Source organism: Salvelinus alpinus, chromosome 16 (genome assembly GCF_045679555.1).
Source record: "Salvelinus alpinus chromosome 16, SLU_Salpinus.1, whole genome shotgun sequence".
Taxonomy (NCBI): domain Eukaryota; kingdom Metazoa; phylum Chordata; class Actinopteri; order Salmoniformes; family Salmonidae; genus Salvelinus; species Salvelinus alpinus.
In genome coordinates, this window is record NC_092101.1 from 28,653,169 (window position 1) to 28,723,583 (window position 70,415).

At 43.5% G+C, this 70,415-nt stretch overlaps 6 protein-coding genes across 31 annotated transcripts in view; 4 read left to right on the forward strand and 2 right to left on the reverse strand.

Moving 5' to 3' along the window:
- The window catches only part of LOC139541288 (palladin-like), a 112,084-nt gene extending 110,766 nt beyond the window's left edge, over positions 1-1,318 (reverse strand). For 6 of the 7 annotated variants that reach the window (XM_071345766.1, XM_071345768.1, XM_071345765.1 and 3 more), the window contains exons 1-2: positions 1,112-1,318; positions 416-520 (exon numbers count right to left, since the gene is read on the reverse strand). The gene's annotated coding sequence lies outside the window, so the exon portion shown is untranslated. The remainder of the gene's footprint in view (positions 1-415; positions 521-1,111) is intronic. The other variant, XM_071345764.1, reaches the window with a different exon arrangement.
- Positions 1,319-4,252: 2,934 nt separating this feature from the next.
- Positions 4,253-16,078, forward strand: LOC139541292 (anaphase-promoting complex subunit 4-like). 10 transcript variants are annotated; one of them, XM_071345779.1, is made up of 29 exons: positions 4,253-4,415; positions 5,235-5,351; positions 5,467-5,572; positions 5,772-5,904; positions 5,991-6,065; positions 6,218-6,265; positions 6,372-6,416; positions 6,493-6,601; positions 6,690-6,797; positions 6,920-7,003; positions 7,153-7,239; positions 9,495-9,559; positions 9,818-9,860; positions 9,958-10,034; positions 10,196-10,296; positions 10,518-10,569; positions 10,725-10,780; positions 10,913-10,959; positions 11,079-11,135; positions 11,227-11,283; positions 11,382-11,475; positions 11,684-11,781; positions 14,081-14,142; positions 14,231-14,269; positions 14,381-14,482; positions 14,625-14,705; positions 14,901-15,068; positions 15,373-15,496; positions 15,665-16,076. In XM_071345779.1, the coding sequence occupies exons 2-29, from the start codon at positions 5,244-5,246 to the stop codon at positions 15,854-15,856; spliced, it is 2,418 nt and encodes an 805-aa protein (XP_071201880.1). In that variant the 5' UTR covers positions 4,253-4,415; positions 5,235-5,243; the 3' UTR covers positions 15,857-16,076. The 10 variants fall into 10 exon arrangements, with proteins under 10 accessions (XP_071201880.1, XP_071201876.1, XP_071201875.1 ...); XM_071345775.1 differs by lacking the exon at positions 4,253-4,415 and adding an exon at positions 4,448-4,973 and having other exon boundaries at positions 14,919-15,068; positions 15,665-16,078; XM_071345774.1 differs by lacking the exon at positions 4,253-4,415 and adding an exon at positions 4,450-4,973.
- A 4,514-nt stretch (positions 16,079-20,592) lies between these two features.
- Positions 20,593-40,440, forward strand: LOC139541293 (SLAIN motif-containing protein 2-like). Of its 6 annotated transcripts, none has more exons than XM_071345785.1 (10): positions 20,594-21,331; positions 23,859-24,001; positions 33,190-33,363; positions 33,522-33,707; positions 33,846-34,208; positions 34,424-34,573; positions 37,081-37,215; positions 37,853-37,891; positions 38,375-38,588; positions 38,711-40,440. In XM_071345785.1, the coding sequence occupies exons 1-10, from the start codon at positions 20,859-20,861 to the stop codon at positions 38,778-38,780; spliced, it is 1,947 nt and encodes a 648-aa protein (XP_071201886.1). In that variant the 5' UTR covers positions 20,594-20,858; the 3' UTR covers positions 38,781-40,440. The 6 variants fall into 6 exon arrangements, with proteins under 6 accessions (XP_071201892.1, XP_071201886.1, XP_071201887.1 ...); XM_071345786.1 differs by having other exon boundaries at positions 37,084-37,215; XM_071345787.1 differs by lacking the exon at positions 37,853-37,891 and having other exon boundaries at positions 20,595-21,331.
- A 22,411-nt stretch (positions 40,441-62,851) lies between these two features.
- LOC139541296 (sodium/bile acid cotransporter 4-like) lies at positions 62,852-66,239 on the forward strand. The gene is made up of 3 exons (XM_071345798.1): positions 62,852-63,528; positions 64,059-64,269; positions 65,028-66,239. The coding sequence occupies exons 1-3, from the start codon at positions 62,981-62,983 to the stop codon at positions 65,553-65,555; spliced, it is 1,287 nt and encodes a 428-aa protein (XP_071201899.1). The 5' UTR covers positions 62,852-62,980; the 3' UTR covers positions 65,556-66,239.
- Positions 66,240-66,347: 108 nt separating this feature from the next.
- LOC139541297 (zygote arrest protein 1-like) lies at positions 66,348-68,598 on the forward strand. The gene is made up of 4 exons (XM_071345799.1): positions 66,348-67,095; positions 67,877-67,969; positions 68,050-68,124; positions 68,229-68,598. Exons 1-4 carry the CDS (start codon positions 66,352-66,354, stop codon positions 68,370-68,372), a joined length of 1,056 nt encoding a protein of 351 aa, XP_071201900.1. The 5' UTR covers positions 66,348-66,351; the 3' UTR covers positions 68,373-68,598.
- The window catches only part of LOC139541295 (protein furry homolog-like), an 82,618-nt gene continuing 80,702 nt past the window's right edge, over positions 68,500-70,415 (reverse strand). For all 6 annotated transcript variants that reach the window (XM_071345793.1, XM_071345792.1, XM_071345794.1 and 3 more), the window contains one exon: positions 68,500-70,415. This exon is cut by the window's right edge and continues 866 nt beyond it. The gene's annotated coding sequence lies outside the window, so the exon portion shown is untranslated.

Below are 70,415 nucleotides of genomic sequence, written 5' to 3' on the forward strand. Positions count from 1 at the left end.
GTTGTACTGTCCATACACTGGAAAAGACTAGATAAACTACAGCGGCAGCCACACAAACACACACACCCACGTGTGCGCACCTTCACAGCGGGATTGTGTTTGTTTTGGTCATACCACACATTTATGAAACTCTCCACTGACAGTGGTCAATAGCTCAAGCATAGCTCTGTCACTTCCTAAACAGGTGGTCTGGAACACACATCAGATGAAAGTAGAAGCATCTATATGCATATGTAGAATGTGCTTGGGAACATAGGTGTGTACAGTAGGCTACTATACATGTGAGCTCCATGACTATGATGTAGAGGATGGAGCGTGTGAATGAAACCGTACTTGCAATAGTCACTCTGTATAGAAGTGAGTGTGTTTGTGTGTCAGTATGGTATACTGTACATATACGAGTGTGACATTCTACCTTCTATGGCGTCCAGGAGACCAGGTGTTGTTATTTTGAATCCCTTTGGGCTATGTTTCACAGCAGCAGCACAACCCCACCCTCAATAAGGGCCCTTTAAACACACTGCAGTATAACACATACATGAGCTCACACAAGACACACACATGCATACACACATATGTATACACAGTCAGGCACAAGGGATAATATTCTCTTCAGAGGCTGTTATTTTCCATGTGAAAAAATGCATTAACTATACAACATTGATGAAATATGAATGGGGAATATTAAAAAATATTAAAACTAATTGACAAAAGGTCAATGACTACTGTCAATGGTCATTGTCACCAATGCCGTCAATTACAGAATAGAACAGAGTACGTAATTTCTGCTATCACTGTTCAATAACTATGTACTTAGTACATCCATTGTAATGTACTTTAATATAACTTTAATATCTTGTGAAAATATATATTTTCTGCAGCCCTGACACTAACCTGATCTCAAATGCAAAAGTGAATATCCTCACATACACTGACAGTAAATTGATATCAACAGATTTTTCTAAGCGTTTTTCTAATATCCACAATTCGAAGGATCTCTTGATTGCTGATAGGCTGTAAGTAGCATTTCAATATAAAACAAAGGAAACAACAGCGCCTCCAGGACATTCCACTAATAATGTCAACAAGAAAAGAGAAAGTACAGCCTTACCTTCAAGTCTTTGTCCAAAGGTATTGTCCCAGTCTAGTAGTTCCAGTTTGCTGTTAAGATTAAATGTCTGTGAGAATAGACAGAAGCGTATTTTCCCAGCAGAGTAGCTTTTTTGGTCGGGCAGTGAGTGCGGGCACTGTGAGCAGGTCGAGGTCTACTTGAGTGGTTCCTCCAGTGTGGCCTGCTGTCCCATCTGTCCCAGCATCTGACCGCTCACTGTGTCTGGCTATATTTGGCCCCGGGCTCAGATTTCACAGCCAGAATGCTGGTGAGAGAGAGAAGAAGAGAGAGTGAGAGAGAGAGAGAGAGAGAGAGAGAGAGAGGTGTGGGGTATTTGAGAAAATGACAGGGGTGCAATGTTTTCTACTGATGACAATAAATACATGAAAAGTGTGTGTACTCTGCTACCTACAGAATACATGCATCTGTCAGTACCATCCCACTGGGCACAGGTGTCAATTCGATGTCTATTCCACATTGGTTCAATGTAATTTAATTGAAATGACTTGGATACAATGTTGATTCAACCAGTATGTGCCCAGTGGGATAAATATGGTGGAGGAGGAAGTTCAGGCTCTCTCAGTCACATGCTGCATTAGGAACTGATGCTGATCTTGGGTCAAAGCTTGACATCACCCTTCTCTCTGAACTGTAACTCTGCTCTACTGTGGCCAGTTCACTCCTCGACCCGGGTTCTGCCTCTGAGTCTCTGAACAAGCTGTTATTAGTATACTAGACTCTTCAGTGTTATTAGTATACTAGACTCTTCAGTGTTATTAGTATACTAGACTCTTCAGTGTTATTAGTATACTAGACTCTTCAGTGTTATTAGTATACTAGACTCTTCAGTGTTATTAGTATACTAGACTCTTTAGTGTTATTAGTATACTAGACTCTTCAGTGTTATTAGTAGAGACTCTTCAGTGTTAGTATACTAGACTCTTCAGTGTTATTAGTATAGACTCTTCAGTGCTATTAGTATAGACTCTTCAGTGTTATTATTATAGCCTCTTCAGTGTTATTATTATAGACTCTTCAGAGTTATAAGTATAGACTCTTCAGTGTTATTAGTATAGACTCTTCAGTGTTATAAGTATAGACTCTTCAGTGTTATTAGTATAGACTCTTCAGTGTTATTATTATAGCCTCTTCAGTGTTATTAGTATAGACTCTTCAGTGTTATTATTATAGCCTCTTCAGTGTTATTATTATAGACTCTTCAGAGTTATAAGTATAGACTCTTCAGTGTTATTAGTATAGACTCTTCAGTGTTATAAGTATAGACTCTTCAGTGTTATTAGTATAGACTCTTCAGTGTTATTATTATAGCCTCTTCAGTGTTATTAGTATAGACTCTTCAGTGTTATTATTATAGCCTCTTCAGTGTTATTATTATAGACTCTTCAGTGTTATTAGTATAGACCCTTCAGTGTTATTAGTATAGACTCTTCCGTGTATGAGCGTTTTTTTGCACAATGGAGGTTGGGGACCAGGGTAACTGTTCATTGCCTTCTCTGAGCCCCCATCCTCTCCAGTTGCCTTGAAATACTCTCTGGCCTCTCTCTGCAGGCTGTGTCTCAATGATGCCTCGGAATTGTATACCCTGAGTGACTGGTAGTAACCCAGTTCTCTGCTTGAGCTCGATTTATCCACTTCGCTTGGAAAAGTTGATGGCTGACGCATCTCATGGTTGGGTTAAAAGGGCACAGACACATTCTGACTCTGCAGCCTCACTTGGTCTATTTGTGGGCCGATATCGCAGACGGTTGATCCTAACAGCGCAGAGCTATTCCGGTTCTCCAACTATCTACTGATTACAGTTAAGTGCTAGTGACAGGGCAGGGAGGAATGTCCATTGGACTGCTCTCTCAAACCATCAACCCCCCTCACACACACACACACACACACACACACACACACACACACACACACACACACACACACACACACACACACACACACACACACACACACACACACACACACACACACACACACACACACACACACACACACACACACACACACACACACACACACACACACACACACACTGCCAAGCAACTGACCCCAACAACACTTTACCATTGACTATCCTTCAGCACTGACCCTTCATTCACTGCCCCAGAACCAACCCCCCACTCATCTTTCCAAAGCCCCATGCACTCACAGTATCCAGCTCATATATGGAAATAGCTTAAGTGTGCCTTGTTGAGGATATCATTTAAAAATAACTGCATTAATTGGTGGTGACTTCGAATAGCCTCGCTCATGGTCTGGCAAGAATAGAAACTGAGCTTTTCAAATCTGATCATCCTTTCAGCTAGAGTTGACAGACCTTACATCCTGTCAGTTAACGCTTATTGCCATTTATCACTTATTTCAGATTTATTCTTATTGTTATATATATATATTTTTTTACCTCACCCATGAAATGATTCACTTCTAGACCAGGGGAGGAAAAAACATACAACCTTCCGAACCTTGCGAGCCCATTCAATCGGGCCCCCGTAGGTTTGAGTAAAACTATTTTATATTTTGAGTTAAAAAATACTAATGGACACTTTTCAACTTCTTAAACTAGATAGAAAGTATGTTGAAGTTATAATTGACCTACACGTTTTAAATAACTGCCCCTTTTCTGGCCCGCAAATTGCTTTTTACAAACAAATTGGTCTGTGCGGCCCTGCGCTCAATTTTTTTTATCCCAATGTGGCACTCAAGCCAAAAGTATTTGCCACCCCTGTACTAAACTCTAGGTGGGTTGGTGTCCCAATCATCCAAGAGGCCACAATCCCCATCCACAAAATGGCCAGACATTTATGAGATACAGTAAGCTCCAAAGTTTTGGAACGGTGACACATTTTTTGTTGTTTTGTCTCTGTACTCCAGAACTTTGGGTTTTGAAATTATGCGATGACTATGATGTTAAATTGCAGACTGTTAGCTTTAATTTTAGGGTACTTTCATCCATATCAGGTGAACCGTTTTAGAGATTGTCCTCTATCTGTCTCTATGTAGCAGCCTGATCAGTGAGCCAGATATGGAGAAGCGATCTTTGCACTGCAGCAGCACAGTAGTTCAGTTTGTCCTTTCGGGGTCCCCGTTGCGTCAATTTCATTGGCTATTCAGACTTGAACATGATTGCGTAAGACTTTATTCAGTGGCGCTGGCCGTGGCGAATATGAAGCTAGCTAGTTAGATCACACTAACAGTATCCTGCAAAGAAGTAAACATAAGCGTATTGTTTATTTCTAGTTTCAAAGTAACAGTAACATAGTTGGTCCTCAGACATCCCAGCACAGTAAGATACCATAACTGGCTATTTATTTTTACCTCGCAGTTGTTAGCAAGTTGACTAGCTAGTTAGTAGCTATTGACAAGTGAACTTTTACAACCCATTTTTTATTTTTGATAAATCTAGCGTCAACTAACTAGCTAACATTTTTATAATTATTACAATGTTGCCTCTTTGCACTAACGTTAGATAGTATAGCATGCAAGCTATCTAGCTAGCGAACTGATAAAGGTGTCTTGTATTTTTATTTAGCTTCAGATAGGACAGAGGTGTATTCATTATGATAACTAACCCATTTCATTTGTGCTAATTGCGCATATGCGAAAGTGTTTGGTGAACGAGATTACCTGTGGTCTATTCATTAGTCGGTTTTGCAACGGAAACAGTTTACTCCAAACGAAAAACATTTTGCAACGAAAACGAGAGTTTCTATTGAACAACTGCAGCTAGGTCCATCACCGTTTTGTTCCGTTTGTTACCGTTTTGGTTCCTATAGTAAACGTTAAACGTTTGCAACAGACGAAACGTTTTGTTACGGAAACACGAATAATGAATACACAACAGGTAATCTTTTTCACCAAACACTTCCGCATATGCACAATTAGCACAGATAAAATGGGTTAGTTATCATAATATTTGCAATTAGTCTGGGTACAAGGTTATTGGATAGGTGTCACTGCCTGCCTGGTCTGGGCTATTATAGATTATTTAGATTATTCCCAAACTCACTCAGCCACTGTCAATTTAGCTACTTCTTCACTGACAAGTATAGCAAAACTGACTGCCACTTATTCCCTTGTTAATGCTTCTGTGTTCTATTTTCAGCCCACAAAAATGCCTGCATTTCGTCAAGTGGGGGAGAAGCAGCTCCCCAACCCTGTTCTGTGTATGGCATGGTCTCCAAAGAGGGATCTTATTGCCCTCGCTAACACTGCTGGCGAGGTAGGGAAAGAAACACACCCCCATATGTTTCATACCCAGATTAATGCCAGATCACATTTGCTTATATTGGGAGTAATTTCATTCATCTCTGTGTCAATCGATGTTTGTGTTGTAGCTGCTACTGCATCGCCTTGCCAATTTCCAGCGTGTTTGGAGCTTGCCACCCAATGAGAATACGGGAAAGGAGATCACTGCGCTTGCTTGGAGACCTGATGGCAAAAGTAAGAGATGGCAAGAGATGGACCTGATTATCTTAAATTACTAATCACATTGGAAGCATTGCATAGTTACGTTACTTTACCATTGTTACAACAATAAACCTTCGTACACTGAACACAACATATTTACTACAGCACAGTGTGTCAGCCTCTGCATTTGTTTCACTGCCTATCTAATGTATGTCCTCTGTGCTGTGTTCAGTCCTGGCCTTTAGCCTTGGGGACACTAAACTGGTGGTGCTGTGTGATGCAGAGAAGGCAGAGATTCTTCACTTGTTTCCATTGGAGAACCCTGTGTCCTGCATGCACTGGATGGAGGTGCTAGAGGAGAGCAGGTCTGTAGAGGGGATGTGTGGCTACACTAGACTTCTATTTGAGGGTGTGTGAACTGCATAGTCAAATATAAACCTCTGTCTTTCAGTGTCCTCAACTCATTCTACACCTCTGAAGATGAGTCAAACCTTTTTCTTCCCAAGTTGCCAACGCTTCCCAAGAGGTAAACATGTCTGTATAAGGTCACCGACAACACATCAGCCATTTGACATTTATTCAAGTAAAATACATTTAGGAAAACTCTTGGTTCTTGTGTTAAAGAGTACAGCATTTAGCTTGTTTTGTGCCATCTGCCCCCCCCCCCCCCACCTAAAGGAAAGTTTTGTTTATTCTTAGCTACAGTACTACATCAAAGATATTCAGGTATGTTTATATATCTTCAGCAACAATGATTCATTTAAATGATATTTCAGACAATCTGTCTGCATTAGAATACATGTTTCTTCATAACCAACCCTCTGTCTCGTAGTGAGGAGAAGTCAGACGAGATCCTGAACCTGTTAGGAGAAGTGAGGTGTGTGCTGAAGGTTTCACATGCTTTATTATTGAACATTTTGTTAACGCACAATCTCATGTACACATACAAATAGTTCCACATCGTCAATTGTCTGCAGACTAAACATCCTGGTTCTTGGTGGAGGTTCCGGCTTTGTGGAGCTGTATGCCTATGGGATGTATAAGATTGCCACTTTACCGGGGGTAAGATTTCACTCACACACTTATGCACTGGTTCAGTCACCCACTCTCTGCAGTGACTATGATGTAACCAGCAGATTATTTTCGTCAGGTTCCTGGGACGTGTAGCAGCCTGTGTCTGTCCAGTGACCTGAAGTCCCTGTCTATCATCACAGAGATCAGGTCAGCTGACAATGACCCAGAGATCTGCTACATCCAGGTAATCCGTTATGCCCACATTTAAGTGAAATGAAGCATGTTTCTTACCCATCTTGACTGTCATCTTCTATATTCTTCGCTTATTTGAGGTCTTTCACTGTGTATGTTTGTTTTCTCATCCAGCTCGACACAGGGCTGCTGTCCGACTGTCTCCCTGAGGTCACCAGGATGGCACGCAAGTTCACCCATATCTCCACTCTACTGCAGGTCAGTGCCCTCCTTATGTAACTAATATGACTAGAAGTCTCCTCATAGTTCATATTTCCATGGTGATATTTGAGGGCATTCATCAGACTAGTCTGGCCATTGGTCTTTCTCTCTCCAACTTATTCTGTCTCTCTGTATCGTTCCTTCAGTACCTGCGTCTCTCTCTCACCTGTATGTGTGAGGCTTGGGAGGATATCCTCATGCAGATGGACCTTCGGCTCACTAAGTTCGTACAGGTCAGTGGTCACTGTTTAGGGCCCGGTTTCCCAAAAGCATCTTAAGGCTTAGTTCATCGTTAGAATCTTTGTAGGAGCATCGTTAGAATCTTTGTAGGAGCATCGTTAGAATCTCCGAGCCGTTCCCCAATACCATCGTTACTAAAGTTGCACTTGAAAAGGTATGCACTAAAAGACATACAGCATAGGCTATAGCCCTATATACAGTTGAAGTTTACATACACCTTAGCCAAATACATTTAAACTGTTTTTCACAATTCCTGACATTTAATCCCAGTAGAAATTCCCTGTCTTAGGTCAGTTAGGATCACCACTTTATTTTAAGAATGTGAAATGTCAGAATAATAGTTGAGAGAGTGATTTATTTCAGCTTTTATTTCTTTCATCACATTCCCAGTGGGTCAGAAGTTTACATACACTCAATTAGTATTTGGTAGCATTGCCTTTAAATGTTTTAACTTGGGTCAAACGTTTTGGGGAGCCTTCCACAAGCCTCCCACAATAAGTTGGGTGAATTTTGACCCATTCCTCCTGACAGAGCTGGTGTAACTGAGTCAGGTTTGTAGGCCTCCTTGCTCACACACGCTTTTTCAGTTCTGCCCACAAATGTTCTATAAGATTGAGATCAGTACTTTGTGATGGCCACTCTAATACCTTGACTTTGTTGTCCTTAAGCCATTTTGCCATAACTTTGGAAGTATGCTTGGGGTCATTGTCCATTTGTAAGACCCATTTGCGATCAAGCTTTAACTTCCTGACTGATGTCTTGAGATGTTGCTTCAATATATCCACATCATTTTCCTACCTCATGATGCCATCTATTTTGTGAAGTGCAACAGTCCCTCCTGCAGCAAAGCACCCCCACAACATGATGCTGCCACCCCTGTGCTTCACGGTTGGGATGGTGTTCTTTGGCTTGCAAGCCTCCCCCTTTTTCCTCCAAATGTAATGATGGTCATTATGGCCAAACAGTTCCATTTTTGTTACATTTCTCCAAAAAGTACTATCTTTGTCCCCATGTGCAGTTGCAAACCGTAGTCTGGCTTTTTTATGGCGGTTTTGGAGCAGTGGTTTCTTCCTTGCTGAGCGGCCTTTCAGGTTATGTCGATATAGGACTCGTTTTACTGTGGATATAGATACTTTTGTACCTGTTTCCTCCAGCATCTTCACAAGGTCCTTTGCTGTTGTTCTGGGATTGATTTGCACTTTTCGCAACAATGTACATTCATCTCTAGGAGACAGAATGTGTCTCCTTCCTGAAAGGCATGACGGCTACGTGGTCCCATGGTGTTTATACTTGCATACTATTGTTTGTACAGATGAACGTGGTACCTTCAGGCGTTTGGAAATTGCTCCCAAGGATGAACCAGACTTGTGGAGGTCTTGGCTGATTTCTTTCAAATGATGTCAATTAGCCTATCAGAGGCTTCTAAAGCCATGACATCATTTTCTGGAATTTTCCAAGCTGTTTAAAGGCACAGTCAACTTAGTGTATGTAAACTTCTGATCCACTGGGATTGTGATACAGTGAGTTATAAGTGAAATAATCTGTCTGTAAACAATTGTTGGAAAATTACTTGTGTCATGCACGAAGTAGATGTCCTAACTGACTTGCCAAAACTATAGTTTGTTAACAAGAAATTTGTGGAGTGGTTGAAAAACTAGTTTTAATGACTCCAACCTAAGTGTATGTAAACTTTTGACTTCAACTGTATGTCAATGATCTAGAAATGCATTTCATTCAATCGTTCTATTTTGCTAATTGTAAGCTACTGTCTGTCATTTTTGCCTCAATATATTTCATGATGTGTAACGTGTGCCTTGATGTGTCAAAGATTTATTGCATTATTATTATTATTATTATAGGGTAAACATTAGAATAAGCCTCCTCAATATTTGTAGCCATAGGTCATAATATCTCATAGGGGCTGAACCATCATCAGTATTGTGGAATAATTTTAATGTTAAGGAAATATTTGAAAGGAAAACGCTGATCCCAGAGCAGCGCTGCCTTTCTTTAGATCATATCAGTATCGACACATGCCTCAACGATGCACTTAGCGAAGGTTCTCTCTGCGTGGTCTTTCGGGAAACGCATTACATCTTGGGCCGTTGTAGGAAAGATGCATCATGTAAAACACTCGTAAGCCTAAGTTCTATCAGGAAACCGGGCCCCGTTCAGTCTGCCTCCAGCCCGTTTTCCAATAATGACATAACACCTAAAAGACACGATCTGAACCAATTCCTATTTTTAGGAGAAGAACACCAGCACACAAGTCCAGGATGAGTTTCTGGAGCTTCTACTATGGGGACAGTCAAGGTGAGAACCGTTACCATGATCCAATGACCCTTGTACGCTACCACGTCCTCCACAACATGCTTTCTAATAAGTAATAGTGCATGTAGTTGTGAGCACTAATGCAAAAACATGTTCAACATGCCTTTCATTTGAGATGTAGTACTTCAAAGTGTCCTGTAGGTGGCACTACAGGACATAAACCTCATCTGATATGGAAAATACTGATTTAGAGATGTTAAAAGTTTTTAAAATTTAACCGAATTCTCTATTTTTGACCAGCCCTGAACTACAGGCTCTCCTCATGAATCAGCTGACCGTCAAGGTGAGCTGAATAATAAAGTTGTTCAAAGATTGAGTATGATTGTGTGTGGTCATTTTGTAGCTTTGTAAGACTGATGTAATTTGTTTGTGTTTCATAGGGGCTGAAGAAGCTGGGCCAGTCTATAGAAACCTCTTACTCCAGCATTCAGAAGCTGGTGATCAGCCACCTGCAGAGGTAGCAACTCAACTTGCATGAATAATTATCTCTTCACTTATTGTGACCCATAATGCCCTTTTTCAGGACCATACAATGCAAATGTCAAGAAACTGCATCATGATTGGTATCACAATCTTTGGTACCAATCCTCATCCCTTCTTTTTCTCTCCTTTCTCCAGTGGTTCAGAGGCTCTGTTGTACCACCTCAGTGAGGTGAAGGGGATGTCTCTATGGAAACAGAAGTTCCAGCCACTAGGCCTGGACTCAGCAGCTATAGAAGGTACAGTGCTTAGATCCTGCATAAACCATGACTGATATCTTTACTGATAAATACAAGATTAAAGTGGATGTAATTGTGCAATTAATTTGTCTGTGATGAGATCAGGGCTGACACTCATTAGTAATTTGCATGACTAGAACATTTGTTCAAAATGAGTTTTCTAAGCTGCTTGCAGGATTTTATCAAATTAAAGTTATGTGAATATTTCTGTTTTGTTATAGATGCCATTACAGCTGTGGGTTCATTCACTTTGAAAGCCAACGAACTTCTACAGTGAGTTTTCATGCTTATTGATATGCTATTAGATTAGTAATGTGTTATTAAAATAACAAAATACTAATCACTAATTTTAAATGGAGTTAACTTCAACCCTGGTGCTTGTTTAACCTCTCCCCCTCATCTCATTCCTCACTGTCTCTCTTACTCAGAGTGATTGACAAGAGCATGAAGAACTTCAAAGCCTTTTTCCGGTGGCTGTATGTAGGTAAGACCTCACCTTTTTTGGGAGCTTGAGGTATATACCACCTTTTTAGTGACTGATGGAACATTTTTGTATATTTAAAATATCATTGATTATTAAATGCAAGTGTTTTAATACATATTTATTTCCCTGCAGCTATGCTAAGAATGTCAGAGGAACACGTCCCTCCAGAACTCAATAAGGTGAGATTCAGGTTGTGAATGTGAGACAGAGGAAGAGTTGATCGAAGTAGTGTGATAAACGGTTCAATGTGTATTATTTTCTCATCCATTGGTATGTCAATCTATCCCATTGACCTCAGATGACCCAGAAGGACATTGCCTTTGTGGCGGACTTCCTGTCTGAGCACTTCAGTGAGGTAAGATATATGTTGGATAAATATAATAGCACTTAATTCCACAGCCTTTCACAAACTAGCCAATTACATGCCCTCTCCTCTGCTCGGACAGAACGAAGAGCTGTTTGACCGGAAAGGGAAGTACTTTAATGTGGAGCGGGTCGGTCAGGTGAGGGACAAGCGTAGTCTGTCTGTGTGTATATTTTAGTATGTGTGTGTGATCAGTGTACAATGACACACTTTGTCCTTTTTTTTTTTTTGTTGCAGTACCTGAAGGATGAGGATGAGGATCTAGTGTCTCCGCCCAACACCAAGGGGAACCAATGGCTGAAGTTTCTGCAGGAGAGCACACACTTAAAAGGTGAACTATAACCTTTATCTCAGAAGAGACAACTATGCAGGAAGTGCCTAGTTAAATAAAGGTCAAATATATATTTTTGTTAAATATAGTGTATGGTTATCCATCATGTTTTAATTAGATGGTGGAAGATTGGTTTGCCATTGTATTTCTCTATTGTTGTGACTGACATACTGAACTGACATTGTACCTAATTGATTGGTTTATCCAGAGAGCCCGCTCCTTTTCCCTTCATACTCTCAGAAGTCCCTACACTTTGTGAAGAGGATGATGGAGGGGGTGATTGAGTTGTGTCTACAGAAACCTGCTGTAAGTCTAAAACGCATACACAGTGAAACCCAATTTCATTTGCCTTTAGTACTGAAGTGTACACTACTTAATTTGGTCCCTGGCATAAGAAGTACATTGCCAAAGTTTTTCTTACAAATAAGAAAGTAATTTGGCCCACACTACCGTGTGAAATTTGGCTCAGAATCTGCTGAGTCATGCAGTCATAAGCCTTCTGCCAGGAGTTCCAGGCAGATATAAATCTGACTAACTCTCCGCAATAGAGTTTTCATATTGCATTCTATCCCTCTCTCCCACCTCTGTCTCCCACGCTTTTAGTTACCTTGTCCATCACTTCTCTATCCTCCTTCCCAACTTTTATTTAGTTTTCCGCTGGTAATAGGATTTCACTGCAGTAACAAGCTACACATCGCCACCACAGGAGGTTGGTGGCACCTTAATTGGGGAGGAGCTGCTCGTGGTAATGACTGAAGCAGAATAAGTGCAATGGTACCAGTTGAAGTCGGAAGTTTACATACACCTTAGCCAAATACATTTAAACTCAGTTTTTCACAATTCCTGACATCCTGTCTTAGGTCAGTTAGGATCACCACTTTATTTTAATAATGTGAAATGTCAGAATAATAGTAGAGAGAATGATTTATTTCAGCTTTAATTTCTTTCATAACATTCCCATTGGGTCAGAAGTTTACATACACTAAATTAGTATTTGGTAGCATTGCCTTTAAATTGTTTAACTTGGGTCAAATGTTTAGGGTAAGCCTTCCACAACCTTCCCACAATAAGTTGGGTGAATTTTGGCCCATTCCTCATGACAGGGCTGGTGTAACTGAGTCAGGTTTGTAGGCCTCCTTGCTCGCACACGCTTTTTCAGTTCTGCCCACACATTTTTTTATAGGATTGAGGTCAGGGCTTTGTGATGGCCACTCCAATTCCTTTACTTTGTTGTCCTTAAGCCATTTTGCCATAACTTTGGAAGTATGCTTGGGGTCATTGTCCATTTGTAAGACCCATTTGCGACCAAGCTTTAACTTCCTGACTGATGTCTTGATGTTGCTTCAATATATCCACCAAATTTTCCTTCCTCATGATGCCATTTATGTGCACCAGTCCCTCCTGCAGCAAAGCACCCCCACAACATGATGCTGCCACCCCCATGCTTCACGGTTGGGATGGTGTCTCCCCCTTTTTCCTCCAAACATAATGGTCATTATGGCCAAACAGTTCTATTTTTGTTTCATCAGACCTGAGGACATTTCTCCAAAAAGTACGATCTTTGTCCCCATGTGCAGTTGCAAACCGTAGTCTGGCTTTTTTATGGCGGTTTTGGAGCAGTGGTTTCTTCCTTGCTGTGCGGCCTTTCAGGTTATGTCGATATAGGACTCATTTTTACTGTGGATATAGATACTTTTGTACCTGTTTCCTCCAGCATCTTCACAAGGTCCTTTGCTGTTGTTCTGGGATTGATTTGCACTTTTCGCAACAATGTACATTCATCTCTAGGAGACAGAACGCGTCTCCTTCCTGAGCGGTATGACGGCTGCGTGGTCCCATGGTGTTTATACTTGCGTACTATTGTTTGTACAGATGAACGTGGTACCTTCAGGCATTTGGAAATTGCTCCCAAGGATGAACCAGACTTGTGGAGTTCACGGCTGATTTCTTTTGATTTTCCCATGATGTCAAGCAAAGAGGCACTGAGTTTGAAGGTAGGCCTTGAAATACATTCACAGGTACACCTCCAATTGACTCAAATGATGTCAATTAGCCTATCAGAGGCTTCTAAAGCCATGACATCATTTTCTGGAATTTTCCAAGCTGTTTAAGGCACAGTCAACTTAGTGTATGTAAACTTCTGATCCACTGGGATTGTGATACAGTGAGTTATACGTGAAATAATCTGTAAACAATTGTTGGAAAAATGACTTGTGTCATGCACAAAGTAGATGTCCTAACTCACTTGCCAAAACTATAGTTTGTTAACAAGAAATTTGTGAAGTGGTTGAAAAACGAGTTTATGTATGTAATCTTCCGACTTCAACAACTGTACATTAAACTCATAGTTTCCAGGTGTTTGATGCCGTTCCATTTGCTCTGTTCCGGCCATTATTATGATCCGTCCTCCCCTCAGCGGCCTCCTGTGATCGCCACATACCCAAGGAACACTGTTTGCATGTTGCAGGTTCATGAAACATTTATCTTTCTAATTCAATGATTTTTCCATGACTTGAGAGATGAATCCAAACGAAGGCATATGAATTTGAGTCGAGTCGTGACATGACACTAGTTGTGGTGATACTGATTTGTTCTCTGTTTGTAGGAGGTCATTGGAAAGTCTGTGAAACAGGCTGTTTGTCTGCCCCTCTACACTGTGCCACAGAGGTAAGGACATATTCATCTACTCTTCACAATACCACAAATTGTTAAATAGTTATGTTTATTTGTTTCATTTTATTGTTTGTCTTTGCAGCTCAGAAAACACTCCAAGGCTTTTTGAACTTCCATCATTGTAAGTAGCAAAAAAACACAAACACTCTGTTCATAATGGTAATGTAGATAATGTATATTACCAAGGTTGTTATTATGTTAACATTGATGTACATTTTTTATTGATGACCAGGTACAATGATAAGAAGACCAATATGCACTATGGAGTGTTCTGCATGCCAGAGATTTCACCCTGCAAGCTTTATCTACTGCGGAAGTTTACTGACCCATTCAGGTACAATACAACACTGCGCCCTATTTTAATCTGGTTCAATCCAGATTTGCTCTGTCGTTGATCCCCAAATAGCCCAATGTTTATGACTGAGCATGTGCTTTTTTTGTTTGTCTGATTGTTTATATTTTTATGTCTGTCACAGGCCTGTTCCCAATGGTCTCATGGCGATAGATCTGAGTAATGTTCTCAGTCACAGTATTGATGATGATGCTGTGGGGGCCAGGTGAGTGCCTCTTGTCTTCCTCTCTTTCCTAGAATCCACTCAATTACCTCAACCTCTACTATACAGGCAAATGATGGGCTCATGCATTGCGTATTACTTTGCTCTTATGATGATCTGCAATGGATTCCCTGTGCGTTTCTATTAGTGATAATAATTGTTATAGAACCATGTTTTTTTGTTGCATGTCTGTTTCAGTTCTGACTGTGTGTACAGTTGCCAGGATGCTCGTTTCTATGATGACGAGACATTGACAGTGGTGCTGCGAGCATCAGAAGAGGAGAACAGGGGGCGTGTCCTTGCCCAGCTCCCTCTTGGCTCTGCCCTCAGCTGTGAGGAGGAGTTCAACTGGGACCCCAGTCTTAGGTGTGTGTGATTGAAACACCTGTCTCCCCAACATGCAAACCTAGTCCTATATTCCTAAACCCAAATAGTGATCTACTCGTAACTGTAACCTACAACTCAACCTCAAACCCTCAATTATGATCTACCTGATTACAAACTGTAACTCAAGACTTGTACCTCCAGTGCAAGTAAACATCAACTATAACCCTAACCTGTAATTCACCTGTTCTAAGCTAGAGATTTACTGTAGGTATTTGCTATGTCTACTTTAGTTATCTCCACTGTAGTAGTCACCATGGGTCACCTGTAGTATCTGTATTCTCAGGTTGGACCAGCAGAGCGGCGCCATCCCTGTCAAAGGGCTGGTGCTAGAGAACCAGTGGCGAGACTTGGAGAACATGAAGGCCCAGTTTGTGGCTGTGAATGGGATCCGGAAAGTGGCCTGTGTGGTAAGATAATGGGAAGGGGATTCCCTTACAAAGGTTTTATCTGGCTTCACTAAGCAGCTATGCACCTCAATGACCATGTACTGAACACCAAAACAGTTTGGTCTAACAGTGGTTGAGAAATGGTTCAGAATCTCTGTCTGAGGTCCCTCTGTCTTTTCTCCCTCTCAGCTGAGCTCCAACCTGCGGCACGTCCGTGTGTATGAGATGGACGTGGAAGATGAGGAGGATGAAGAGCGGCCTGAGTCGCAGAACGCCAGCTCTGACCAGGACGGCCTGGAGGAGACACCGGCCATCCAGGGGGAGGCGGAGGGAAGGGCTAAGGAGCAACTAGAGTCTGGGGAAGCACTGGAGCTCTCATAGCAACACCTTGGCCATGTTCAGTTACCAAATGTTCTTGAACGTTGCAGATAGAAATTCCATGAATTGAGCTGATATGATTCCTTATTCTACATGTGAGGCATGTTTCTTCTACATAGGCTATTTCTATTTGAACGTTCTAAAACGTAGCGTCCTGCTGAACGCGCACCTTATCTAGGCCAGAATAACAATTTAACCCCCCCCCCCCTCCCCCCCTCCCCCTCCCACCCTGTACTTTTGCAGTAATCATAATTAATGCCACCATTGCAAAGCCGACGTCCCCCTCCCAGCACTTTTATCCCTGATAAAGTAAGAAATAAATACATGTTTTGATAAGAAAACAGCCTTCTGGTTTATGTTTTCATGTGGTTGTTCCCTATGTCTGTAAGGCAAGTGTAGATAGATAATGTAACTTGAATCTGATCCTCACAGATAAGAGTTAAGAATTCTGTTTTGATCAACCAATGCTTCAGTCATAACTGTAGTATTTTAAGATGAGAGATTAACACAAATTCCTAGATTACAGTACAGACTGCATTGGGAGGTACTACAGTCGGGGCCAAAAGTTTTGAGAGTGACACAAATATTAATTTCCAAAGTTTGCTGCCTCAGTTTGTATGATGGCAATTTGCATATACTCCAGAATGTTATGAAGAGTGATCAGATGAATTGCAATTAATTGCAAAGTCCCTCTTTGCCATGCAAATGAACTGAATCCCCCAAAAACATTTCCACTGCATTTCAGCCCTGCCACAAAAGGACCAGCTGACATCATGTCAGTGATTCTCTCGTTAACACAGGTGTGAGTGTTGACAAGGACAAGGCTGGAGATCACTCTGTCATGCTGATTGAGTTCGAATAACAGACTGGAAGCTTCAAAAGGAGGGTGGTGCTTGGAATCATTGTTCTTCCTCTGTCAACCATGGTTACCTGCAAGGAAACATGTGCCGTCATCATTGCTTTGCACAAAAAGGGCTTCACAGGCAAGGATATTGCTGCCAGTAAGATTGCACCTAAATCAACCATTTATCGGATCATCAAGAACTTCAAGGAGAGCAGTTCAATTGTTGTGAAGAAGGCTTCAGGGCGCCCAAGAAAGTCCAGCAAGCGCCAGGACCGTCTCCTAAAGTTGATTCAGCTGCGGGATCGGGGCACCACCAGTACAGAACTTGGTCAAGAATGGCAGCTGGCAGGTGTGAGTGCATTTGCACGCACAGTGAGGCAGAGACCTTTGGAGGATGGCCTGGTGTCAAGAAGGGCAGCAAAGAAGCCACTTCTCTCCAGGAAAAACATCAGGGACAGACTGATATTCTGCAAAAGGTACAGGGATTGGACTGCTGAGGACTGGGATAAAGTCATTTTCTCTGATGAATCCCCTTTCCGATTGTTTGGGGAATCCGGAAAAAAGCTTGGCCGGAGAAGACAAGGTGAGCGCTACCATCAGTCCTGTGTCATGCCAACAGTAAAACATCCTGAGACCATTCATGTGTGGGGTTGCTTTTCAACCAAGGGAGTGGGCTCACTCACAATTTTGCCTAAGAACACAGCCATGAATAAAGAATGGTACCAACACATCCTCCGAGAGCAACTTCTCCCAACCACCCAGGAACAGTTTGGTATCGAACAATGCCTTTTCCAGCATGATGGAGCCCCTTGCCATAAGGCAAAAGTGATAACTAAGTGGCTCGGGGAACAAAACATTGATATTTTGGGTCCATGGCCAGGAAACTCCCCAGACCTTAATCCCATTGAGAACTGTGGTCAATCCTCAAGAGGCAGGTGGACAAACAAAACCCCACAAATTCTGACAAATTCCAAGCATTGATTATGTAACAATGGGCTGCCATCAGTCAGGATGTGGCCCAGAATTTAATTGACAGCATGCCAGGGTGGATTGTAGAGGTCTTGAAAAAGAAGGGTCAACAGTGCAAATATTGACTCTTTGCATCAACTTCATGTAATTGTCAATAAAAGCCTTTGACACTTGTAATTATACTTCAGTATTCCATAGTAACATCTGACAAAAAATATCTAAAGACACTGAAGCAGCAAACTTTGTGAAAATTAATATTTGTGTCATTCTCAAAACCTTTGGCCACGACTGTAGACTAGACCACACCTATCTATGTGGGCAAAGTTAAATTTAGTCCATTCTTCTTCTGTGGGGTTTATCAGTGGTTGGCATCCAACGCTATGGTGCATTACCTCCACCTACTGTATTGGAGTGTGGGCCAGAGACGGAGAAACTAAATCCTACCTGCCAGCTCCGTTGCTCTTAAAGAAGATAACAAAATATTTGACACTATATCTGATGATGTTCTACTCAACATACTCTTTAAACAAATTTCCTGTATCCCCTTCTTCCTCATACTAGATCTCAGCCTCTCTTTTTCCCTCTGATACTGCCCACACTGTATCAATACATGCTCCACGGTCTCTGTTTCCTGGAAATAATCACGCTTTCCAGTTGGATGCTTTCCTATCACATTTAATAAGGTCTTATTCAACTGGCTGTGTCTCACCCTTAATCTGGTAAAAAATAGCCTCTTATGTCCCTTCTTGCCATCCTCCCCAACTTTCCTCTGTACTTGAAATAAATGCCTGCCCTTAGTATCTCTATTCCACTGCTCCTGCCATCTCTGCACCATCACTGTCCATGTCAGGCTTTTTGCCTCTGCCTTGCTCATTGAAACTACAACATCAACATCCCCACTACTAAGTGCTTGTTTAGCCAGTACATCAACTTCCTTGTTCCCCTCCACATGGGCTGGGGCCCAAGTACATGTTATCTGTATACCCATCTGTCTAATCCTGCCATGGGTTTGTAGCACCTCATAAAGCAGGTCTTGTCTGCTACGTGACCTAAAGGATTGGAGACTCATCAACACTGCACATGGATCAAAGCAAATAACTACTCTTTTTGGCTTGACTTCCTCCACCCACTGCAAGGCCAACAGTATGGCCATCAGCTCTGCCAGATGATCTGTAATAGGTTTATTTATTTATTAAAAGTAATGGGGTGATGGTAGTCTAATCGGGTGACGTAACTGGGGAGGAAGTCAAATGTTATTTGTCACATGCGCCAAATACAACAGCTACAACTCTACTGTGAAATGCTTACTTATAAGCCCTTAACCAGCAGTTTTAAGAAAATAGAGTTAAGAAAAGATTTACTAAATAAATAAAAAAGTAACAAGGCTATATGCAGGGGGTACCAAGTCAGTTTTTTTTTAGTTTTCCTTTATATAACTAGGCAAGTCAGTTAAGAACAAATTATTATTTACAATGACAGCCTACCCTGGATGACCCTGGGCCAATTGTGCCCTGCGGGACTCCCAATCACAGCCAGATGTGATACAGCCTGGAATCGAACCAGGGACTGTAGTGATGCCTCTTGCACTGAGATGCAGTGCCTTAAGACCTCTGCACCACTTGGGAGCCCAAGGGGTACAGGTTAGTCGAGGTAATTTGTACATGTCGGTAGGGGTAAAGTGACTATGCATAGATAATAAACAGCGAGTAGCAGCAGTGTAAAAACAAGGGAGGGGGAGGGGGGGTTTGTCAATGCAAATAGTCCGGGTATTCATTTGATTAATTGTTCAGCAGTCTTATGACTTGGGGGTAGAAGGTGTTAAGGAGCCTTTTGGACCTAGACTTGGCACTCCGGTACTGCTTGCCATACGGTAGCAGAGTGAACAGTCTATGGCTTGAGTGACTGGAGTTTTTGACAATATTTTGGGCCTGACACCTCCTAGTATTTAGGTCCTGGATGGCAGGAAGTTTGGTCCCAGTGATGTACTGGGCTGTAAGCACCACCCTCTGTAGCTCCTTACGGTCAGATGCCGAGCAGTTGCCATACCAGGTGGTGATGCAACCAGTCAGGATGCTCTCGATGGTGCATCTGCAGAACTTTTTCAGGATCTGGGGACCCATGCCAAGTCTTTTCAGTCTCGGAGGGGAAAAGGCGTTGTTGTGCACTCTTCACAACTTTCTTGGTATGTTTGGACCATGATAGTTTGTTTGTGATGTGGACACCAAGGAACTTGAAAGCCTCGTTCGGCTCTCCTTTTCCTGTAGTCCACGATCATCTCCTTTGTCTTGCTCACGTTGAGGGAGAGGTTGTTGTCCTGGCACCATACTGCCAGGTCTCTGACCTCCCTATAGGCTGTCTCATCATTGTCGATGATCAGGCCTACATGTCGTCAACAAACTTAATGATGGTGTTGGAGTCGTTGCTTGGCCGAGCAGTCGTGGGTAAACAGGGAGTAGAGGAAGGGACGAATGTAGTGTTGTTGGTCGGCTGGAGACATAGCTGTGCAAACCTGTTACATACGGTATCTTTTTTATTTGAATTCTCACTGATATGAAAGATAAGTACCATATGTTTTCGAAAACCGTATAGCAAGCAATGATTATTGAAACGAGCGTCGGGGATTGGAGTTCACATGGTCCCACCGGTAAGCAGTGCTTCTAGTTGAGAACCCTTGGGATAAGGCAGAATCCCTTAATGCCTTGGGTTCTGGAGAGCAAAGTAAAACTGAATTCTAGATCCTTGATAAGCAACGTGTTAGCAGAAGTTAGCTGATCCTTAGCAGCAGTTAGCTGAAACCACCATACTTTCATTGTGCTGTATTTTAGCTCACACAATACTTTCCATTCAGCACAGTGTGTGGCATTATCGATACTGTAAACCCGAGCTTTGTTACGTGCTCGTTACCGATGTTTCACGTGATGACGTAGCCTAGCCTTGCCTGTTGGTCTTTCATAGTTGGCGACGGGAACAGCGAAAATGGCCTCAACCCTGCCTATGTGTATGAATATTTGGAGAAGATGACGACGATGAGCCCAATAACTTATTTGAACACCAAAGTGTCTTCAGTAAACACCTAAATATTGCTTAGAGTGACTAACATATCGTGACCACCAGCGAAAAAGAGGAAACGAAAGACCACAGCAGCGGCATTTTTATTTTGTGTGCTGGTGGTGGCGCTAACCAACGTTAGCTATGGAGGATATCAACTCAAACATCAACGCGGACTTGGAGGTGCGGAAGCTACAGGACTTGGTAAAGAAACTCGAACAACAAAACGAGCAGCTCCGTAGTCGGTCTTCGTCTGGAGCAGTGTCAGGGAACCATAGACCCCATAGTGCAGGATACGACTCTCGCTTATCAGCCGCCTCAGCGGCGGGGCTGGCCGGCTTCCCTGGGGTGGGGTTCGGCGGAACGGGCTATGGAGGGCTTTTGGAAAACTCCCGTTGTTTGAGCCCCAGACTGTCATATGATGGCATCAGTTTCAGGAGAGCATATGAGGGCGAGGGGGCATCGGCTGCCACCTCTTTCACTGGCACCAATTCCTATTTTACTGACGCAGGGGAAACACTGGGTTTTATGGATGAGGGGGAAACTTCTATATTGGATGAAGTAGAAATCCTCGATCTCGAAGACATGGATTGTCTTAACGAAGATCAAGACAGCTGGTGAGTGATACAACACGATTACACCATCTGTAATTCAAGTAGTTTGAGGGTGTGCGAGAACACAACAGCACGCCCTCATGCATTTGGCTACCAGTCAACCAGTGTACCTGTGCGCCCATATATGTGACAGCTCAAAAGCCGAGCGCAGCTGTTCCAAACATTAGCTATCTACGATGACAACCGCCTGGGAGGGAAATAATCCTCGCTGAAATTGCTGCATAGGAATGTACCGCATGGTCATGTTCTCAATACAATAATAGCCGGCCACAGACACTGAGGTCATCACACACACTGCAGACAGATTGTCTGTCGTTCATTGTTGATTAGTGAGCGAGGGGATCACATGTGGGAACTGTCAAACCACCCCCTGCACTTGTCACGTTACATACTCTTCAATAATATATTAGTGGAACTTGGCATTCATTGTTCTGTGGTTGTTGCTCCTGTGCTTTAATTAATCACAGCCCTTTATTATTAGGCCTTAATCATAACATTTGCATTTTAGCTGTCTTGTTTATTGTCAAATTATCACCCACAAAAACTAGTAGTCATCCGTTAAGTCTACCGTATATAGTGTCTTCAGCATAAGGGAAGTTCAGTTCATATGTTGGCCAGTTGCACTATTTTGGTGACATATGTTAGACAACTGTCATGGTAGTGGGAAGAGAGCAGTGTGCACAGTGAAATTGAAAGTTGTTTACCCAGCCAAAGCCTATGGGGAAAGTGCAAGAGCCACAACCATGGTTACCTTCTTTGTTAGAAGGATTCCCAATAATGACACACACCAGCCATAATTGTATGAAAAGAGGTTGAGAGAAAGTAATTGCCTACTAGACCCTATGTGATTTTGACAATGTTATAGTATCCAAATTGTTTTGACAGCCAAGCCCAGCCACAGTTTCAACCACCACACTGAATTTCAGGATCATGTACTGTTTGTTGTGCATTTGTGGGTTATAGGGTAAGGGCCTTACACAGATTCACTTTTAGAAGTGTAGCCTATTTCTTGAAACTGGAGATGTTTGATTGGATTTGTGAGGCTGCACAAATCTCACTGCTGATCCCAACTTGAGGAAATCCCTCAAACGGTTTTAGAGAGTTACAGGGAGATGAGACCTCACTGTAGAGCTGATGTGAAAAAAGCCCTGTTTATAAATGAGATGTGGTTTTGTTATTAGAGACATAGTAAGCTTTAGCCTATAATGAGGACAGTCAGTGCCCAGCTCTCTCTCTTCCTCTCATTCTCTGAGATAGGCCCTTGTCTGCCATGGTACGGTTTCAGGAATGTTATTTATTGGCATATAATGGGCCTCTTGATGGTAATGGGTTGTGCTTTAGGTCAAGGATCAGAGGAGTCCATCTATAGAAAGGAAAGTCACTAATGATGGTCAGACTGTCTGGATCAGTAGAGACTGCTGAGGGGAGGACAACTCATAATAATGTCTGGAATGGAGGGAAAGGAATGGTATCAAAGACATGAAAACCATGTTTTTGATACCATTCCATTTACTCCATTCCAGCCATTATTATGAGCCATTCATTCCAACCCTCAGCAGCCTCCACTGGTCTGGATAGTAATCGTGAATGGGCCCTGGTAACCCCTAAACACATGATCAGAGCAAAAGAGCCTTTCCCAAGCCTGGCTCAGTGTGTGAGTTTGCTATGTGAATGCATTGGATACAGAAATGTCTGACTACAGTTCAAGAAACTATATTTTCTATATTTGGATGAGTAAGAAGGACCTAGAAGTTTACTATGGCCCCTCTGTACCAGTTCCCTATTGCCACGCTAACCCAATCCCCACACACACACCTCTCCTCTGGCTGGTGATTAACACAAACACAGGATTACCCATAGTACTACTAACTGAGGGCTTGCCAGTCCTGGTCATAGACTGACTCCCATAATCCCTGAATCAGCATTAGACTGGATTTGCAACGGTTTGACAACCGCACAGCATCATCCTGCTTTTAGGGTTTGATTCTAAAATACAGTTAGGATGATCCATCCATGCACGTTTACAGGATAATTAGGCTTATAAGCACTATGTAAAAGCATAGCCATGTGGATCCACAGCATTATTTAGGCCTAATGACTATAGTAGGGCATATTGGGCCTATAAATCTGGTTGAACTTTGATTCTTTAAATGTTATGGTGAAAACCTCTGTGGCATACTTTTAGTTGCCTAAAGAATGTACTAAATATGTAGACTAGGCCTACATCTTTCTAATAGTAGGCCTTGGTGTTTGTGTCCAGTGGTTATCTGAGTGCTTTTCTCTGTGGCTGAGACAGAGCTCACAGTTGCTGACTCAGATTCCTCTTCCTGGTAGAGGCACTTTCTCTGTCAAAGTATAAGGCATAAGTATCAGCCATAGCAGCTGTGATGAGATATAGGCCTAAGCAGGTTATAACACTCACCAAACCTATATCATCAACCATCATATATTAGATAAGAGGATGTCTTGTATTTTGTGTGCGATGTCCATTGATGTCTGTGTGTTAAATTAATGTGTTGTGTTCCTTCAGGCTGTATGAGGCGAAGCTCAACAGCCCACTGCAGAAAGCCTTGAGTCCCATTGTGTGGTGTCGCCAGGCTCTGGACAATCCCAGTCCTGACATGGAGTCAGCCAAGCGCTCCCTCATCCACAGACTAGACGTCACCATGTCAGGTACTGTCACCATGCTTCTCTACTCTCTTTTCCTTCCTAGTTCCTCTCCCCTCTCTTCTCCTCCTCTCATCTTCCCTCTCTATCTCCTCTTTTCCACACAAGCATACACACATCTAGGACAAATATGCGTTTGTTTTGTAGTAGGCATATGTGCTGTATGGAAGTGTTTTCTGCATTATCAAGGCCTGTATGAGTGTGTGTCTTTCTGTTTCCCTCTGCGTATTATGAGAGATTTTATTTATTTAACCTTTTATTTAACTAGGCAAGTCAGTTAATAAGACATTTTTATTTACGATGACGGCGTACCCCGGCCAAACCCTAAAACGGACGACCCTGGGCCAATTGTGCGCCGCCCTATGGGATAATAATAGACAATCCCTTCAATCAGGACACCAAGGCTATCTAAGTGAGATAGGTTACATTTTTGGAGGTATGCTCATGTAACACCCATATTATATTGAGCAACATTTTGCTGACGATCGCTATCCCTAAACCTGTGTGTTCTGAGTAATGATCACTGATCAGGTGGCAATAGTAGTTACGCAACACCTAAGGCTGGCACAAATATCGTATTCAACTTCATATTCAAGTAGATGCAGTTTTTCATTTTTACATGATGTGGGTAAAGTTGGTAATCATTGTATGAGCAGAACAGCACGGTCGGGAGGAGAAGCTTAATTTCCAAAAGTTGTCAGCGGTCACAGGGTGGGTCACAGGGGTCACCAAAACTGTTTTGTATTCATTATGTCCTAGTTAATTTACAAAGATGCATTACAAGCTAAAAAAAATATTCAACGTAAATTTGAGTTATGACAAATAATCATTTCTCAAAATGCCATAATCGTTACAGCCCTAGCAACACTCCAGTCACATACCCCTAGGCGGGCGGACGGACAGCATCCTCATGGGGTATCTGTCCTGTCATCCAGAGTCAACACCTGACCAGTTCTCCTCACATCCCTTCCTGTGGATTTATGTGCATCGTATACTGAAGTTAAATTCAGACTATATCAGAAGAGACTCTGAGGCTCTGGTGGGTGACAACATACTAAATGGGTATTACTATTCACAGAAGCAATGGAGGGAGGGAGGGTTAGAATGGGTGGTGGTGATATCATCATACTAGGTTAGGAGAGGATTATGTCATCCATAAAATATGGACATGACCTAATGCGTCAGTCACTGCCGTGCCCCCCCCCCCCCCCCCCCCCCACAATCATCTCTACCTCACTCCAAGGACAAAGGGAAGTTCTACAGATCAACTGGTTGATACATTATTATTTAGGTGTGCGTTAACCAGCAGAAAACAGGCTATAGGGCTGCACCTAGGGGTTCCGGAAGTGGATTCTCAATTCTTGTAACTCATGGTGATATTACTGCTGAGATTGCAAAACGACGTGTACGTTGAAGTAGTTTCCATTAGTTATGCATGTTTCAACTTCTGTGTTGAGAAATCCTGTTTTTGCCGTCAGTTTCTGTTTCAAAGAGCACCACCACCTACACTAACCATGGGTCTTGCGGTCTTTGTTGTCCAATCACAGAGCAGATACAAGTCACATGATCTGTTAGCGAGCACATGATGTGCCGCAAGGCTCAACTTCTCCGCTGTTTTGGTGCCCTGGCTACCACGCTGCGAACAGCGTGAAGCAAACCTGTGCACATGCGCAGATACTGTGTGAGAGCGAAGTCTTGCACCAAACTCTGCAGTGCTGCTCGTCGCAATGTCGTGTTCTACCTTTAACAAGGGTTCACCCACCTGGTGACTGGGTTCGATCTGCCTATACCTGTGGGAAGAAGCGGTAGACAGCTGTCAGACATGACTGCACGTCAACCACATGACAAGCAGAGCGGGCCTAGGCGTGTACTATGCATCTTGTGTGGTTGTACTGTTGTGGGCTCCTCAGTGACACCCTTTATGGCTGCTGGCTCCTTTCTACCACACTCTCTTTACCATGGCGTCGTGTGAGGATTGTGTTTGTTCTGGTGAAGGAATTTTACCGAGCAGGGCATCGCGTCTGGCTCATGACTAATGTAATACACAGGTTGATCGTAGATTTGGACCACATCATAAGATTATATTCAATGCTTTCTGGAAAATCCTTTCAGAGGTTTGAGCCTTCAATGTCCCTGTGAAATTCTGCAAAACTAGATTCTGGTCATTGTTATAACATTATACAACTGGAAGCATGGCCCAGAAAGGGACTATACTGCTAGTACCAGACCTGTAATGCTGGGCTATATTCAGAATGTAGCCCATGTAGAACTGTGCTTTGAAAACTGTCCACAGATTCCATCCAGTTCTTCTCTACAGCAGAAAGTCAGTCCCTAACCCCAGGCTGATAGCTGGCCTATCCAGCCATGCTCGCCCTAACATGTAGTTACAGTTTCAGTACTTAAATTATCATGGATTGGATATCCCCGCCTTCTCTAGGTCACGTTCTTTCACTTGTTAATCTCTCCCCTGATTTTTTTGTTTTTCCTTTCTCTCCCTGAGCCACACAATTATGTTGCCTGCTCCTCATGTGAAATGCTAAGAGCTACACTATGTGGACACCTGCTCTTCGAACATTCCAAAATCATGGGCATTAATATGGAGTTGATTCCTCCCTTTGCTGCTGTAACAGCCTCCACTCTTCTAGGAAGGCTTTCCTCTAGGTGTTGTAACATTGCTGCGGGGACTTGCTTCCATTCAGCCACAAGAGCATTAGTGAGGTCGGCACTGATGTTGGGCGATTAGGCCTGGCTCGCAGTTGCCTTTCCAATTCATCCCAAAGGCGTTCGATGGGGATGTGGTGGGGGCTCTGCGCAGGCCGGTCAAGTTCTTCCACACCAATCTCGACAAACCATTTCTGTATGGACCTTGCTTTGTGCAAGGGGGCATTGTCATGCTGAAACAGGAAAGGGCCTTCCCCAAACTGTTGCCACAAAGTGTTGGAAGCACAGAATCGTCTATAATGTCATTATATGCTGTAGTGTTAAGATTTCCCTTCACTGGAACTAAGGGACCTAGCCTGAACCATGAAAAACAGCCCCTCCTCCACCAAACTTTACAGTTGGCACTGCATTCGGGCAGGTAGCATTCTCCTGGCATCCGCCAAACCCAGATTAGTCCTTTGGACGGCCAGATGGTAAAGCATGCTCCATCACTGCAGAGAACGTGTTTCCACTGCTCGAGAGTCCAAAGGCGACGAGCTTTACACCACTCCAACCGACGCTTGGCATTGCACATGGTGCTCTTAGTCTTGTGTGCGGCTGCTCGGCCATGGAAACCCATTTCATGAAGCTCCCAACTAACAGTTATTGTGCTGCCCTTGCTTCCTGAGGCAGTTTGGAACTCGGTAGTGAGTGTTGCAACTGAGGACAGACAATTTGCGCTACGCACTTCAGCTCTCGGCAGTCCTGTTCTGTGACCATGTGTGTCCTACCACTTCGCGGCTGAGCCGTTGTTGCTCCTATATGTTTCCACTTCACAATAACAGTTGACCGGGGCAGATGTAGCAGGGCAGAAATTTGACGAACTGACTTGTTGGAAAGGTGGCATCACTATGATGCCACATTGAAAGTCACTGAGCTATTCAGTACGGGTCATTCTACTGCCAATGTTTCTCTATGGCGATTGCATGGGTGTATGCTCGATTTTATACACCTGCCAGCAACAGGTGTGGCTGAAATAGCCAAATCCACTAATTTGAATGGTTGTCCACCTACTTTTAGCCATGTAGTATAGCTGTCCCAGTCCATCTCAAGAACCTTTTCTTTTTCACTTTAAGGAGGCTTCAATGCAAAGTATTGTTTACATTTTCTTTGTCTAGCTTAGCTGTTTAATTAGACCAAACAATAATTTTTTCTGTTGGTTACAGACTTTATACTGTCTAAGCTAATTCCAGTGGAAGAGCTTTTATTACTGCTAGTCTCTTGGCTAAAAATGAATGGAAATAGTGGTTATTAGGGCTGGGAATTGCCAGGGACCTCACGATACTTAGGTACCAATTGCTATTCAATGTTCCAAACATGTTACCCACCATGTGTCTATTGCAGAGGGACAAGGGAGAGCCATGAGAAAATGTGTTTTGACCAGTCAGGGAAATGAAAGTGCTGAAAACAAATTGGCTCCCTATTTAAAAAGATCAAGAACAATCTATGAAGGAAAAATAGAGTTTTGGTGCAAGTACAGCTAACTAGCGCAAAAATAATATTGTGATATTGTCAAAACTATACGATATATCGTCAAAAATAATATCCCGATATGTAACTAGCGATTTCCCCCGACCCCATCACTAGTGGTTATACACCTGAATAGGGTTGCACATTTTGGGGAATATTCAGAGATGGAAACTTTCTGTGGGAATATATGGGAATTAATATTAATACCATTTAAATGTAGATGTTTTTTGCATTGGATATATTTACCATATCATATGGAGACAGAAACATAAACCTTTTACCTTATCATAAGTAGACATAATTGCAAATGATTAAATCCTTCCAATAGAAATGTAAAATTAACTTTAATTAAATGAGTTGACTCTTCACATGGGATGATTTCAACAAAAGAAAGGGAATATTTAATGATCCAACGCATCTCCCAAAAATGTTTTCAACATACTTCTGTAAAATGACAGTCTAGAAACTAAAGCTTTGGTTGTCTTCCTCTCAGGCTTCCATGTCTTCTCCCTGTACCTTCTCAATATCCTCCTCCTTGATCATCAGACTCTGAGGCCTCATCTTCACTGTCACTTTCCAACCTTGTTGAGGATTTAAAAAAGCCTCAGATTTGCCCGGATGGCCACCAATTGGTCAACCCTTGTATTGGTCAGCCTGTTGTGTGTGTGTGTGTGTGTGTGTGTGTGTGTGTGTGTGTGTGTGTGTGTGTGTGTGTGTGTGTGTGTGTGTGTGTGTGTGTGTGTGTGTGTGTGTGTGTGTGTGTGTGTTCCCAAACAAGGACCAGTTGCGCTCTGAGGTGGCTGATGTTGGTGGGATTTAGAGTATGATGGAGGCAACACGGGATAGAGCCTCAGATCCACAAAGTCCCTTCCACCAGGTGGCTGATGAGATATGTTGGCACGACTGCCATATTGCATCTCCATCCCAAAGCCCTTGCATGGAAGTGTACTTCGCCAGACTGCTAAGAACCTTTCCCTCATCCAGGCCAAGGTAGCGAGACACGGCGGTGATGACACCATAGGCCTTGTTGATCTCTGCACCAGACAGAATGCTCTTGCCAGCATACTTGTGGTACAACATGTACGCTGCGGTATGCATGTGCTTCAGGCAGAAGTCTTCACGCTTTATGATGTATTTCAGAACTGCAGTTTCCTCTGCTTGGAACCACAGTGAAGTGGGCAGGGCAGTACGGATTTATTCTCTTACATCTGCAAGCAGATTCTGAACATCAGACAGGATGGCATTGTCTCCGTCAATCTATGCAATGGCTACTGCTAAAGGTTTCAGACTGCTTACCACTCTCTCCCAAAATACATCATCCAGGAGGATCCTGTTGATGGGGCTGTCCATATCGGCAGACTGTGATATGGCCATTTCTTGGAGACACTCCTTCCCCTCCCCAACGGGTGTTGCTGGGCAGCTTCAATGTGGTGCTCTTATTCTTCTCACTTTGCTTTGGTGAGGTAGATTGCTGCTATAACTTGATGACCCTTCACATACCTAACCATTTCCTTGGGTCTCTTGTAGAGTGTATCCATTGTTTTCAGTGCCATGATGTCCTTGAGGAGCAGATTCAATGCATGAGCAGCACAGCCAATGGATATGATGTGAGGGTAGGACTCCTCCACAAGGTCATTGATGACTGCCTTCAGCTCAATGTGGAGACCGGTGTGTCTGTTGTCCCTTGTGTCTGTGCTCTTGTAGAATACTGTTTGAGGGGTGGAGATGTAGTTAATTATTCCTTGCCCACAAACATTCGACCACCCATCAGAGATAATTGCAATACAGTCTGCTTTCTCTATGATTTGCTTGACCTTCACTTGAACTCTGTTGAACTCTGCATCCAGCAAATGAGTAGATAAAGCATGTCTGGTTGGAGGGGTGTATGCTGAGCGAAGAACATAGTAGTACACTAGTCATTTACAACATTAACAATGTCTACACTGTATTTCTGATCAATTTGATGTTATTTTAATGGACAAAAAATGTGCTTTTCTTTCAAAAACAAGGACATTTCTAATTGACCCCGAGGTTTTGAACGGTAGTGTATGATTTGGCACAGTATTTGCAAATGTACACAGCTTTTCCTTCTACATTCGCTGCAGTGAAATGTCTTCACACATCAGATAGTGCCCGTGGCATTTCCCTGTAAAATTAGGAAATAAATGTGTAAAAAAAATTATATATATATACACACACAATTCCATGTGCAGATAAATAGTTAACATTTACATTACATTTAAGTCATTTAGCGGACGCTCTTATCCAGAGCGACTTACAAATTGGTGCATTCACCTTATGATATCCAGTGGAACAACCACTTTACAATAGTGCATCTAACTCTTTTAAGGAGGGGGGGTTAGAAGGATTACTTTATCCTATCCTAGGTATTCCTTAAAGAGGTGGGGTTTCAGGTGTCTCCAGAAGGTGGTGATTGACTCCGCTGACCTGGCGTCGTGAGGGAGTTTGTTCCACCATTGGGGTGCCAGAGCAGCGAACGGTTTTGACTGGGCTGAGCGGGAACTGTACTTCCTCAGTTAAGTAGTTAGATTGAACAACTCCTTTTAAGATAAATGTTTTAAAATGAAACATGTATGGAAACAGGTGAATTAACACTCCTCAGTTAGCAGGGTCAAGCAAGTTAAAACCGACATGGTAGCAAAAACTAACTAGCAGAAATAGTTAACAAGTTAGAAATGATTTAAACACACTTCGCTGTAGGCTACTATTTACTAGTTAACAAAAAATCATGTATGTCATATAAAATGTATTCACCCCACCCAGTATTGTAATCAAAACTTACCAGAAAGCATGTAGTCCTTGGCTCAGACAGTATAGTAGTGTGGACTCAATAGCATCTCATTAGTGTCTGAGAATCAGCTGTACATGTGATGGAAGAATGTACTGTGCATGCAGAGGGTTGCAATTCCATTGAATTGGGGATAGTTTAACCAAAATATGCCACAAGACCTAGAATTGCCTTACGTGTATCCCACAAAAAAAGCAAACTTTTTATGGATTAATTTAAGCAAAATTCCCATGGGAAAATTCTGGAAATTTACTGGAAAGTTTGACCCTTTGCAACCCTACTCCTGAATAGCTTTCCTGCATTTCCTCAACTTCGTAGTGTTATGGGATGGTTTTAGCATGGAGGGAGCAAGTGTTAAATGTTGAGTAAGCACCTCTGTATGATATGTATATAAATGTCAACCATTATTTAGGTTTCTGGGATTTTTATTAATTTTTTTTAGCATGGTTTGTTTTAGTACAGTGTTTTAGGACAACACTATTTTAATTTGTCCCAGTGCTGCAGATCCCTGCTGAGATGGAGCCAACAGTCTGACTGTCTGTTACTCCTACTGATTTACTGTTCCATCTAATCACCTCCTAGCCCTTAACTCATTCACCCCTGGCTAGCCTGGCACCATTGGATACATGTGGAACAGCTCTGAATGCACCCTCTGAAACTCTGTCCTTTCCTTGTGGTTTGTAACTGCAGTAATCTCCCCATTGGGACCACCAGAGGTTGACCTCAACAATGCGTTGCCAGGGGTTGTGTTCTGGGTCACAGATGACACAGACCCATGGAGGTGCAACTCAGAGGCTGGTAGCTCACTGTGTTAGATCCCTATCAGCTCTCTCGGAGTGTGAGGACCTATATCCTGTAGGCCTATAGGTATACTGCTGATCATCCCATAACACAACATATCTCAGCTATAACTAGCTCTATCAGCTCTAGGAGTTTGGACATAATCTGAACTACAGACACGTTTGTCTCTGAGGTCACTGTTTTAGATATGTTAGACACTTATCATGAGCTTATCTGCGAATCCACAGAGGACAAAGTGATCAAGAAGTGTGTAAGTCTGCAGAAGAGTACTTGTGTCCCTGGTTAAGGCCTACGTGTGCAGGTGGTTCTGTGGTAGTTGCATGTTGTTGTGATCCTAGTATTCCTCAGTGGCTGATCTCTAAGGAAGTGAGTGAGTTGAGTGGACATGTTATTTTGAGAGAGAGGGTGAGAGAGAGGGAGAGAATGTGTTGCTTGTTCTATGTTGCGCTGCATGTGCTCACTGCTCATTGTTTGTCTGTATTGTAAGTGTTTTTAATAACCTGTCCAGGGACTGTGATTGAAAATTAGCCGGCTGGCTAAAACCGGCACTTTTACTGAAACGTTGATTAATGTGCACTGTCCCTGTAAAAATAAACTCAAACAGAAAGTAGAGCGAGTTGATCATTAAAGGCTACTTTCCAGTCACCACCCAGCTGTGTAAACACATCTAGACAGGGGAAGAAAGGAGAGAGAGTGATGAGCAAACGAGTGGCCCTGGAGATTGGAGTGTATGCAGCACTGCGGGCTGAGCCGAGTGGGGCTGCAGTACAACAGTCAACAGTAATGGCTATTGGCTAATGTGTTGTGTCTCTGTCAGAGCAGCTAGCCAGCCAGGCCTGGTCTAATGACTCAGCTAAGGGAGGGTCCATGGTGAGTCTGCCTCCCTGGGACTGACTAACTGACTGGTTGTATAGAGTCTCTGTGGAGAGCTGGATAGATATCACTGTGTACTACTGAGTGAATAGGCCGTATTGTTAGCTCTTTCTCCAGTCCGTCATAAAGACGCCCACGCCTGCCATGTGTTTTAAGTGACTCTAGAATGTGCACCACTGTCAACACACTACAGAGGAGAGGACTCAGAGAGAACATGTGTGTGACTGTGTACATTACTGTTTGTGTCAGTGGTTGGTATAATGCAGCTTGTGAGGGGGCAACCTGCAATGACTTCCCATGTGAATGACTGGTTATTACGATGTAGCTTGATGGCTGTACAACAGTCCCTTATGTGATGAAGATATAGGCTTTATCACAGTATGTTTATGGCAATTCTTATTTATGTATGATTTGTATTGTATTTGTGAGACATTCTAATGCACTGTTGGTGCTAGTAACATAAGCATTTTTCAGCACCAGCCATAACACCTGAAAATTGGTGTACTTGACCAATAAACTTAGATTTGAATTTTCTCCACAGCAAACAAGCGTAGGAGCCTGTATGGAAGTCCCTACAGTCCCCATGTGAACTACGGAAGCCCATACTGCACAAACACAGCTAACAGCCCCTACAGCAGTGGCTTCAACTCCCCCTCCTCCACCCCCAGCAGGGTGCCCATCGTCAGACAGCAGCTGATGCCCCCCGTCAACCAGGGTACTGTACACTGGCATGTAAAGCCTGTCTTTAACTCTCCTTCCGTAGCCCTCTCTTGTTCTTTATGTTAAAACAAACTTTAGTTGACAACTTGGTTTAGACCTACAGGTGTGTGTGTGTTGGACCAGTATGAACACCTAATGTGTGTGTCCCAGCAGCTCACCAGCAGCAGTGTGGTGGCTCAGTAGAGAGAGAAAGGAACCCCCCGGCGGTCAGCCCTCAGTCTTCAATAGACAGTGAGCTGAGCACCTCAGAGATGGACGAGGACTCTGTAGGATCCTCCACCACATACAAGCTCAACGATGTCACTGATGTACAAATCCTAGCTCGCATGCAGGAGGAGAGTACGTACCATCTTCTAACTCTGTCTGTTTGTCCGGGAAAAACATTTACCCACCAGTCAGAGATGCTGTGTGTTTATACTGTCTTTCTCAGTACACACTACAAGTGGTGTATGTCTAACCGTCTGTGTGTTTTTCCAGGTCTTAGGCAGGACTATGCTGCCACAGCGTCCAGACGGAGCTCTGGTTCGTCCTGCCACTCTCTGAGACGCAGCACCTTCAGTGACCAGGAGCTGGATGCCCACAGTCTAGAGGACGATGAGGAGGCTGTACACCCCACCTTCCACATCCCCTCAAACCGCTTTTCCCCCTCCCCCAGACACTCCCCTCATGCCTCCCCCAGAAACTCCCCCCGCTCCCGCTCCCCCGCACGCTCCCTGGAGTACAGCCATCCCCACAGCCGAGGCTCCCCGCAGCCAATCATCAGCCGGCTGCAGGCACCACGTCACTCCCTGCAAAGCCACCCCCCCCAAGACCTGCAGACCAACGTGGTGAAAAACGAAGGTAAGGAGACGCTGGCTCACTACACCTCAGGACTACCTCCTGAGGATTGAGAGACTAGAGGGGAAATGGTTTTGTTCATAGTTATCTGAAGGATAAATTATATATTCTGATTCAAATTAGGACCACTGCTGGTCAAAGGTCATGTGTAATTCTGGGCCATTGCGTAGTTGTTCAGTCCTGTTTTCAGTTGTTTTCCTTCGTTGTGTTGTTTGTAGAGAAGCTGAGGCGGAGTCTTCCTAACCTGACCCGCTCCAACGTGGCCCAGCAAGGCCCAGAACCCGTCAAGAACAGCAGGAGCTTTGAGTCCAACCTGCAAGTGCCAAACGGAGGCTCACCCAGACACCAGGCAGTCAGTCAGTCTGCCAGTGAGTACTACATACACATACACAATGTTTATCATATCGCGTGTTCACTCAGTAATAGCAATCTGAGACAGTCTGTCATTTTCATATTATTCTCTCTTGTATATTGACATAACATTTTTGTTTCTCAAGCATATTCAACATCAGTAATGTTATGAAAGGAATAATGTGTAGTGTTATAGTTTTGTGATGTTGTAGCTAGTCAGTGTGTTAGTGGGTACACCATACATCCCTCTCAGGCTCCCCCTTATTAAACCTCTATTGCTTTTTACTGTCTTGGCTTTGATGGTTTGGGATTCTCTCTCCTTTTGATTAATTTCACTATTTGAATCATTTCTCCTTCTGTGCACTCTTCTCCTTTTTATCCAAATCAATTAGAATCCAAATTTAAAAGTAGATTATTGTGAGGATTTAGAATGCAGAGAGAACTGAATAAAACACGGAATGTTATTTTGTTATCGCCACCAACTGAATTCTCATAGTTAAAACCTCTTACTGTCTAATCACACCTACTCATTCAAGGGTTTTTCTTTATTTTTAATGTTTTCTACATTGTAGAATAATAGTGAAGACATCAAAACTATGAAATAATGTGTTAAACAAATCAAAATATATTTGAGATTCTTCAAAGCAGCCACCTTTTGCCTTGATGACAGCTTTGCACACTCTTGGCATTCTCTCAACCAGCTTCACCTGGAATGCTTTTCCAACCGTCTTGAAGGAGTTCCCACATATGCTGAGCCCTTGTTGGCTGCTTTTCCTTCACTCTGCGTTCCAACTCATCCCAAACCATCTCAAGTGGGTTGAGGTCGGGTGATTGTGGAGGCCAGATCATCTGATGCAGCACTCATCACTCTCCTTATTGGTCAAATAGCCCTTACACAGCCTGGAGGTGTGTTGTGTCATTGTCCTGTTGAAAAACAAATTATAGTCCCACTAAGCGCTAACTAGATGGTTGGCGTATCGCTGCATAATGCTGTGGTAGCCATGCTGGTTAAGTGTGGCTTGAATTCTAAATAAATCAGACTGTTTCACTGCAAAGCACCATCACACCACCTCCTCCTCCATGCATCACGGTGGGAACCACACATGCGGAGATCATCCGTTCACCTACTCTGCCTCTAACAAAGACACGGCGGTTGGAATCAAAAATCTCAAATTTGGACTCATCAAACCAAAGGACAGATTTTCACCGTTCTAATGTTCATTGCTCGTGTTTCTTGGCCCAAGCAAGTCTTTTCTTATTATTGTTGTCCTTTAGTAGTGGTTTCTTTGCAGCAATTTGACCATGAAGGCCTGATTCACACAGTCTCCTCTGAACAGTTGATGTTGAGATGTGTCTGTTACTTGAAGTCTGTAATTTCTGAGGCTGGTAACTCTAATGAACTTATCCTCTGCAGCAGAGGTAAGTCTGGGTCTTCCTTTTCTGTGGCGGTCCTCATGAGAGCCAGTAAGCTCATCACAAAGCTTGATGGGTTTTTTGCGACTGCACTTGAAGAAACGTTCAAAGTTCTTGAAATTTTCCGGATTGACTGACCATGTCTTAAAGTAATGATGGACTGTCGTTTCTCTTTGCTTATTTGAGCTGTTGCCATAATATGGACTAGGTCTTTTACCAAATAGGGCTATCTTCTGTATACCACCCCTACCTTGTCACAACACAACTGATTGGCTCAAATGCATTAAGAAGGAAAGAAATTCCACCAATTAACTTTTAATAAGGCACACCTGTTAATTGAAATGCATTCCAGGTGACTACCTCATGATGCTGGTTGAGAGAATGCAACGCTGTCATCAAGGCAAAGGGTGGCTACTTTGAAGAATCTCAAATATTAAATATATTTTGATTTGTTTAACACTTTTTTGGTTACTACATGCTTCCACTTGTGTCATTTCATAGTTTGTCTTCACTATTATTCTACAGTGTAGAAAATAGTAAAAAATAAAGAAACTCTTCAATGAGTGGGTGTGTCCAAACTTTTGACTTGTACTATATTTGCAATATACATATGTTCTGTACTATATCACTGTTGTATTGTTTCGCTCTTGACACTGGCTGATAATAGGGGTCATCTCCTTTACCTTTCAGGGCTTCTTCTGGTTGTGGTGTGCATTGACATCGCTATCCCTGCCTCTCTCTATCTGACCGCAGAGCATGTGCTGCCTTTCACCCACCCCTCTCTTTCTGCTGAGTCACTGGCTGTGGTTTGGCCTAGTGTTGGCCCAGCTTGACTGGCAGTACTTTACCCCTGGCAGTCTCTCTGGACTGTGAATGTCTGGCTGCAGCACCCCCTAGTGTTTCAGGCTGCTATTATACCTTTGCCTGAGAATGACACTCAAAGCCAGGCTTGGCGGATTTTTACAGTGGCTGAACTGCCTCACCCCTCCTTCCTCTTCGGCTGCCTGGCTCAACTCTAATCTCCTTTCCCTGGTCCAGTAACCATAACAGTACAGCGGGTCAGAGTAAGGGCTGACTCTCTCTTCCCAACTGTCATCTCCATTTCTCCCAGTAGCCCAGCACTCCTCCACTCCACTCCACTCCCGGTACTCGACTCCCCCTCGCTCCTCCCAAACAGGAATTCCCCCTCGATCCTTACAGTCCCCGAAACCCAAACAGCACCTCCAAAGCCCTTCTTCTCTGCGAGGTAAAAGCCTGCCAGTGCCTGGGATCATTCACCTTACGAGTTAAAGTTCCTACATACTCACACATCCTCAGTAATACACATGACCACATTCTTTACCAAACGTAAAGCATTTTGTGTTTTACTGTGACTGGTTGGCTGTGTGCCTGCCTGTGTGACGTACCTGCATGCACTCGACCAAATATAAAGTGCCAGAAAATTTGCCAGCCAAGTAATTGTTTTCTGGGATGGTCAGGGTAGGCAGCTTCTGGTCGGGAGTGAGGTCTTGAAAGTTTGAGTGTCCATGGTGTTGCTGGGTCTTGTCTGGAACAGATAACTCTTATCTCCCCTACTGGTGATGGGGAGAACCTGCTGAGAAACCCTGTGGTTCTGGAATGCCTTTGGGCTCACAGACCTCAAGGCTGTTTCAGATAATATCAGTTTCTGATGTCACTGCAGTCACTCCTCCTGAACTCTTCTTGGTAATGGTTGCGGATTGGTTTGTATTAGTAGCTAGTTAGTATGTGCTGTACTGTTATTGGAAAGTATAGGCTCTAGAAGACTTCTTAGTCCAGAGATCTTTTCCCATCCATGTCATCTATTGCACTTTCTCCTGCTGTTCTGAATGAAGTCAAATCTCTCCTGTCTTCATCTTGTTTAGTCCATCTTTCCTGTTGCTTTGGAGAAGAAGGTGATTTCAGTGAGTATTCACTGATCATGCTCCCAACTTTTATATATTGTGTTTGTGGTTTCATGATGTGTTAATGTTGTGGCATTATCTGTGCCCTCCCTATCACTGGAGGGCACGTGTGCCTCATCCATCCTACACATCAACTACTATAGTGGTTCTTTGTAGTCTGTGTAAATAATTAATACAAGGCCTCATCTTCATTCATTGTTTCCTTTTCCTTGGTTTCATGGGTCTTGTAATTTAATGCAAAATTCAATTATCAAATTATTTAAAGAATTCTTCTGAATGCATATTAGGTAATAGTCTACACATGTTATTTCTCATACATATTGTTTTTGTATCATATGTGCCTCAGATCATTGTTGTTAATTGCTCAGTGGTGAAACACTGAGAATGATGTAGATCTCTGTTGTGTGTATAGTGAAGTGTCATCCTCTATTCCATCTGTTCATAATATAGTGTACTGTACTGACCCGTCTCCTGTTCGTCCAGTCCCTTCTCCCAGTAAGCTGCGAACCCCGGCCACTCCGTCTCCCCTGGCACTGAGGCAACCTGTGAAGGCCACGTCTACCCCTGGCTCTGGAGCCTCCACCCCCACACGCTCCCTGGGCCCAGCACGCAGCGGCCTGCCCCGGCCCAGTGCAGGAGGGGGGGGGGGAGGCGGCACCCCCGTGCCTCGCAGCAAACTGGCCCAGCCAGTACGCAGGTAGGTACACACAGCTTCAAGGCAAGTGTAGTTGTCAGTTGATTGCAGGTGTATCAGACATTTTTAGTCTTGCCTAATGCCTCACAGAACTAATCTGTTTCTCTGGTTCTTCTCTTCCTCAGGTCTCTACCTGCCCCTCGGACCTACAATGGCGGAAGGGAAGGAGATAACTGGAGGGAGGGTTGCTACTGAGGCTGGCCTGGTCAGCAGGGGGCACTGTGTGGCCCTCTGATCAGCACAAAGAGGCAGACCAACATTACAATGCGGCACTTTATCAACCAAGATTACTTTTACCATGAATTAAGGAATAAACTATAACAAAGACAAAGTCAAATTCGTCTTTCGTCTTACTATCATAAGGAGCATGATCTGAACAGCTGAAGCAGCATGGTGTGTGTCGAGGATCTGAAAGGGCCAGGCAGTGCTGGGAGGCAGAATCCTAGAGAGAATGCCAAAGAAACCAGCTGAGCTCCAGCATCCCGGTGCCACCAGAGGGCACTCTCATCTGCCTCAGTGTGTCTGTTCAGCAATCAGTCAATAAGTCTTCACAAAATGCTTCTCTCCCTCAGGTAGAAGTGTTTGTACACATTTCTCTTTTTGCAGTCTGTTCTCAACAGATGCCTTTGTCAGAGATCTCTATGATGATGCTGTGCAGGTAAAATGTTCCCTTAATGTTAAAGAATTGTTAACATTTTACAAAGTCTTGTCAAAAATCATAGTTTTTTTCCTCTTGTGAATGAACTAGAATGTATTGAAATGTTTTACATTATTTATTCAAATCATTATTTAAAAAGAGTTCATTTTCCAAATATCCATATTCAGTATTTGTTTTCTATTGATTTGAATATATATATTTTTATTATTCTTTAAAAAAAATCAAAACCTCTACTGCAAAGCTAATTCTCCAAAGTATTTTTAGATGGTTTCATAACAGGACATTTGAGTGTTGATGTTTTTATGTTGATAACACAGGTGACTGGTAGAAACAGGCCAAAGCCCCATCCCAGACCTAACCTGTATCGACTATCACATCTGTTTCAGGGCTGGCTAGTGATGTTGAGCTGCGCCAGTCAATGGCAGTAGTCACAATCTCAATCCAGATCTACTTCTGGTTTGGTTAGTTAATTCTATTGCTTTCCACCATTAGATTAATATGCCGTTGCAACATCCAGACAATATAGTCAGAGATATGTAATCCCAGTAAAATATATCAAATCCAACCCTTGTAGCCATGAGACCTGAGCATGCAGCAAAGGCTTGATGTAGTTAATTTAAAACCTGCAACAATATAGTCAGTGTATGTTATGTCAAGATGGAATAAATGATCCTAATATCTTAAAATTATAATGGAAAAGTTCAATAGGTTAGTGGCCATTGCCACTTGTGCTTTAAAATAAATCAGGAGTGCTGAGATTCATAGGGATGGTATTAGTGTGCCAGAAATTAATGAACTAGTGCCTATTACTTTCAAGTTTAACTTTTTTTTTTGAATGTGCTTTTTATCTGTTCATTTATCCTCACGTGCCAGTGTCATGGTTTGCCAATATAATTTGTCTGCATTTTTGTTTGGGCTAATATACTTTTGGTAATTTTGTAATTGTATCAACAATACATTTATACTTGCTTTTGGAAAAAGTATATGCGCCTTTATTTATAACTAATTACTCTTTCAGAGCGAGGTGCCTCTATGTCAAGGTTTGGATTTAGTGGAACGCTTGGGCTATTTTTGCGAAGACATGCCACACCATTTTGTGTGATTTGTTTTTTCATAATGATTTTTTAAAAATCCACCTACATGACATTCAGTTTCCCTGTGTAAACTCACATTTCAAGTAAAAAAAAGTTGAACTGTTCTTGTCTATTGTGTCATGATGAATAGGGCCAATTTCATTCAAACTCTTGTCAATTCAGGGCATTCATTGAAATGCAATCCATAAAAAGACTGGAGCTTTACTGGCAACGTTCCAAGTCTTCCATAGCGTTTCAGTTAATTTCCTGCTCCTGACGCGTCCTGCATTGATGTACCATATAAATATATGTGTAAAAGATGCTGCTTTCTCATTGATGTGTGATTTATCAGCTGTTGTGGCAACAAATAATCCATTGTCCTCATAAGGCATCTCGTTGCTCTACCAATCATTAGGCTTGGGGAGAAAGTGCTCATGTCTGGGTTTTAGGGATTGATTTGGCCAGGAAAGATGGTCCTCTCCAACCTGGAAAGCTGTCATTTAGGGCCCGAGAGACGTAGGAAATGTACGCCTTTCTTAAGCACGTCTCAGTAGTTGGTATTCAAACTTAGCTTATGCATGTGCTTTGCAGGTGTGGTTCCCTTGGAGTTTACTGTGTCCGGAAATGAATTCACCATTTTCTGTATTCGGAGTTCACTCAAACATTTTAAGCGTTGTTTTATTATTGACAGTTAAAGCTGATTTCAGGATTGTATCTCAATTTGATCTCCTTAAATATAAGTGATTTATTTCAGTCTCTGAATTGTTTAATCAAACTTTTCACCGCCAGGGCATAAAAAAACTACAATCCATCTCCTGAAATAGCCTAGCTGGGCGAGCATGCGGACTAGGCTCGAGCTTTTTCCCTGGCTAAACTAGCTGGCAAGCTGGAGTATGCTAATTTTCATCCTCCTCCTCACCACTCTATTCCAATTTTTCAGCGTGCAAAGCTTGTTACGCACCTTGCATAAGGTATGTCTGAATACCAAGTACTGAGAAGTGCATAAGAAACGCATACATTACCTAAGTCTGAATCGGGCCCTAAATAACAGCTTTCCCGGTTGGAAAGGACAATCACAGACACAGGGCTCCCGAGTGGAGCAGCGGTCTAAGTCACTGCATCTCAAGAGGCGTCGCTGGTTCAAATCCAGGCTGCATCACATCCGGCCGTGATTGGGAGTCCCATAGGGCGGCGCACAGAGGGAATATGAGAGGAAATATGCAAATACAACGTGCCAATAGAATCTCGCTAGCTTGGCTTTGCCAACCTCCTTGCTTGTTCTGCCCACTATGCTTCATTTGTGCCCATTGTAAAGGAAACAGATGAACTATCTTGGGTTAGTTCAAAATATCTTTGGGACCATCCAGAGTCCATCAAAGAACAGGAAGTTACCAAAACAGAGAAGATGAAAATCTGGTTTATGGTGATGGCTTTATGGGATAACTAGCAACTTGTAAACAATTACCCATTCCTATAATTGAGTACTATTTTAATAGTAATGTTAAATAATGCACATTATATTATATGACTGCTGCCTCCCGTTTAAGTTTATTGTGATGGTAATGACATTTGTTTTTGATGATAGTTGTTAGGTGGAGGTCGCTAGCTACAATTTATCTTACTTTTAGCTAGATAGCTGCTCTGCAGTGCAAGCTAGCTAGACTTGCAATAAAGTTAGAGAAACAAGTGGAGGTAACTAAACAAAACATGTTTTATCACCTGAAACAATATATGTATCCTGTCTCGAATGAAAAGGTCATTTTGCAATCTCCCAAAATAAATGTGATCTCTGACAAGAGACAGGCTCTCCATCTTGCATTACAAACACTACACTTGTCGGTTCAGTAGCTGGGCAAGACTCCGTGAAGATGACTTACGGCGTAATGAAATACGTCACGAGTGGCGCAGAGGTCCCAGGCACTGCATCTCAGTGCTAGAGGTGTCACTACAGACCCTGGTTTGATTCCAGGCTGTATCACAACCAGCCGTGATTGGGAGGCCCATAGGGCGGCGCACAATTGGCCCAGCGTTGTCCGGGTTAGGGTTTGGCCGGGGTAGGCCGTCATTGTAAATAAGAATTTACATCCATTTTCATTTCAAAGAGGTCTGATTACCTCCAGGTATACATCACTATACACTGAACAAAAATATAAATGCAAAATTTTTCTAAGATTTTACTGAGTTACAGTTCATATATGGAAATCAGTCAATTTAAATAAATTCCTTAGCCTCTAATATATGGATTTCACATGACTGGGAATACAGATATGCATCTGTTGGTCACAGATACCTTTAAAAAAAGGTATGGGCGTGGATCAGAAAACCAGTCAGTATCTGGTGTGACCACCATTTGCCTCATGCAGTGTAATGTTGTCCCATTCCTCTCCAGTGGCTGTGAGAAGTTGCTGGATGTTGGCGGGAACTGGAACATGCTGTCATGCATGTCGATCTGTGTATTCAAATTGACATTGATAAAATGCAATTGTGTTCGTTGTCCGGAGCTTATTATTTAATATTTTTTATTCAACCTTTATTTATACAGGTTTTTCTCATTGAGATATATATATCTATATATATGTGTCTACCAACAATTGTTTGGGAAGCTGTGTATCTTTTATGCACTCCAAACCTTTCACTATTTGCCAAAATTTGGATGGATTATTATAATTATCCGAAGTAGATTTAAGGTAGTGGTCTGCTTTTAGTTTTCGGTTCATAGCCACACCCAGATTTCAAAGACGTTTAAAAGCAATCCAATCATCCTCCGAACCAGACCCTCTTGCTTTAGCCCACATAGCATAGCAACTCATCTGTAAACCAAGGGTTCTCTCTACCCTTAATCCTGAACTTTTTGAAAGGGGCATGCCTATTGCATAAATCCTGGAATGCATTGTGGAAATAAGAAAAGGCTAATTCAAGTTCCAGTTTCTTTTTGTAATGACACATGGAGATCGCTTAGGAATTTTACCATCTCTCACCCAGGCAATAGCACAGTGATCACTTATGTCATTTGCAAAAATACCAGAAACATTAAAATGATGAGGTGTATTGGTTAAGATCAAATCAAAGAGGATTCCAGAGAATACTTTATATTTAACCTAGTTACACTGTTGTCAATCTGAGTGAGATTATAGGTATTGCATAGAATTTTGAGTTGATCAGAACTAGATGTTAATCAATCCTGATTCCGATCACCCATCAAGACAAACTCAGAGTTGACATGCTGTGATAACAATGTGAAAATACAATCCAGAGAGCCAGCAGTAACAGATCTAGGTCTAACAACAATTGTTAAAGATGAGCCAAGGTTCAAAGACAGATATTCAAATTGCTTAGGTTTAGTAACAGAAGTCAGAACGACAGCCTAGAACTTGTCTTTTACGTACACAGCAACACCACCACCCTTAGATATACCATCTGCACGAAAAACATTGTAACCATTTATGACCTGGGTCAGATTGCACATTTCCAGACAGTAGAAGCAGCAAGATAATGGCAAGCCTAGATCGGAGGTTACAACATTTGGATTTACAGACAGCACTTGAACGACAATCCAGTCACCAGTCTTTAACGCCACATATTTCAGATGTGTAAAGTCCAGAGACATGGTTAAGTACCAAGAGAATAGTGCAAGAGTTAGATTTCTCCCATGTTGTTTGGGACGAAATGTTCAGAGTTACATGTGATCTGCAGTTGTGAGGCCGGTCGGCAGTACGTACTGCCAAATTATCTAAAACGAGGTTGTAGGCGGTTTATGGTATCGGAATAAAAATTATATTCTCTGGCAACAGCTCCGTTGGACATTCTTGCAGTCAGCATGCCAATTGCACGCTCCTTCAAAACTTGAGACATCTGTGTTGTATGACAAAACTGCACATTTTAGAGTGACCTTTTATTGTCCCAAGCACAAGGTGCACCTGTGTTATGATCATGCTGTTTAATCAGCTTCTTGATATGCCACACCGGTCAGGTTGATGGATTATCTTGGCAAAGGAGAAATGCTTACTAACGGATGGTATCACATTTCCGCACAACCTTTAGAGAAATAAGCTTTTTGTGCAAATGGAACATTTCTGGGATATTTTATTTCAGCTCATAAAACATGGGACCAACACTTCACATGTTGTGTTTATATTTTTGTTCAGTGTAAATAACATTCCCACCCTAAGTATCAACAGTCAATCCAGTAGGGGCTGGAAACTATAGAGAGTTTTGATTGTTCAATAGCAACGGAATGTGGGAGTGCACAACAAAAGTTGAGAAGGGAGCAACTGCAGCCCACAATTCAGGGTGTTCCTGCATGTTGCCATTCCTGCACCCTCTTTATACTTCTATGGCCAATTCTTAAACTATGACTCCAGTACATATGTGGGAGGCAGGGGCACTACTCTACAGTAGATGGCGGTAATGCACCATAACATTGGATGCCAACCACAGATAAACCCCACAAAAGAAGAAGAGGCGGGGTATGGGGGGTGATAAGTGCCAGAATTAATCCTTGTGAAGCTTCTGATACCTCTCACCACGTCACCTAACGTCTTCCTAGTGCCATAAAATACAGCCATGAATTAACATGGACTGTCAATGGAGACAAGTTTTTTTCTAAGGTGTCAAACTTCCGAGGCGTTCACGTCATTTTCATGTCACATGACACGTACGTTAGATAGACGTAGTGTTCATCTCGTGTAACGTGGCACTGACACGTCACGTTTCAGTTTCCTTGTAAGTTTATTATGAAAGATCATACCATGAATGCCTTAAAAACATCTACATGTACATGATTTTGTAAAAAATATGATATTGCCAAAGTAATCTAATCAATGTAATTTGTCAATTTAGCTAAAATAGGCCTATCACCTCAATACAAAAATGATTAGGCTAGTTGATAGCGCAGCCAGCCACCATTGCTGTGTAGATATGCCTATTTCTCACATCAATACAGACACAAGGGCTTCTTTGTTGGAGGTAGCCCTATTCAGAAATAAGAGGTAGCCTAGGTCTCTAGTGGCGCATTCAAAACAACTCGGAACTCGGCAATCTCTGACTTTCGACTTCAGTGCGTTCAAGAAAACTGAAACAAGTTTTTTTTTTTACTGTCATCCAACTTGGAATTCTAATTCAGAAACTCTGCCATCTTTCTCTGACCTGAAAATCACTGATGTCATGATTTGACCTCGGTTTTTCTCCAGTTCACCAGATTAACAAACACAATCACTGTCACCATGCAATCCTTAGGCTATACATTTCTGTGGAGATGTGTTATGGTTAAAAGCAGGGCTCGAATTTATGGGGTATGTGAGGATAGAGGCCTAACCCTTGTTATAGAGATGGGAAAAAAGCATATGCTTACCCCTTGTTTGCTTAGCCTTAGAAAAACAACGGTACAGATTATATAAAGCGATCTAGGCTATAACAATGATTAACTCCATGATTATTTCCGCATAGCCTACTAGCTTATTGAAGGTCTTGCTCAGCCTCAACATCACAGGAAAATGTGGTTGGTTTATTAAATGCTCCGCAATTTAGAATATTAGTGGTAGGCTATGCCTACCACAAAATACCAAAAAGATATAATCGGTATGGGTCTATGCATAGACCAAACAACTAAACAGATAAAAACGTTTTTATTCAGGAGAATTCCATTGAATCAGGCTATTCATTTAAGTGCAGTTGCATTCTTACACATAACTTTAGCCTAAACGGAACTGAAAACACCCCAGCCTGTTTTGATCACAGATCATGATGAAGCCTGAACATTTCAGCTGTTTGTCATTGATTTAGCCCACAATCGCCTACAGATTTGATACACATGACAAGACCTATATTTAATCTGAATTTGACAAACAATAGCCTAACTAGGATCCTGACTTTTCCCCACGTTATATTTGTTACCAATTAGGCTAAATGTAGTCCTATTAATAAGCTTTTGTTTTCATATTCATTTGCATAATGTCACGTTCCTGACCTGTTTTCTGTTGTTTTGTATGTGTGTGATGGTCAGGGCGTGAGTTTTGGGTGGGCATTCTATGTTGTGTGTTTCTATGTTGGTTTAGGGTTGCCTGGTATGGCTCTTAATTAGAGGCAGGTGTTTTGCGTTCCTCTAATTAAGAGTCATATTTAGGTAGGTTGTTTCACTGTGTTCGTTGTGGGTGGTTGTTACCTGTCTCTGTGTTTGTGTTCTGCACCAGATAGGTCTGTATCGGTTTTGCACGATTGTTATTTTGTAAGTTGTTTGTAGTGTTCACTTGTTCTTATAATTAAACATGTTGAGCACTGGCTACGCTGCATTTTGGTCCTCTCCTTCACCCCAGGAAGAAAACCTTTACAGAACCACCCACCAAACCCGGACCAAGCAGCGTGACAACGGGCAGCAGCAGCAGTACAAGGAGGAATGGACATGGGAGGAGATTCTGGACGGAGAAGGACCCTAGGCAGAGCCAGAGGAGTGTCGCCGTCCCAAAGCGGAGCTGGAGGCATCAAAAGCGGAGAGGCGTCATTATGAGGCGCTTGCAAGGCAGAGTGGCTGGAAACCCGAGAGGCTCACCCAAAAATTTCTTGGGGGGGGCTAAAGGGGAGTGTGGCGAAGCCGGGTTGGATACCTGAGCCAACTCCCCGGGCTTACCGTGGAGTGAGAGGGCGTCGTACTGGTCAGACACCGTGTTATGCGGTAAAGCGCACGGTGTCCCCAGTACGCGTGCTTAGCCCAGTGCGGGCTATTCCACCTTGCCGCACTGGGAAGGCTAGGTTGGGCATCGAGCCGAGTGCCATGAAGCCGGCCCAACGTATCTGGTCTCCAGTACGTCTCCTCGGGCCGGCGTACATGGCACCAGCCTTACAGGTGGTGTCCCCGGTTCGCCTGCATAGCCCAGTGCGGGCTATTCCACCTCGCCGCACTGGCAGGGCTACGGGGACCATTCAACCTGGTAAGGTTGGGGAGGCTCGGTGCTCAAGAGCACGTGTCCTCCTTCACGGTCCGGTATATCCGGCGCCACCTTCCCACCCCAGCTCAGTACCACCAGTGCCTACACCACGCACCAGGCTTCCAGTGCATCTCCAGAGCCCTGTTCCTCCTCCACGCACTCTCCCTATGGTGCGTGTCTCCAGCCCAGTGCCTCCAGTTCCGGCACCACGCACCAAGCCTCCTGTGCGTCTCCAGAGCCCTGTACGCACTGTTCCTTCTCCCCGCACTCGCCCTGAGGTGCGTGCCCTCAGCCCGGTACCTCCAGTTCCGGTACCACGCACCAGGCCTAGAGTGCGCCACGAGAGTCCAGTGTGCCCTGTTGTTGTTCCCCGCACTAGCCTGAAGGTGCGTGTCCTTAGCCCGGTACCTCCAGTTCCGGTACCACGCACCAGGCCTACAGTGCGTCTCAGCCGGCCAGAGTCTGCCGTCTGCCCAGCGGCGCCTGAACTGCCCGTCTGCCCAGCGGCGCCTGAACTGCCCGTCTGCCCAGCGGCGCCTGAACTGCCCGTCTGCCCAGCGGCGCCTGAACTGCCCGTCTGCCCAGCGGCGCCTGAACTGCCCGTCTGCCCAGCGGCGCCTGAACTGCCCGTCTGCCCAGCGGCGCCTGAACTGCCCGTCTGCCCAGCGGCGCCTGAACTGCCCGTCTGCCCAGCGGCGCCTGAACTGCCCGTCTGCCCAGCGGCGCCTGAACTGCCCGTCTGCCCAGCGGCGTCTGAACTGCCCGTCTGCCCTACGCCGTCTGAACTGTCCGTCTGCCATGAGCCTGCAAAGCCGCCCGTCTGCCATGAGCCTGCAAAGCCGCCCGTCTGCCATGAGCCTGCAAAGCCGCCCGTCTGCCATGAGCCTACAGAGCCGTCCGCCAGACAGGAGCCGCTAGAGCCGTCCGCCAGACAGGAGCCGCTAGAGCCGTCCGCCAGACAGGAGCCGCTAGAGCCGTCCGCCAGACAGGAGCCGCTAGAGCCGTCCGCCAGACAGGAGCCGCTAGAGCCGTCCGCCAGACAGGAGCCGCTAGAGCCGTCCGCCAGACCGGATCAGCCAGAGCCTTCCGCCAGACCGGATCAGCCAGAGCCTTCCGCCAGACCGGATCAGCCAGAGCCTTCCGCCAGACCGGATCAGCCAGAGCCTTCCGCCAGACCGGATCAGCCAGAGCCTTCCGCCAGACCGGATCAGCCAGAGCCTTCCGCCAGACCGGATCAGCCAGAGCCTTCCGCCAGACCGGATCAGCCAGAGCCTTCCGCCAGACCGGATCAGCCAGAGCCTTCCGCCAGACCGGATCAGCCAGAGCCTTCCGCCAGACCGGATCAGCCAGAGCCTTCCGCCAGACCGGATCAGCCAGAGCCTTCCGCCAGACCGGATCAGCCAGAGCCTTCCGCCAGACCGGATCAGCCAGAGCCTTCCGTCAGCCCGGATCAGCCAGAGCCTTCCGTCAGCCCGGATCAGCCAGAGCCTTCCGTCAGCCCGGATCAGCCAGAGCCTTCCGTCAGCCCGGATCAGCCAGAGCCTTCCGTCAGCCCGGATCAGCCAGAGCCTTCCGTCAGCCCGGATCAGCCAGAGCCTTCCGTCAGCCCGGATCAGCCAGAGCCTTCCGTCAGCCCGGATCAGCCAGAGCCTTCCGTCAGCCCGGATCAGCCAGAGCCTTCCGTCAGCCCGGATCAGCCAGAGCCTTCCGTCAGCCCGGATCAGCCAGAGCCTTCCGTCAGCCCGGATCAGCCAGAGCCTTCCGTCAGCCCGGATCAGCCAGAGCCTTCCGTCAGCCCGGATCAGCCAGAGCCTTCCGTCAGCCCGGATCAGCCAGAGCCTTCCGTCAGCCCGGATCAGCCAGAGCCTTCCGTCAGCCCGGATCAGCCAGAGCCTTCCGTCAGCCCGGACCTGCCAGAGTCCCTCAGCCCGGACCTGCCAGAGTCCCTCAGCCCGGACCTGCCAGAGTCCCTCAGCCCGGACCTGCCAGAGTCCCTCAGCCCGGACCTGCCAGAGTCCCTCAGCCAGGACCTGCCAGAGTCCCTCAGCCAGGACCTGCCAGAGTCCCTCAGCCAGGACCTGGCGCCCCTTATCCTGCCGCCCCTTATCCCGGTGCCGCCCCTTATCCCGGTGCTGCCCCTTACCTCGGTGCTGCCCCTTACCTCGGTGCTGCCCCTTATCCCGGTGCTGCCCCTTCATTTAGGTGGTTTTAGTTGGAGGGTGGTCATTGGGAGGGGGATACAGAAGCGGGGAGTGACTATGGTGGTGTGGGGACAGCGTCCGGAGCCTGAGCCACCACCGTGGTCAGATGCCCACCCAGACCCTCCCCTGGACTTTGTGCTGGTGCGCCCGGCGTTCGCACCTTGAGGGGGGGGTTCTGTCACGTTCCTGACCTGTTTTCTGTTGTTTTGTATGTGTGTGATGGTCAGGGCGTGAGTTTTGGGTGGGCATTCTATGTTGTGTGTTTCTATGTTGGTTTAGGGTTGCCTGGTATGGCTCTTAATTAGAGGCAGGTGTTTTGCGTTCCTCTAATTAAGAGTCATATTTAGGTAGGTTGTTTCACTGTGTTCGTTGTGGGTGGTTGTTACCTGTCTCTGTGTTTGTGTTCTGCACCAGATAGGTCTGTATCGGTTTTGCACGATTGTTATTTTGTAAGTTGTTTGTAGTGTTCACTTGTTCTTATAATTAAACATGTTGAGCACTGGCTACGCTGCATTTTGGTCCTCTCCTTCACCCCAGGAAGAAAACCTTTACACATAAGCTAACCATTGCGATTAATGTTATTTACCATCTTCTGTTTTTTATGAATAAACATGCATCAGGGTAAAATATAATATAACATTAATGTTACTTACCTTACAGATCACAAAGTCAGCTAATTTCCAAATCACGTCTAAAGTGGTTTGAACTCTGAAATCTCAACACAAGGTAGAGACGATGAAGTCACCTCCCAGCCAATCACTGGTACAGCTGATTAGCTGTCCAATGTAAAGTATCTACAATACCGGTCAAAAGTTAGAGAACACCTACTCATTCAAGGGTTTTTATTTATTTGTACTGTTTTCTACATTGTAGAATAATAGTGAAGACATTAAAACTATGAAATAACACATATGGAATCATGTAGTAACCAAAAAAGTGTTAAACAAATCAAAACATATTTTATATTTGAGAATCTTCAAAATAGCCACCCTTGCCTTGATGAAAGCTTTGCACACTCTTGGCATTCTCTCAACTAGCTTCGTGAGGTAGTCACCTGGAATGCATTTCAATTAACCTCTCTTGGGTACGTGAGACGTTAGCGTCCCACCTCTTCAACAGCCAGTGAAACTGCTGGGCGCCAAATTCAAGTATAGAAATACTCATTATAAAAATTCAGAAAACAAAACATATTTTACATAGGTTTAAAGATTAACTTCTTGTGAATCTAACCACGGTGTAAGATTTAAAAAATGCTTTACAGCGAAAGCATACCTTACGATTATTTGAGAACATAGCCCAGCAGACAAATCATTAAAAACAGTAACCAGCCAAGTAGAAGAGTTACACAAGTCAGAAATAGAGATAAAAGTAATCCCTTACGTTTGATGATTTTCATATGGTTGCACTCAGCAGACATTCATTTACTCAATAAATGTTCCTTTTGTTCGATAAAGTCTCTTTATATCCAAAAACCGTTTTCTTCAGTAATCCACAGGCTCAAACGCAGTCAAAACAGGCAGACAAAAAATCCAAATTGTATCCGTAAAGTTCATAGAAACATGTCAAACGATGTTTACATTCAATCTTCAGGTTGTTTTTAGCCTAAATAATCGATAATATTTCAACCGGACAATAACGTCGTCAATATAAAAGGTAAACAAGAAAGGCACTCTCTCGGTTGCGTGCATGGAAAAGCCCTGTGACACTTTAGGGTCCACTCATTCAGACTGCTCTTACTTCCTAATTTTTCAGAATACAAGCCTGAAACAATTTCTAAAGACTGTTGACATCTAGTGGAAGGCATAGGAACTGCAATTTGAGTCCTAAGTCAATGGATACTGTAATGGCATTGAATAGAAAACTACAAAACCCCCCCCAAAAAATACTTCCCGAATGGATTTTTCTCAGGTTTTCGCCTGCCAAATCAGTTCTGTTATACTCACAGACACTATTTTAACAGTTTTGGAAACTTTAGAGTGTTTTCTATCCAAATCTACCAGTTGTATGCATATCATATCTTCTGGGCCCGAGAAGCAGGCAGTTTAATTTGGGCATGCTTTTCATCCAAAATTCCGAATGCTGCCCCCTACCCTAGAGAAGTTAACAGGTGTGCTTTCTTAAAAGTTAATTCGTGGAATTTCTTTCCTTCTTAATGCGTTTGAGCCAATCAGTTGTGCTGTGACAAGGTAGGGGGGTATACAGAAGATAGCTCGATTTGGTAAAAGAGAAAGTCCATATTAATGGCAAGAACAGCTCAAATAAGCGAAACGACAGTCCGTCATTACTTTAAGAAATTGAGGTTAGTCAATACGGAACATTTCAAGAACTTTGAATGTTTATTCAAGTGCGGGCGCAAAAACAATCAAGCGCTATGATGAAACTGTCTCTCATGAGGACCGCCACAGGAATGGAAGACCCAAAGTTAAATCTGCCGCAGAGGATAAGTTCATTAGAGTTACCAGCCTCAGAAATTGCAGCCCAAATAAAATGCTTCACAGAGTTCAAGTAACATAACTTCAACTGTTCAGAGGAGACTGTGTGAATCAGGCCTTCATGGTCGAATTGCTGCAAAGAAACCACTACTAAAGGACAACAATAAGAAGAAGAGACTTGCTTGGGCCAAGAAACACGAGCAATGGACATTAGACTGGTGGAAATGTGACCCTTGGTCTGGAGTCCAAATTGGAGATTTTTGGTTCCAACCGCCGTGTCTTTGTGAGACGATGGTGCGAGTGAACGGATGATCTCCGCATGTATATTTTCCATCGTGAAGCATGGAGGAGGAGGTGTGATGGTGCTTTGCTGGTGACACTGTCTGTGATTTATTTAGAATTCAAGGCACACTTAACCAGCATCGCTACCACAGCATTCTGCCGCAATAAGCCATCCCATCTGGTTTGGGCTTAGCGGGACTACCATTTGTTTTTCAACAGGAAATGACCCAACACACCTCCAGGCTGTGTAAGGGCTATTTTACCAAGAAGGAGAGTGATGAGTGCTGCATCAGATGACCTGGCCTCCACAATCCCCTGACCTCAACCCAATTGAGATGGTTTGGGATGAGTCAGACCGCAAAGTGAAGGAAAAGCAGCCAACAAGTGCTCAGCATATGTGGGAACTCCTTCATGAGTGTTGGAAAAGCATTCCAGGTGAAGCTGGTTGAGAGAATGCCAAGAGTGTGCAAAGCTGTCATCAAGGCAAAGGGTGGCTATTTGAAGAATCTCAAATATAAAATATATTTTGATTTGTTTAACACTTTTTTGGTTACAACATGATTCCATATGTGTTATTTCAAAGTGTTGATGTCTTCACTATTATTCTACAATGTAGAAAAAAGTACAAATAAATAAAAACCCTTGAATGAGTGGGTGTTCTAAAACTTTTGACCAGTAGTGTAGAAAAGTGAACTTAAGTGGGACCACTCTACTACTCTTCTCAAATCACCGTAGTACGCTACTCTCTTCTCCCAATGGGAACCATCGACACGGCTGGCTAGCCTATCTTCAAAGAATCAAACTTCCAGAGCGAGTGGAAGCAGAGTGAGCTCTGTAGTTCTGTTCAGGACTACACGACGGGTCTTTGGATGCCGGGCGACGGCAGAGGGGAGCAACAGTAGAAGAGACAGGTGGGGACCCCTTTTGGACAATCAGAGCATTACAAGCGTGCCGCGGAAAGGCCCAAACACCCTTTCTAAGAAGGCCTGGTTCTAACATAAATCCACGAAGAACCAAGGCATTTACACATAAATACATTCATGGTTTCTTACTCCTAACAGGCGGGGTTCGTGTGCAAAGTATATGATTACTGTGAGAGTAGTTTCTAAATGTACCAAAGTATTATGTCTGTTTTATTTTGGTAACAAGCCGCCATATCATGTCAGTCCGCTAGGGACCTGTTTCCAGTGGTGTAAAAAGTACCCAATTGTCATACTTGAGTAAAAGTATAGATACCTTAATAGAAAGTAACTCAAGTAAAAGTGAAAGTCACCCAGTGAAATACTACTTGAGTAAAAGACTAAAGGTATTTGGTTTTAAATATACTTAAGTTTTGAAGGTAAATGTAATCGCTAAAATATACTTAAGTATCAAAAATAAAAGTATAAATAACTTCAAATTCCTTATATTAAGCAAAGCAGACTGCACCATTTTCTTGTTAAATGTTTTTACAGATAGCCAGGGGCACACTCCAACACTCAGAGATTATTTACAAAAGATGCATGTGTTTAATGAGTCCGCCAGACCATAGGCAGTAGAGATAACCACGTGTTCTCTTAATAATTAAGTGAATTTCACAATGGTCCTGTCCTGCTAAGCATTCAAAATGTAACGAGTACTTTGGGTTGTCAGGGAAAATCTATGGAGTAAAAAGTACAATATTTTCTTTAGAAATGTAGCGAAGTAAAAGGTGTCAAAAATATAAATAGTAAAGTACAGATAGCCCAAAAAACTACTTAAGTAGTACTTTAAAGTATTTTTACTTAAGTACTTTACACCACTGCCTTTTCTAATGTATTACGTGTATATGTTTATCCTGTGTTATCATTTAGTTAGCTAGTAAATAAATAATTAAACCAATTTGTGTAGTACTGACTTATAAGTAAGGCTGGGGTTTTTGCAGATGCAGGAGGTTACGACTGTTCAGAATTATGATATGAGGTTATGATTAATATGTTGACTGTTTTATGGATGTGATAGTTAAAGACCTTTAGAGTTTAATTCGGGTAACTCTTTAAACAACCACTCTCGTGGTGCCGCATATCCTAACGAGTTAATTGTTACAGCTCCATTCCACAGAGGGTTCTACATGGAACCAAAAATACTTCTACCTGGAACTAAAAAGTGTTCTCCTTTGGTGACAGCCAAATAACCCTGTTGGAACCCCTTTCTCAAAGAGTGTGCTCAACAAGTTTAGCCTGTTAAATGTACACCATTTAATTATGTACTCAAACATCAGCCTGGTATTCCATCACTATCTCCTTTGCCATCTTCTCATGTATTTTCATGGAACTCCATCTATACACAAACCACACACACCACACACACACACGACTGTAGAATCTTGTTAACATTTCTCACATTTTAGGCCTTGGATGGATAATGTTGCAATGGGATGGGCACAGAGGTATGTATGTACAGTCCTTTTCAGTGTGTCGGCAAATTCATTGAATAGGAGAAGAGGATGTGGTTGCTTGTGGAAGGAGAGCAATGTGGGTAGTGGGTAGAACAGTGACACTGATTGGTTGCTCTGGCTCATCACTTCTTGACTAAAAGAAAGATAGATTTATAAAATAGTTCGACCTTGCTGAAAAGCCTTCATTAACATACTCCCAGATATAGCAAGACATTCAGTATTCACTGAATGAGGTAGCCTACCCATCCCCATTTACAATTTAATTCATCAATGAAATAAATGACACTATAGCACATTCAATTACATTATTATTGTAGACTATAGGCTACTCCTGTATCTACCTTGTACAATACCATAATCATTGAATGAAGTAGCAAGACATTCAATATTCACTGAATGAAGTAGCCTACCCAGCCACATTTCCAATTTAATTGATCAATTAGATAAATAATACAAGCACATACAGTTACATTATTGTAGAATAGGCTATTCCTGTATCCACACTATATTAGGATACCATTATGATCTCATTGGTCTTGTCAGGAATGATTTTAAGGTCTTCGATCGAAGTTGTATGTCATACCTCGTTCCTTCTTCAGTGAAAAGTAGTTATGTATCCCCCATTCAATTCAGTTTGAGAGTGAATGTGTAGGCCTAGTGACAATGACGTTATTATTGTACGCTAGCCTACTCCCCTATCGACACGGTAAATAATATCGCCTATGTGCTTTTGACAATACGTTATCAACTCGTAATCAAGAAAAAGTTTTAAAAAATAAACCAAATTTGCCTTAACACAGTAGACCTAAATATTTCCTAACGATATCACAACTTAAATATAGCCTACTTACTATTCAATTGGATCAAGAACATCTTGGTAATTCTTTTCATAGTTTCCTTAGACAATCTGGGGCAGACACTTGAAAATCGCGTCTGCTGCTTGTAAAATAATAATAAATAATAATTAAAAAAAAATAATATCTGTGTCACCGCCGAACTCTCAAATACCGTGCCCGTCTCTCACTCTATGAACGGTCACTGCTATCTGGATTCCTTGGGACGTCCCTACCCTGAACCCTTAACCTTAACTAACACTAAACTTAACCATTTTACATTTATACTTGATTGAGGAACGGACACCCCAAAGATCCTGAAATAGCACAGACCCTCTGGGAAAGCCTATGAACTCCTCTATTTGACTGAAAGCCATGGACACAACTCTGACCACGACTCCATTTTGTTGCTCCCAGCCTATAGACATAAACTAAAACAGGAAACGCCCGTGCTCAGGTCTGTTCAACGCTGGTCCGACCAATCAGATTCCATGCTTCAAGATTGCTTCGATCACGTTGATTGGGATATGTTCCGCATAACGTCAGACAATAACATTGATGAATACGCTGATTCGGTGAGCGAGTTTATTAGCAAGTGCATCGTGATGTTGTACCCACAGCGACTATTAAAACCTTCCCCAACCAGAAACAGTGGATTGATGGCAGCATTCGCACAAAACTGAAAGCACGAACCACTGCTTTTTAATCAGGGCAAGTTGACCGGAAACATGACCGAATACAAAACAGTGTAGCTATTCCCTCCGCAAACAAGCTAAGCGTCAGTATAGAGACAAAGTAGAGTCGCAATTCAATGGCTCAGACACGAGAGGTATGTGGCAGGGTCTACAGTCAATCACGGACTACAAAAAGAAAACCAGCCCCGTTGCGGACCACGATGTCTTGCTCCCAGACAAACTAAACAACTTCTTCACTCGCTATGAGGACAATACAGTGCCACCGACACGGCCCACTACCAAAACATGCGGGCTCTCCTTCACTGCAGCCAACGTGAGTAAAACATTTAAACGTGTTAACCCTCACAAGGCTCCCGGCCCAGACGGCATCCCCAGCCGCATCCTCAGAGCATGCGCAGACCAGCTGGCTGGTGTGTTTACGGACATATTCAATCAAACCTTATCCCAGTCTGCTGTTCCCACATGCTTCAAGAGGGCCACCATTGTTCCTGTTCCCAAGAAAGCTAAGGTAACTGAGATAAATGACTATCACCCCGTAGCACTCACTTCCGTCATCATGAAGTGCTTTGAGAGACTAGTCAAGGACCATATCACCTCCACCCTACCTGACACCCTAGACCCACTCCAATTTGCTTACCGCCCCAATAGGTCCACAGACGACGCAATCTCAATCACACTGCACACTGCCCTAACCCATCTGGACAAGAGGAATACCTATGTAAGAATGCTGTCCATCGACTACAGCTCGGCATTTAACACCATAGTACCTTCCAAACTCGTCATTAAGCTCGAGACCCTAGGTCTTGACCCCGCCCTGTGCAACTGGGTCCTGGACTTCCTGACGGGCCGCCCCCAGGTGGTGAGGGTAGGAAACAACATCTCCACCCCGCTGATCCTCAACACTGGGGCCCCACAAGGGTGCGTTCTCAGCCCTCTCCTGTACTCCCTGTTCACCCATGACTGTGTGGCCATGCACGCCTCCAACTCAATCATCAAGTTTGCAGACGACACTACAGTGGTAGGCTTGATTACCAACAACGACGAGACGGCCTACAGGGAGGAGATGAGGGCCCTCGGAGTGTGGTGTCATGAAAATAACCTCTCAATAACACTCAATGTCAACAAAACAAAGGAGATGATCGTGGACTTCAGGAAACAGCAGAGGGAGCACGCCCCTATCCACATCGACGGAACAGTAGTGAAGATGGAAAGTTTTATGTTCCTCTGCGTACACATCACGGACAAACTGAAATGGTCAACACACACAGACAGTGTGGTGAAGAAGGTGCAGCAGTGCCTCTTCAACCTCAGGAGGCTGAAGAAATTTGGCTTGTCATTAAAAACACTCACAAACTTTTACAGATGCACAATCGAGAGCATCCTGTCGGGCTGTATCACCGCCTGGTACGGCAACTGCTCCGCCCACAACCGTAAGGCTCTCCAGAGGGTAGTGAGGTCTGCACAACGCATCACCGGGGGCAAACTACCTGCCCTCCAGGACACCTACACCACCTGATGTCACAGGAAGGCCAAAAAGATCATCAAGGACAACAACCACCCGAGCCACTGCCTGTTCACCCCGCTATCATCCAGAAGGCGAGGTCAGTACAGGTGCATCAAAGCTGGGACCGAGAGGCTGAAAAACAGCTTCTATCTCAAGGCCATCAGACTGTTAAACAGCCATCACTAACATTGAGTGGCTGCTGCCAACATACTGACTCAAATCTCTAGCCACTTTAATAATTAAAAATTGGATGTAATAAATGTATCACTAGCCACTTTAAACAATGCCACTTAATATAATATTTACATACCCTACATTACTCATCTCATATGTATATACTGTACCATCTACTGCATCTTGCCTATGCCGTTTGGCCATCGCTCATCCATATATTTTTATGTACATATTCTTATTCATTCCTTTACACTTGTGTGTATAAGGTAGTTGTGAAATTGTTAGATTACTTGTTAGATATTACTGCATGGTTGGAACTAGAAGCACAAGCATTTCGCTACACTCGCATTAACATCTGCTAACCATGTGTATGTGACAAATAAAATTTGATTTGATTTATCGGTTGTCTGATGTAGGCTACTGGGACCTGGTAACAACAGTCTGTGATTGGCTAACAACATTTAGATCTGTATACAGCGAGATATGATAACATACCATGCCATGAGGTGCTGAGGGAAAGACAGATTACCTATAGATTGGACATAATATTTTCAAGGCAAATAGCGATAACAGGAAATACACAAGCCGTAGGCTACACTATAGCTCAAGGTGGCTACTTCGGAATGTCGGCTTGCATGGGAAAAACTGTACAGTTCTAACATTTATGGTTGAGATTTAATTAATATAAATATAAACTATGCCCCGTCATCATGAAGTGCTTTGAGAGACTAGTCAAGGACCATATCACCTCCACCCTACCTGACACCCTAGACCCACTCCAATTTGCTTACCGCCCCAATAGGTCCACAGACGACGCATTGACACGCAGGCGTCACGCAGACGTTAGTAGGGCGTTGGTATGATGACATGTTAGTTACACGCAGGCGTCACGCAGACGTTAGTAAGGCGTTGGTATCATGTCATGTCATTCAGACGTTCAATGGTAGGTGACAGCCACACGGTGTCAGGGTTGCCTACGCTTAATTCTGGCACATATCACCCCCCATAGCAGAGCGACAACCGTAGCTAGCTATAGCTAGTATACACTGGTAGTGCCTTTTGCCCATGCCTGTCGGGCACTGTTTTCCCGCAGGAACTCCACAAATTGCGCGCTGCAGTTGCACACTATTGCAAAAGTTCAAGCTATCCCCAACTTTGGTCCTGCCCTGTATATGCTCCCTTGTCCATGCTCACATCGCCCAATGGTCCCCGCCACTGAAAATGAACGAGGCTCCGTTGTTTCATCTCCTCCAACGCGTTCAAAGGATCTCTGACAATAATACAAAGAAGTGTTGTGGTGCTGCCACACTTGAATGAAAAGTGCTGTGGTAAATGCTTCCTCGGCACACGTTTTCCGGCTGCCCGGCGTTGAAGTGGCTATTATGTATACAGGTCAGATTAAGAATGATCTGTGAAATAACCCCATAGAAATAGTGATAGGTTCACACGCCATAAACATGTCCAGAGATTCATGGTGATTACTTTAAAGCGGGCAACCCAATTCATGAAAGATAGAAATAGCCAGTGGCGATTTTAGCATGTAAATCTTGGTGGGGCAACAAAAAAAATTGCGGGATGCATGCCAGCAAAGTCGCAACACAATACATAAATTTTATCTATAACGGTGTCAAACGGTGCCCTAAAACTGTTAGGGTCTACATAAAGCTGTCCCAACAGCAGAGTCCCAACACCTTACCATTGCTACACCTGGCTTTCAGCGGAGCCCTGTCTGTCAGCGAAACTGTTCATTCAGCCTCATTTACTGCCTTGTAAAAAAACATAGCTGATATGGCTGACTTGCTTAAATAAATGTGGTTTCTACGGACATTTGAGATGTACAAACTATGGCATAAGGGGACGACAAGCGGATAAGAGGCAATACATAATTTCGTTTAAGACAATGAGTGAGCGATGGCGGATGTAGTCAGTATAACTATTTGTTCAGCACTTTTGAAATGTACAGCGACGGAATTCAGAACATGGGCCGTTCTTACAGTACACTACTTTCAGTAGCACTGTCAAAGCTGTACAAAAAAAAGTTTGCAAATAACAACCAAATTATTAGGGCTCTGAGGCACATGGGCTACAAACAGCTTACTACACAACATACACTTAGTATTACTTTCTTAGCTACAGTATACATATCTTTCTGGCATCCTACATCATTTATGAAGCAGCATAAGACATTTTTGGACTCACATTGTTGTGATGTGCTTGTGTAACGGATGTGAAATGGCTAGCTAGTTAGCGGATACGCGCTAGTAGCGTTTCAATCAGTTACGTCACTTGCTCTGAAACCTAGAAGTAGTGTTGCCCCTTGCTCTGCAAGGGCCGCGGCTTTTGTGGAGCGATGGGTAACAACGCTTCGTGGGTGACTGTTGTTGATGTGTGCAGAGGGTCCCTGGTTCGCGCCCGTGTCGAGGGGACGGTTTAAAGTTATACTGTTACATTGGTGCCGTGACCCGGATCACTGGTTGCTGCGGAAAAGGAGGAGGTTGAAAGGGGGGTGAGTGTAACGGATGTGAAATGGCTAGCTAGTTAGCGGGTACGCGCTAGTAGCGTTTCAATCAGTTACGTCACTTGCTCTGAAACCTAGAAGTAGTGTTGCCCCTTGCTCTGCAAGGGCCGCGGCTTTTGTGGCGCGATGGGTAACGACGCTTCGTGGGTGACTGTTGTTGATGTGTGCAGAGGGTCCCTGGTTCGCGAGGGGACGGTTTAAAGTTATACTCTTACACTTGGACAGGAAATTGACGCGGCCGTCATTCGTGGGCAAATGTAGTCATCAAAGAGAAAGCCGGACGCCGGATTTCCAATGACGAGCTGAATGACAGTTCTAATTGTCCCAGTCTTATTGTCCCAGTCTTAGCTCGTTTTTCCTGAGTTCCCAGTTGTCTTAAACTCACAGTTAGCCACTGATGCCTTCCAAACCACTCATTGTTGAATTTGCGATTTCCAACTTGTTGTGTAATGTTTCTGTCCAATGGCTGATGAGCACCAAGACGTTTTATCTCTAATTTCTCTTCATATGACAAAGATTGAAAATGATTTTCCAGTAGATTGTCGACTTGATTCATGGTGATTATTGCTGGCTTGCTAGCTAAGATTTTGAAAGGATGATGTTGACATGATCAGTCCAATCAAAGCTACAGTAGATATAACGTGATTTGATGTCATTCTATTTGTGGCCAATGACCTTGAGCCTTCTTGGATGGGCACTTCTAATATAACTCTATGGCAGAACCCAAGGGGCTAACATTTTTTAGGTCTAACCTTAGACAATGGGGTGACATACTGTCCCATGAGTGACAGAAATCTGAGCCAATCATGACAGAAAACTGAGCCAATCAGGCGCAACGCTCTGTATTTTCTGCTGGCCATTCCCACCGCCACCAACTCGACTTTATTAACTCAATTACATGTTGTTGTTTTTTTATTACATTGTTTGCACACTGATATGTGACACGTATTAATGCCAAAATAAAATAAGCAAAACAGGCAAGCCCATCCTAAAAAATATATTCTTATTCTATTTTATTTTTTTCCTAAAATGAATGAAGGGGCGCCACTGGAAATAGCACACACAGGGAAGAACAGAAACGTGCCCGCGCATTCTTACAGTCAACAAACGAATATAAAGAGCGTCACAGTTTCCCTTTATGTTGTCCTACTCAACCTCAATATTTTAACAGTTACTCTGCTATGCGCTTGTCACAGCAAACTACAAGTCTCACTTATTTAACTGCTTTTTATACTGTTCAACATACCTTGTGTCAATTGAAGCTTCTCCTCAATACTGACAAAACTAAACTAATGGTGTTTTCTAATGCAAGAAATAGACCTCTGAACCTTTCACCTATTACTACCTGTCAGGGCAAGGAGATTGAGGTTGTAACCTCATATAAATATCTTGGAATTCTAATTGATGACGGCCTCTCTTTTAAATTGCATATTCAACAACTTACAAAAAAATTGAAGCGGAAATTGGGTTTTTATTTTAGGAATAAGGCCTGTTTTTCTTTTGAAGCCAGAAGGAGGCTAGTATCAGCTACATTTATGCCTTTACTAGACTATGAGATATTTTATATATGAATGCTTCCGCTCAGTGTTTGAGATCAATTGACACTCTTTACCATGGCACTTTGAGATTTATTTTAAACTGCAAAACCCTTACGCACCACTGCACTTTGTATACCAGGGTTGGCTGGCCTTCTCTAGTCACTCGTAGGCTCAGTCACTGGTATACTTTTATTTACAAAGCCATTTTGGGTTTACTACCTTTTTATTTGGGCATTTTTATTGTTCAGAAATGTGGTGGGTACTCTCTTCGTTCGCTGGACTTTATCCTGCTAACTGTTCCAAATGTCCGAACTGAATTTGGTAAAAGGGCTTTTATGTACTCTGCGCCATCGTCTTGGAACGCCTTACAAAATACTTTTAAACTGGAAGAACTTGTCCTGATTGGTGTTTTTAAATCACTGATGAATGATCTTGAGACTGATTCCCTGACCTGTCAATGTTTTTAATTTGCTGTTTTTGATTTTGTTATACTCTTGTGAATTCAATGGTTTTTACTAGATTACTTGTAGTTTTTCATGTTGTCTGTCTGTAATTTTTGTAATGACTTGGTGCTGCCTATCTTGGCCAGGACGCTCTTGAAAAAGAGATTTTAAATCTCAATGAGCCCTTCCTGGTTAAATAAAGGTTAAATAAAATAAAAAATTCAAATTATGGATTTATTGTTGAACTTAAAATTACCCAAATGAGGACTTTCAACCGGATAAAATAATTGTTTCTTAAAATATTTTAAAGAAAATATTTAGTAATATGATTAGCATGTGCAGGCTACAGTTGCCTATAATATAAATAGATGTGGTTTCTCCGTTGCACGAGTTCATGATAAAAGCCTGCACGAGTGATCGAGCCCATCAACCCTGATATGAATTCCCCACAGACGATGAGCAGACTCCCCCCTGTCAGCTGATGGGAGCCAATCCGTGGCCCCTGACCGTCACTAGATGGGTCTGTGTTTAAAACACAACGCAATGCCCTGATGCCAACGCATTCTCTAACCACTTGAGCCTCGAGTTCAATCCTCTGTCATTGGTGACAGCGCGCGATGACAATGCACCGCTAGGGGACCACAGTTTACGCACTGGCACCTTCAGTGGGACACCGACTGTGAAAAGCTTCTGTCCACTGTTAACGCGATGGAGAACTCAAGCGTGGTGGTCACGGTTGTTCCAACTGCTGGCCAAACAGAATTCCTCAACTTCACCATGAATGACACCCTCTCCCGACTCTCAGAAAGCTTCTCGGAGGAACTCGCCATGGCAGGATTACGCGTAAGGAACAACCCGGTATCTCTGAAAGCCAGCACCCTCAGTACTGCCTTTGCTGCTGGGCTTCGGGCTAAGCTGCCGCCGACGGAACCCGCTCACCTGGTGGTTGCCTTTTGGGATTCCCCGCTAAGTCACGGAATCAATGTGTTTGTGGGGATTGTCCTGTGCTTCACCATGCTGGGGCTAGGGTGTACGGTAGACGTTAGCCAGCTTGGGGAGCATATCCGCAGACCCATCGGGGTGCTGCTGGCGCTGGTGTGTCAGTTCGTCATCATGCCCCTGGTCGCCTTCCTGCTAGCTTTGGCATTCTCGCTCGACGACGTGGCGGCTATGGCCGTGCTACTGTGTGGCTGCTGTCCAGGAGGAAACCTATCCAACATCATGTCCTTATTAGTGAACGGGGAGATGAATCTGAGGTAACTCAAGAAATCACAACCTAACAAAACTAATTTATCACACCTTTGATGTGGACTATAAAATGCAATTAAACTAAAACGATCACAATTTATAGCCCACTTTTAGATGGAAAACTATATCTATAATGATTTATTCAAGATACCTATAACTCGAAGTTTAGGCACATTAAGTACGCTATTACTTGGATCTTCTGCATAGGCCTTTTGGTTGAATTTTACGCAAGAGAATTAGAATGGAATTTTACGCACGGTCATATCTCCAGAATCTCCAGCATACTGATGGGACTTATGGTCCAAATTGTTTTAGCAGCACATCTTGAATTGATTTAAACACATCGCTATATATTATACAGAAAATGGTGCCATTGCTTGGGGAAATAAGGATCCACCACGTAGGCCTATACTAGCCTATTCGTTAAACGTCAACCATTCTAAAATACTATTCGTGTATGCTACTGGTTACTCTGCTTTTACGTTTGGGGACTCAAGTGAAGTTAATGTGATGTTGTCTTTCACCTTCCTCTCTCCAGCATTATCATGACCATCTCCTCCACGGTCCTAGCACTGGTGCTAATGCCGCTGTGTCTGTGGATATACAGCCGCGCCTGGATCAACACCCCCGTGGTCAACCTGATGCCGTTCGGCGCGATCATCCTCACCCTCTGTAGCACCCTCATACCCATCGGCCTGGGGGTCGTGCTCCGATACCGCTACAACCGGGCGGCCGACATCGTTTTAAAGGTTACTATGGGGCCGTCTCAAATAACGGTGGGGTATAGAAGAAGGTTTGGATACAGGTTGACTGGGTCAAAGTGGTATTGAATTTTATTTTTTTTACATTCCTTTAGTACTTTTTATATAGCAGGGCCTGCCTAATAGAAATTATTGATGAATTTAGTGTTACGTCATATTTCAAAACTAAACTCTAAAAAGGGAAAGGGCAATTTAGAATTGCATTACTGATTCTAATTCTCACCTTAAGAATTAAATACAAGATACAAATAGTATATATATTTTTTATTAAACGGGGTAGTTTTGCTAGTAAAATATATATTTTTAATAATAGTCAGTTGTGGACCTTTTGACTGTGTGTCATCACTAGTGTGACATTTTGCAAATTGTGCAATTTTTTTATGTCTAGCTTTCTGTTGAGACAACGGTAACATCAGAGGCAGAGATGCACTGTACTGTCAGGGAGAGCCCTTCCCCTTCAGATTAACATATCTAAAGGCAGCTCAGCCAGGAGAGGGAGAGGCATGAGATGTGTGACAGAATCATAGAACTGGATGAGAAATCCACAGAGGGGAAGGGATACATGAAATCAGATAGATTTAAGTGGACCATGCTTACTTGTGGTCCCTTGGTCCTTTATAATATTGGTTCTGTTTGAATATCCTGAAAATGAGTCCATTGTTCCTTCCCACCTTCCTAAAACAATCTGGATATAGAGAAGGCCTGTCATAAAACCTGTGTTGACCCCGTGGGGTATGTTCTTCCAGGTGTCTCTGTGGTCTTTGCTGGTGACCCTGGTGATGCTGTTCATCATGACGGGGGCCATGTTGGGGCCAGAGCTGCTGGCCACCATCCCTCCATCTGTCTACATGGTGGCTGTCCTGATGCCTGCCTGTGGCTACGCTGCAGGCTACGGCCTGGCCACCCTCTTCGATCTCCCGCCCAACATCCGCAGGACCGTGTCACTAGAGACCGGGTGCCAGAACGTGCAGCTCTGCACAGCCATCCTGAAGATGGCCTTCCCACCACAGCTGATGGGGGGCATGTATATGTTCCCTCTGCTCTACGCCCTCTTCCAGGCAGCCGAGGCTGGCATCTTCATCCTGGCCTACCGGATGTACAGGAAAGAGGTTCTACACAAACCAGACACAAACCCACTGGGGGACAATGGGGATATTGGATATAATAGGTTTGAAGATGAAGATATGGGCTTTGACACTTCTTACGGGGCAGTGACCACAAGTGACCCAAATCTCATCATGTTAGAGCCTTGTCCGGATGCGACTCCTGTTTAGTGTGCATGATACAATGATAGCCCACCGTGGGTGATGTCGTGCAAACATAATGACATTCAGGTCTGCTTATGACATCTCTATTAAAAATCATTGTCATGTCAGCAATCTTTGACTGCAGGGCAGCTACCCTGTGTGTGTGTACGTCTCAGAAAAGAACACTCAAGATTATGGAGGGAGTGAAAGTTACAAAATATAATTGAAGCAACCATAAGCCATATGACCATGAAAAAATATGAAAAGGTTCATTGAAGTAAAAAATGCTAGTATATTTGAACTTACTTCAACATATTGTGTATGAAAGAAAATGGCTGTGAAAATGGAAATCATCAAAAATAATCTCTAAATTCATCCACTCTCACATCACAGATGCAGTACAGCGTTGTTTCACAAAGGTGTCATCATCTCACTTGCTTGTAAAGTCTAACATGATCATCTGATCTACATGACTAAACATTGTCAATTATTATTTTGCATTCAAAGCAAGTGTTCAAGTCCACTTGTTTTTGGTTCTTTTGGTGCCTATGGTTTCGGGTTCAAGAAGAGACAAATCATGCAGTACAATCCTTCAACAGAGCCTAATATAACTACTCCATATCACCATATGTACGATGACAAACTGTCTGTAAAATGTACAACTGTGTATATGTTTATCAATGTATATTAAAATAGATAAGAACAAAAAAATCTACTGACACTTCTGCATTCTGTCATCTTGTGACGTTTCATGTTATTTGCGGCTTCAGAGTGATTGGTTTTTGAGGCCAATTAGGAGGACTGGCACACCTGATTACAATTAATGAAATCGTGTGTCGTCAACCTATTTAAATTTGTCAACCAAACAACCCGAGTTGGCTTAGCAAACATGGCTACATATTTAGATGAGTCAATCGACAACTATTTATATTTATCTTACAACCCTTACTCTGGCAGGTATCCAAAACCAAAAGGTGCGGGCTGGAGAAACAAAAATTATTTGGCCAACTATGCCGACACAGAGGCGTACATTGATAACCACCATCGTGCGCAACTTAAATACCTCTTATCCCAAATAAACCCCAATCTTACACCGAGGCTACGGAAAGCAAACACCAAAGACGTCGCGGTGCAGGTCAATCCGAAGAAGGATGTTTCTGTGCAGTGTTCCCTCGGCCCACGGACCCTCATAGACAGAAAGCGAGACACTTTGCGCAAGAGAAGACAAGAGGAAACCCAAACACCCGGTAGTCCAGGGAGCTCTGTGGGAGGGGTGCGTTACCCTCGCACTCTGGCAGTCTACTCCCCTATCGCGTCTAGGAGACTTGCATCTTTTCTAGAATATGACAAAGTTGAGTCGAGACGAGCACAGACCGGTGACCCACCTGAAACCGTTAAGATTAGGAAAATGGATGAAGGTGAGAAATCTGAGGACAAAACAGAAAAGGCAAAAGACGAAAATACTTGGCCACATACAAAAACTAGTAATACTGACCAATCAGTTATGACCGAGGGCGTCAAAGCCAATCAGGATGGTTCGAAAGTCAAGGCCCGCGTGAGATTTCAGGTTAGCTCCATACTCTCATTTAGAATTATCAACCTGGCTGAAACATAGACCCACCCACTTTTTTTTAGATTGACATGAGTCATTTTAAAGGTGGAAGGTGTGTAGAACGTCGTTGTCAACGTTCAGATGGAACAATATGGAAACTGGACTTTTTCCACCATTCATCTTTCCCATAGGGGATTTTAGATATATGCTGTTCCACGTAAGCATACCGTGGCGTGACGTTTAGATAACCATGTAAATCTCTCTTGGCAAGGTGATTTATCAATAGTCGCTCTTTTCTAATTCGAAAAAGCTAATTACGTCAAAGTTGAGGTCATGCACAACTACAAATCCCTGCAAACTCCTGCATGTCATTTCTAGCTGACTGACACCTTTGCTAACAGGTATAGTGTCAATTTAAAACTTGCACAAGTTCAGAATTGTACATTTCTAAAGCAATTTAGCCAATTTATTCATTACTACATTTAGCAACCATTAGATAAGCCAGATATTCTTACCTCTCCCTCAATTCAGTGGTCTTGTCCAGATCATGGCATTTGTAATTCTTTGCTAGCCACATTAGCAGCTAATTGGCGTTTCATTTTGGGGGTGAATATATTAAGTCACATTGTCCTAGAGATTTACACCTATCAAAACGTCATGCCAGGATAAGTCTACACGGCCCTTTAAGCGTTTCTAAAATCCCCTATGGGAAAAACGATTGGATCCATTTCCCTGTTTGACCGCTAGGTTTTATAGGTATTATGACACCTACTGTGGTACTCTATGCCATCCCCAGTTTTTGGAGCAGAAGTATGGGTACTATCACTGCAGAGACTGTAACCTGCGTTGGGAGAGTGCATATGTTTGGTGTGTCCATGGAACGAGCAAGGTATAGTATGCTGGTCTATTCACTCCCTGTACTATGTTATTCATCTGGTAGTGCCTCTAATCAAGTCTTGTCTTTTTCAGGTCTACTTCAAGCAGTTCTGTAGAACATGCCAGAAGTCCTTCAACCCCTACCGTGTTGAGGACATAACCTGTCAGGTAAGAATCTAGGCTTCTGTACTATACATTGTTAAACTGACATACAAACCATGACACTATAGACTTGGGTCCTCCACTTATCTATGTCCACTCTGTGTCCACAGACTTGCAACAAGGCACGCTGCATGTGCCAAGTGACCCTGCGCCACGTTGACCCCAAACGCCCCCACAGACAGGATCTGTGTGGCAGGTGCAAGGGCAAGAGGCTCTCCTGTGACCTCACCTTCAGTTTCAAATACATCATCTAGCAGGAACCTGCACATTAACCTTCACCCTCCCCCACCCACATCACAGCCAATGTTAAGTCCTGCAGGAAGTCCTTCGGCACAGAGAAGCTCTCATGCACATTTAATGAGGCTCTGGGATGTGGACAAATACTTTTGAGATTTTTATTTTCTGTTGCCTTTATTTGCATTATGAAAGAGATTGCAGGAAAACACTACTTGATGTTAAATAAAATGGCAATACCCAGCAGTCTACATTCTCTGGCCTTCTCCCTCACCCAGTGTCTAGGATAACTGATTTGAAATATTGACTACATACTCATACCGTCCCAGCAAAGGAAAGAAACAGTAACTTTGCTATCGGTGTGCAGGGGAATTGAGTAAGAAGCACACCTGCTCATTTTAAAATAATGGGTGGAGGTGCACCTTGCGGTCAGTTGCCATACTAAGCTGCTCAATGGTAAAGCTGTAGACTTGAGGGCCCATGCCCAAAATGTTCAGCCTCCTGAAGACGTGGACCGTGAACTTGACACTTTCCTATAGTCCACGATCAGCTCCTTTGATGTTGAGGGAGTTTGTCCTACCACCGTCATGAGGGTCAGCATGGCGGATGTATTTCCTAACCTCACCACCTGGGAGGGCCTGTCAGGAGATTCAGTCCCAGGGTCCTGAACATAGGTGTTCCTCTGGTCCAGGTGGGAGATGGCAGTGTGGGTCCAGGGTGTCTGTGTTGAGCCATCATCAGCCTTTTAAAGCATTTCATGGCTACAGATGTTAATCAGAATGTGACTGTCAGTGGTGCACGCTTGTAGAACGTCTGCCATTAACTGAGTTGTAAATTCAGGCAATGGTCTCTTGAATTGGAACTAAAGCATGGTCTTTGGTCGTAGAGAACTGACAAGCCGTGCCTCCAGGGTAGCTAACTAGACGTGACGTCAGAGGCGTATAGGCTCTTTATGCCTGACTTCCCAGCCATTATAAACCCATTGCGGAGGAGTGAGGTTACTGGAGCTCAGAGCTCTGCAGCATGGTTCAAGCTTAACTTTGCTGCCAATAAGGTGTTAACCTTAACAGATTCATATGATCAGGTTTTTATTTATCCAGAGAGAATGCTGGTATGTGAGATGACAAAAAAAAGGAAAAACTTATCCAGTAATGTACCTCTACAACTATTTCAGGTAAATATATCCATTCAAATGCAATAGACAAGTTCTCTCTGTGAGGAATGAGTACAGCGATTGTTTACAATGTGCCATGACAAGTTTCCTGCAACGCTTTCAGACATCTAGTTCATGTCCTGCAATTCGGCAGGCAGTGCCTTTTCAGAAGCAAAAGCACAGCTTTAATGGCAGCAGTTTCCCCTCAGAGCACAGGGCCATGGCACACCACCAGTGCAGCTGTGCACTGCTGGGATCTGCTAATATGGACAAACACGGGCCTCAATTTCCCCTCATAAGGCTTTTTAGCGTGACCTGTGCTGGGGTACAGGGCCAACATGGAGATCACAGTGGAGAAGGAATGCATATGGCTGGGCCAACAGGAAGCAGAATCTACACTAGCTAGCGCCTTTAACCAGTTCCTCTGACCCCTAAGCACATGAACCGTGACTCCCACCAGGCAGGCCAGTCTGGGAAATGTTTAAAGTTTGTGTGACAGGATTATAATAGCGGCACGGGTCATTAGTTGCTCTGGGTTCTCTCTTCATACATCTAATTCAGATTAACAGTGCATTTCACAGAAGTACAAGAAAAAAATATACTGGTTTTACACTATACATTTTCTAAAATATATACAGAGTAAAATAAGTTAATGTTTCCATAATGAGTTGTAGCCAGTCTCCACTTCTGTGCAATTATATGCATGTGTGCGCACGAGTGTATACAAGAATATCCAATATATACCACACAGCCTAAAGTCTCTATAGGCAGCTACTTATTTGGTTACAGAGTGAGTTTCATTAGAAGACCTGTTGAAGCTGATGCTCGTCTCCAATGCAGGTCAATAAACAGATACATGTATCTTTTTACAGTCCCTGTGGGGAACAGCTCCCCTAGGGTTACAATTACA

Excerpts from the sequence above, each read along its gene's own strand:
- LOC139541292 (XM_071345774.1), top strand. Across the intron at positions 7,004-7,152 it reads ATATCTCCACTCTACTGCAG|TACCTGCGTCTCTCTCTCAC; the intron begins GTCAGTGCCCTC and ends TCGTTCCTTCAG. Across the intron at positions 10,297-10,517 it reads GGACTCAGCAGCTATAGAAG|ATGCCATTACAGCTGTGGGT; the intron begins GTACAGTGCTTA and ends GTTTTGTTATAG.
- LOC139541293 (XM_071345785.1), top strand. The coding sequence starts at position 20,859 with ATGGAGGATATCAACTCAAACATCAACGCGGACTTGGAGGTGCGGAAG. Across the intron at positions 33,708-33,845 it reads AGCTCGCATGCAGGAGGAGA|GTCTTAGGCAGGACTATGCT; the intron begins GTACGTACCATC and ends GTGTTTTTCCAG. Across the intron at positions 38,589-38,710 it reads CTGGCCCAGCCAGTACGCAG|GTCTCTACCTGCCCCTCGGA; the intron begins GTAGGTACACAC and ends TCTCTTCCTCAG.
- LOC139541296 (XM_071345798.1), top strand. The coding sequence starts at position 62,981 with ATGGAGAACTCAAGCGTGGTGGTCACGGTTGTTCCAACTGCTGGCCAA. Across the intron at positions 63,529-64,058 it reads AACGGGGAGATGAATCTGAG|CATTATCATGACCATCTCCT; the intron begins GTAACTCAAGAA and ends TCCTCTCTCCAG. Across the intron at positions 64,270-65,027 it reads CGGCCGACATCGTTTTAAAG|GTGTCTCTGTGGTCTTTGCT; the intron begins GTTACTATGGGG and ends ATGTTCTTCCAG.
- LOC139541297 (XM_071345799.1), top strand. The coding sequence starts at position 66,352 with ATGAAATCGTGTGTCGTCAACCTATTTAAATTTGTCAACCAAACAACC. Across the intron at positions 67,970-68,049 it reads GTGTCCATGGAACGAGCAAG|GTCTACTTCAAGCAGTTCTG; the intron begins GTATAGTATGCT and ends TGTCTTTTTCAG. Across the intron at positions 68,125-68,228 it reads TTGAGGACATAACCTGTCAG|ACTTGCAACAAGGCACGCTG; the intron begins GTAAGAATCTAG and ends CTGTGTCCACAG.